Source organism: Capricornis sumatraensis, chromosome 6, assembly GCF_032405125.1.
Source record: "Capricornis sumatraensis isolate serow.1 chromosome 6, serow.2, whole genome shotgun sequence".
Lineage (NCBI taxonomy): Eukaryota > Metazoa > Chordata > Mammalia > Artiodactyla > Bovidae > Capricornis > Capricornis sumatraensis.
Window position 1 is genome coordinate 94589551 of NC_091074.1, and position 64836 is coordinate 94654386.

The following is a 64836-nucleotide window of genomic DNA, read 5'->3' on the forward strand; positions in this document are numbered from 1 at the left end:
AAAATACTTGTAGACATGACTGCAGTCTTACCAAATCTGATGGAAAACATTAATCTACAGACTCAGTGTTTACCTCTAGTAAAATGGAAGCAAAGAGATACATCTAAGACACATCCTGGTCAAAGTGTGGAAAAATCAAGGTAAACTCTTGGAGCAAGAGAAAAACTGTTCTCCATATACAAGAGAACCACAGTAAAATTAAACACTGACAATCAGAAAGAGTAGAGGGAAGGCTGTGTGATGACATATTCAAAGAGCTGAAAGAAAAATATTGTCAACCTAGGATTGCATGTCTAGAAAATCTACCATTCAAAAAAAGAAAGAAAATTAAAAATATTCCCAGATTTAAAAAAAAGAGCTGCAGAATTTGAAGCTAGCAGTCCTACATATAAATACTACTGAAGACAGCTTTTTGAACTGAAAAAAAAGAAGGTTGATTCTTAGATTTGAAAATGCTGGATTAGGCTTCCCTGATAGCTCTGGTAAAGAATCTGCCTACCAGTGCATGGGATACAGATTTGATCCCTGCTCCAGGAAGATCCCACATACCATGGATCAACTAAGCCCATGTGCCACAACCTATTAGCCCTGTTCTCTAGAGCCCAGGAACCACAACTAGTGAGCCCACACACTGAAACTGAAACCTGAGTCCCCGAGAGCCTGTGCTCCACGACGAGAGAAGCCACCACAATGAGACGCCTGGGCAGCGCAACTAGAGAGTAGCCCCTACATGCTGCAACTAGAGAAAAGCCCATGCAGGAGCAAAGATTCAGCACAGACAAACATGAATAAACAAGTGAAGAAAGTTATTAGAAACAAGAAAATGATAGCTTGATTTGTTAAAGGATATGTGTATGTCAGTAGAGGATGTTCCAAAAGTTTTTGTGGGCTTTATTAATTTTAGAAATAAGGATGTTGGAAACATATGAAAAATTTATTTGAAAGCTTAACTATTTGAATTTGTTTTATACTTCATAGCTTTGTAAATTTCAAGTATTTTTTGTTTGTTTAATTTTTAAGTTCCTGTGGCTGAATATAGTGAAGATTTTAAAAAAATTTAATGTTTTCAAAATTCACATGGCTGAAAAAGTATGATTAGATCCATACCAGAACTGGATACCAGAAGTAGAAGATATTAAGAAGAGGTGGCAAGAATATACAGAAGAACTATACAAAAAAGATCTTCATGACCCAGATAACCACAATGGTGTGATCACTCACCTAGAGGCAGACATCCTGGAATGCGAAGTCAAGTGGGCCTTAGGAAGCATGGCTATGAACAAAGTTAGTGGAGATGATGGAATTCCAGTTGATCTATTTCAAATCCTAAAAGATGATGCTGTGAAAGTGCTGCACTCAATATGCCAGCATATTTGGAAAACTCAGCAGTGGCCACAGGACTGGAAAAGGTCAGTTTTCATTCCAAACCCAAGGAAAGGCAATGCCAAAGAATGCTCAAACTACCACACAATTGTACTCATCTCACACACTAGCAAAGCAATGCTCAAAATTCTCCAAGCCAGGCTTCAACAGCACATGAACTGTGAACTTCCAGATGTTCAAGCTGGATTTAGGAAAGGCAAAGGAACCAGAGATCAAATTGCCAACATCTGTTGGATCATAGAAAAAACAAGAGAATTCCAGAAGAACGTTGACTTCCTTGACTACGCTAAAGCCTTTGACTATGTGTATCACAACAAACTGTGGAAAATTCTTTAAGAGATAGGAATACCATGTCCTGGCTATTATAAACAGTGCTGCGATGAACATTGGGGTACATGTGTCTCTTTCAATTCTGGTTTCCTCGGTGTGTATGCCCAGCAGTGGGATTGCTGGGTCATAAGGTAGTTCTATTTGCAATTTTTTAAGGAATCTCCACACTGTTCTCCATAGTGGCTGTACTAGTTTGCATTCCCACCAACAGTGTAAGAGGGTTCCCTTTTCTCCACACCCTCTCCAGCATTTATTGCTTGCAGATTTTTGGATCGCAGCCATTCTGACTGGTGTGAAGTGGTACCTCATTGTGGTTTTGATTTGCATTTCTCTGATAATGAGTGATGTTGAGATGTCCATCAGCAGATGAATGGATAAGAAAGCTGTGGTACATGTACACAATGGAGTATTACTCAGCCGTTAAAAAGAATTCATTTGAATCAGTTCTGATGAGATGGATGAAACTGGAGCTGATTATACAGAGTGAAGTAAGCCAGAAAGAAAAACACCAATACAGTATACTAACACATATATATGGAATTTAGAAAGATGGCAATGATGACCCTGTATGCAAGACAGGAAAAAAGACACAGCTGTGTATAACGGACTTTTGGACTCAGAGAGAGAGGGAGAGGGCGGGATGATTTGGGAGAATGGCATTCTATCATGTATACTATCATGTAAGAATTGAATCGCCAGTCTATGTCTGACGCAGGATACAGCATGCTTGGGGCTGGTGCATGGGGATGACCCACAGAGATGTTATGGGGAGGGAGGTGGGAGGGGGTTTCATGTTTGGGAACACATGTAAGAATTAAAGATTTTAAAATTTAATTAAAAAAAAAGGAAAAAATAAAATAAAATAAAATAAAATAACTAAAAAAAAAAAAAAAAGAGATAGGAATACCAGACCACCTGACCTGCCTCTTGAGAAACCAATATGCAGGTCAAGAAACAATAGTTAGAACCGGACATGGAACAACAGACTGGTTCCAAATTGGGAAAGGAGTACGTCAAGGCTGTATATTGTCACCCTGCTTATTTAACTTATATGCAGAGTACGTCATGTGAAATGCTGAGCTGGATGAAGCACAAGCTGGAATCAAGGCTGCAGGGAGAAATATCAATAAACTCAGATATGCAGATGACACCATCCTTATGGTGACTGCAGCCATGAAATTAAAATACTTTTGCTTCTTGGAAGAAAAATTATGACCAAACTAGACAGCATATTAAAAAGTACTGACAAAGGTCTGTCTAGTCAAAGCTATGATTTTTCCAGTAGTCATGTATGGATGTGAGAGTTGGACTATAAATATAAAGAAAGCTGAGTGCCGAAGAATTGATGCTTTTGAACTGCGTTGTTGGAGAAGACTCTTGAGAGTCCTTGGACTGCAAGGAGATCCAATCAATCAATCCTAAAGGAAATCAGTCCTCAGCATCATCAGGACTGATGCTGAAGCTGAAGCTCCAATACTTTGGCTACCTGTTGCAAAGAACTGACTCATTTGAAAAGACCCTGATGCTTGGAAAGATTGAAGGCAGGAGGAGAAGGAGACAACAGAGGATGAGATGGTTGGATGGCATAACCAACTTGATGGACATGAGTTTGAGCAAGCTCCGGAAGTTGATGATGGACAGGGAAGCCTGGCATGCTGCAGTCCATGGGGTGGCAAAAAGTTGGACATGACTGAGCAACTGAACTGACCTGAGCTGAAAGAAGTATGATAGAAATTTAAGTTCTATGTCTGGGTTGATGCAAAGCACTAATATTACAATGTGGAAAATTTGGAGTTACAAACAAGGGCATCCTGAGAGTAAAAATATCTGGAAACCCTGTCTGAGTTCCAAATGGGATAAACTGACACTTGACTAAAATCTCTGCCTAACAGGATGAGAAGGTAGGATGGGAAGGCTCAGAAAAGGTAGATGAATAAAGCTGAAAGGCTCAATGTTTGGGGAGGGACCAGGATCCAGCCTCCTCCTCTATCACTCCCTCCTCACCTTCAGGAGCCCTTTGTGACCAGACCACAGCTCTATGATGTGGGCCTAGGACTTAAGTCCTCAAGTGGATTACCCTGTGCTTAGTTGCCTGAGGGCAGCAGTGTGATACAGATGATGGAGAATTCTCTCTTTTCTCTGAAAAGCACTTTTGATATTTGGCTGAACTCCTGTTCCACTTATTGGGTGACTGATACCATCCTTGCCTTTCTATTTGGACTGGGGCTCTTTTTCCTGTTCCTTCCCTATCTGGAGAATAATCCATCCTTTCCACCTCCCAGGAAACATGGAAACATAAAGGTAAGGAACCCTTGGCACAGCTTCACAAGCACATGGTTCTCTTTTCTATTATTATTTCCACTGTTCTGAATCAATTAGAGAGACCCCTGAGACGGGAAAGAATATGACATCTATTCTTTAGGAAGTTTACAACATCATTCCTCAAGGGACAAACCAGGCTGGGAAGGGGATACAGTGAACACCAGGATTTCTAGCCAAAAGGTCTCAGACCAGTTGTGCAGGTGTGGTAGAGGGATCCAGGGCAAGTCCCAAACACAGTGACCAGGGGCTGAGGATAGGATACTGAGTTTACTCTAAGCCAGAAGACAGACTCCTGAGCACCAGTTCATCAGCCGTGAACAGGTATCTTGGACGAGGGCTGACCTGGGGGCAGTGCCGAGGCCCTGAGAGCCTCAGAGAGGGGGCTGGAGTAGGGCCCTGGACTTGGGAAGCCGAGACCTACCTGATGGAGCTCAGATTCACCAGTGGGTCTGAGAATGTGTGTTTCTTGAGTAGAGGAACAGTGACAAAGGAACCATGGTGAATCTCACATTGAAAATCCTTCTTTATGTTCTTCAAAAACATTATTCTTATTCCTTTTAAAAATGAGTAAAAGGAAAGGAAAAACAGAAAAAAAAAACACAAAGAAAAAACACAAACTCTGCTAGTTAAATGTATAAAGTCACATTATGTATGGACACTGAGTGTCTGATGCTTGTCTAGAAAGGGGAGAGTGAGAATGGAGCTTTTTCTGTCTCTCAGCCTCAAACTGAGCCAAGGAGAAGAAGGAGGAGTCGGAAGAAAAATGCAGCTGTGAAAGGTAGGTTATGCCATTCAGCCCTGTGTGCCCTGGGTGTTAGCCCCCACCCTCTCTGGCCCTGAGGGCCCAGCTCAATGGGTTCTGAGGAGACCAGCAGCCGGGTCCAACCCTCAGGAAACAGAACCCCCACGGAGGCTCCTGAGGAGCAGAGCAGAACACAGATACTTCCCAGATTCCATGTGCAGAATGAAGCTGTGAGAGTCCTGAAAATGGGTGTGGCCCAGCAGGGGTATGTGGGCTGTGTTGGACCAATAGCACCTGGATTGGGAGGTGGGACCTCCATGTCCAAGTGTGGACATGTTAACTTTGCTCAGATTCATCTGTGAGGTGACCCCTGCCCATTCTCCTCCATGGAGGGGTTGTAAGGGCAGCAGAAGGCAATGGATATGGAAGCACTTTGTAAATGATAAACTTTTCCCTGAGGTTCACTGTCAGGGACCCTTAGACAGCCTTGGACCCTGCTGCCTGGACTCCAATCTCCCAGTGTTGTCCCATTAAAGGGGCAGTGCACTCAGCCTCCTTTAAGACCCCTAGGCTGCTGCCTTCACCACCATAACCCACTCTGCTAATTTTCAGCTTGCAGAGATTGCCGGAAAGAATTGGAAGAGGTCCGGGACCTGACTTCACTTCTGCAAACGTAAAGGCTCTTCCCCTTCTCTCCTGGGTTCTTATTCCTCCCAGATCCTATGGTGTGATCCCAGGGCCACAGGCAGCCTGGGGCTGAGCTGGGAGGGAGAGTTTGGCAATAACCCTGGTGTGAGGGACAGCAGGAGCATTATGAAGTCATCAGGGGGCCAGGGAAGGCTGTGGGCTGCAAGTGCCCACCCTTGCCTGGCCTGCCCAGTCCTCCCAGCCCCAGGGGCTCCTGGCTGCAGCTTGTGCTTCCTGTCTCCTGCAGACACCTGGGGAGGTTCGCTGAAAAGAGCAACTTTCATCAACTCTCCTCTCAAGATGCCCCTGGGAAGGTGTGCAAAGCAGCACCTGCTGGAGCCCACCAGCCATACAGGGAAGTGACTGCTCCCACCGTGTCCCCGGCTCCTCTGACTGAGCAGCCTCTACCTCAGGCCTCCACCCTTTCTTCAGATTCAGTTCCCTCCTCATTTTCTGTTCACTCAGATTCCTCCTTGAGTGCCTCTCAAATACCAGAGTCTTTCCTTCCCCTGGACAGCCTTTCACCCCAGCCACTGGCTGTTTCTCCTACACCGCCATGCTTTCCTGATGCAGTGGCCTGCCCTGCACCTCCGACAGCCTCCTCTGTCCTACAGCCACCAGCCACCATGCTGAATCTCAGTCAGAGTGAATCTATGGCACTCCCATTGGGCACCATCTCACACAGGTCATCTCTACCCTCCCCTTGGAGACAAGCCATCTCAGGCCTACTCCATTCAAGCTGCCCCCTTTCAGCACTGTCTTGGTGGCAGGGGGCTGAAAAAACCTGGAGCTCCTCCACTCTGACACACTTTGAGTCCCAGCAAGAACACCTTTCCAGTCACTCAGAGGAGGCCTCATTTTGGGGAGACCACACAAACAGACAGGTAGAGGCTGGTAGCCTCTCTTTTGTGAACCCGCATGTCCAGAAGCTGCTGGAGATACTAATCACCAAGAGAGTAGAATTAAAGATTTGGAAGAAGAAAGGAAAGGAGGTGGAGGCAGGCTTTTGGATCATAAAAGGCAAACCAGAACAACTGCTTGGTCCTGAGAAGGCCCCATATCCTGGCGCTTTGGGGGACCATCTACAGAGGACATGCAGCCACCTCTTCTGGGGTCTCCCTTTTCTGCACAGTGAGTCTCTAGTGGCTACTGTCACAGTACCTGGGTCCCCTTTAGAGTTACACCCTATCTTATTCAATGAATGCTCTAAGACCAAACCACTCCAAATTCCAGCTAACGTAACATCACGACCGTCATTGGCTCAGCCCTTGACCTCCACTGTGGCACAGGCACAACCCAGAACCTTGATTCCAACCATGGCCCAGTTTCCACCACCACCTCAGGGTCACATGGAGACCCAGGCCCAACCCCAACCCTTGTCTACAACCATACCCCAATGTCAACCATCACCTCGGGCTCACATGGAGACCCAGGTTCAACCTCTACAAGTGACTCCAATCATGCCCCAATGTCAACCATCACCTAGGTTTCAGTTAGAGACCACTGCTCATATGTCACCATCTCTTGCAATCCAACCATCTTCTTCTAAACCACAGATTAGGTACGGTGAAGTATCTTATGCAACAGCCCAAATTGAGGGACAAACTTCTGTCCCAAATGCAATTCAAAACCTGGAACGTCACTTTTTGATAAAGCAATTAGAAAGTAGGAAAATTATACCCTCTTTGGTTAAAAGATATCAGCATGCCTCTAGTCAAGTCACCCACAACCACTCCCAGGAGAGCAGGCCTTCCCAGGCCCACATCTCTGTTGCCACCCCTTTTGGGGATTTGATCAGGCCTGAGGTTTGGGAGAAACTGGATCACCACCTTTCTAAAAGGTTCATGCAGCAACAGAGTGACCTGCCCTGCAGAATCCAAGCTTCTCAGAAAGTTATGCAGCCTCAGGGCAAATTCCCAAAGCTTTGTCAGGTACAGGCTAAGAAGGGGCCCTCAATACCCTCTGCAGCTCTCGGCAAAAGCAGCCAGGACACACAGAAGATGAGGTCCAGATCCTCAGCAAGGATCCCAGCAGAGAAGGACATTTGCCAGGATATAGAACAAAGTGTGGGGAAGATCGTGAAAGACCTGTACATGATCTCAGCCAACGCCACAGTGAAGGTTCCAAGGGTGAAGCCTGAGTCACAAAGAGAGTTGAGCCCAGACAGGAAGCATCCAGAAGATTCGGGAGTCCTTATGGGCATCAACACTAAGATTCAAGAGAGTCCAAACCCTGTGGGTGTCCATTGTTTGAGACTTGCTGCCAATCGTATCGTAGACCTTTCTGGAGAGTCAAATGCTTATCAAGAAACAGAAAATCTAGATTCCTCTCAGGATGGGGAAGCCTCCATGAACACCTTCCATGAGTCTCTTGTCCTCAGTCCTTATGTCCGACAGGAGTTGGAAGCATATATACTAAAATTTCGGGTGAAGCATATGTGGGGCTTACTCCTCAAGGTCCTCAAGGTCATACTTTGCTTGAAGTTGAGAAAGGCCCACTGCATACCCCTTCCAGGATCCACCTTGAAAGCTACTCGTGAATCTGGGGACCACTCAAAAGCCCAGTCTCCAGAGATCTTAGGAAAGCTTCCTCAGCCTCAAGCTGGAAAGAGAATGATAACAGCTGAGGCAGCTTCCCCCATGGAGACTGCCTTCCCCCCTCCCTCATGGGCCAGCAAGGAAACCCGAGGACCCCTACCTGGTGGCATCCTTAAGCCCTCAGAGGTCCCTCTGACTAGACAGGGAGACAAGCCACCTTCTCAGACCCCTCTGTACAACTTTGTGGGCAGAATCTGGCACAATGAGTGTATCATGGGGGCTGAGAAGGGCAACCTGGAGCCTTGGAGCTGTCCAAGTCCAGCAACGGTCAGGAATGTGCCACAGGAGGAACCTGGGGGATGGGCTTTCCCAGACTCCTACTCTAGCGTGACAGTAGTGGAACTTGATGAAAGGTCCCAATCTCCCATGGAACAAGAGGCCATAGAGGGGGACTCTGGTTGGAAAAGTACTTTTGAACCTTGTTTGCTGATCAAATCGCAAAGTAATAATATGGATTTGAGATCACAGTCTCCAAAATTCAATAAATGCTTCTCATTGAATACAAAGTCTGTTGCCTCAAGTCTAGAAGATCTACACTTTGATGCACAGTTTCGTGAGCTTGAGTGCCAAGGTTTCACAGATAGGCAGAAACAGGCTCAAGGTCAGGCCACTGGCCTGCTCCTTCAAGACTGTGAAACTGGGGCCACTGGCACGCTTCTCAAAAACTGTCGCTCAGATAAGTTCATTGCTGCAAACAACTTGGCTTCTCAGGAATCCCTGTCCTCTTCCCAGACTTTGTCCAGTGGAGGCACGACCAATTCCCAGATGCTCTATGATACTTCATCAACCGGAGGGAGCAGCCAGGGGCAGCAGGAAGTCCGAAGACGGCAGCCCCAACGTACATGCCAGAGCAAGAAGTTTGTCCCCACTGATGGGAGAGGGAATTACAGAAGGTCCAAACTAGGACAGCGTAAAAAAAGATTGGCAGAATGGAGGGCCTACCAGGCCCGCAGGATGAACCACTCTGGCCAGAAAAAGGAATCAGCAGAATCACTAAGCAAGTCCTACCAGTCTACCTTGAAGAAAGGACAGGTTCCTTTAGAAAGCCACTTCAGAATATGGATTAAGCAGCTTCTGCAGTGGATTTTCCCCAATAAAAGCAAAAGACCAGAAGAGCACCTGCAACAAGGCAAGCCTGTGGCAGCCACTACAGGTTACAGTAGCCACTACTGCAGCCACCAGACCCAGGAACCCCTCCAAAGTAGACTGATAATGGAGGGCAGGACTGCTGAGGCTCAGGTTCTCATGACAGCTGTTGGAAAGATCCTAAAGGAGAAGATGGTGTTTCACTATAGACCTCATGCCTCAGAGTTAAATTGGTGCCAAGGAGAACTCTGGGCCCCATTCGGTCCACATTACTGCTGCCATAGGTTCTCCTCCTACAAAGAGAAAAGGAGAGTGGTGGGAGATACATCCTGCCATCACCAAGTTACCCCCTTGGGCCACAGCTGTTCTAAAAACAGTGAGTGGACCAGTGACAGGGGCATCAAATTGGCCGTCCTACCTAGGGAGCCAGGTCCCCCTCTAGGCAGAGGTTGCCAGCATAGATCAAGAGTGACAAGTGTCTCCAGCCATAGTCTCCACTGTCCAAGGCACTGTCTTTTTCAGAAATAAAGCTCTTCTGGTCAATCAGAACACGCTTGTCACAGCTTTCCTGGTAGGAAATCTCTTCTCCAAGAAAAAAAAAATGCATACCATTCAGATAAAAATTTTTTCTCTCATGTTAGCACATCATCTGTGTGCTAATGGCTTCTTCCTACCACAAATTTTATTGCTTCCTGAAATAATTATTGTTTCTCATGAGAAGGGGTAGCCTGTCTGTGCTATTGGGGGAAGGAAAGAGATCAGGGTCCACTCTTCCCAGGTGCCAGATTTAATCCTTCCAGATGGGACAGGGCCATGGAGGGAGGGTGACCCCAGTGTGGGTGCTGACCCTCACCCCAGTTCCCTCACTGCAACTGCAGTTTCCATAATACCAGCATTACGGAAGCAAGCAACAGCATTCAGCACACGCCAAGGTGAACTAAACCTAAAGACCTCCTCCTTCTCAGGATCCAGCTCAGTCCTCTCTCCATCTCTCTCTCTAGCTTGAACTTGTGCAGCTGTAGGGGAGGGCTTGGCAGAGGCCAAAATTCCTCTCAGGCTCCAGAAAGTGTCAGAGATAAGTTCACATGTCAGAATAAGAGAGGAGTTTGGGGGCAGTGCTGGCCCTGAGTCCAGGGTGTGAGAAACCTCTTCCCCATGTCATGGGGGGATAGATGACACTGCCCTGAAATCCCCTTCTTTCCTGGAAGGAACTGGGATTGAGATTGGCCGCGAGGGTCACCCTCCCTCTGCCCTTCTTTTACTCTGGAGCAGTGGTAAGGACAAAGATCATATGTTCCCAGCTCTGAGGGTGTGTGGTGGGGAGCGTCCACGCTCCAGAGGGTTCATCCACCCCTGCCCCGGAGGAGAGGACAACCCTGCTCACAGGACCTACCTCCCCTTGGGGGAGGGAAGGAGCGTCACTGTGTGTGCAGTCACCTCGCAGTCTGGGGGTGGGACACTGTGCTCCTAGGGTGGGACAGAGAGGTAGGAGGCTGGTGGCAGAGATGCCCGTAGTGTGCCGTGTATCGCTGATCCTGCTCACAGAGCCAATTGTTTTGCTGTTCACACCGTTCACTGAACTCAGGGTAGGCAAAGCTTGAGCTAAGAGGTTGAAAGAAGACTCGAGAAGCTGTAGGGACTGTAGACACGTTCATTCTCTCCTGGCTGGCATGGCGGCCATAACACAGCCTCTCTCCCGGCAGCTGTAGTGGCAGCCATGACATAACCGTAACACTGCCATAACATAACTTCATGTAACAGAACCATGAGACCCGACGGAGTGCCAATACAGCAGCAGCCAGGGCTCATGCTGAAGCTCATGCGGGTGTACCACGCGCAACCCTCATGTAACATAACCATGGTGTCACTCCAGTCTAGCGCCTGTACAGGAGCAGCCAGCGCGTTCATGGTAAAGCTCATACGAGAGCACTGCACAAAGCAGCCTGTGACTAAGCAAGTACCTCATGATGGGCATGTGCAGTGCTGTAAGTGATCTCAGCCATTATATAACCATGCAAAGTCCTTGTTTATAGAACATGGGGTAAGAGGGCATGAAAGCATGCGGTGAGAGAACCTGATTGGTGCCATCTTGTTTATTTCCCCACACGCAGTGGTCAAAGAGCCCTGGCATTCCATCACTGCCTACAGGCCCCGAGGAAAGAAGTTAGGAGCCTGAGGGCTCCTGGTGGTCCCATCCCAGAGTCTCCCCCTACTCTAGCTCCCAGAGCCCAGACAGAGGGAGAACATGTGGAGCTCCTCCACAGAGGGCCAGGCTCCCAGAGGCAGTGGAGCCTCCGCGAAGGGAAGCTTCACTTCTCCACAAGTATAAATAATCAGCTTTCACAAGACTGGAAGCTTGGGACAGACTTGTGGTCTGTGACCTCTACCTACGTATGTGGCCCAAGGAGGCTTCCAGGGGAGAGGTGGGACTCAACAGGCCCCAGGACCATGCAAGGGTCATAGGAAGTCTCACCTACTATCAGCCTTGCTCACCCCAGAGCCCGGAGGGGGAAGAGGCCAGCAGACAGGATATGTCACCCATTGGGTGAAAAGTGACCTGTAGGTAGGTAGAAGGGTGCCATCAGCTTCCTTCCTTGGGCCTATCCACACTGGAAAGTGGGGAGACAGGAGCAGTTCCCTAGAGCAATTCATGACTGTGTCACAGTCATTCCTGCGATGGAGAGACCTGTTCCAGGAGAGGCCCCTGATCCTTGAGACAGCAGGAATGGCCCTGCCCTTATGCCTGTCAGGACCCCAACATGTGGGACCTGGACCTAAGGTGTGGGGATCATTGGGAACAGGCCTGCTTGTGCTCTGGTTTCTCCCAAAAGCCAGGTCCTGCCTCTGGATCCCATCCTTTAGGGACAGCAGAGCAGTGGGGACTTAGCCAGTGCCTGAGGGAGGGGCTGGGACCCAGGGCATAGAATGCTCCCCCCAATTCTGGAGCTCAGGAGATAGTCCGGAGTTCCCCAGCATGGACCTTGTCTGGCTGCTGCTGGGTGCTCTTGTGGGCACCAAGACATGAGGGCTGGGGGTTGGGGGAGCTGGACCCCCAAGGCACTTGTCCAGAGAAGTGACACAGAAGGAACACAGAAGAGCGAAAAGCAAGCAGGGGCAAGTCCCTTCACCCTTCTGCTGTTTTAGGGGAAGAAAGGCGACCAATGCAGTTCCCCCCACTAAGAGTCCCCACACTGACCCCACCCGGAGACCTCCCACACACCCACTCTGAGAAATCTCACCCAGAGACTTCTCAGCTCATCCCACAGAGACCTCTCTGAGCCCTCCCACACACACCTCACAAGTGTTCTTTAGGCCCTGAGTATCCACCCGCGACAGGTCCTTCATGGTAGGTCTGACATCACTCAACACACTGACAGCAGAGAAGAAGGATCATCAGCTGTTCCCTGACACCCTTCCCCGAACTCTAAGACATCCAGGCATTGTTAGCATTTCCCCAAGTGGGCCTCTCTGCCTGGAGAAACCATGCTCATGATTTTTGACCTTTTGTTACCACTGCCTCTGTAGAAGAATTACAACGGATCTGCAAGTTTTTCCACAGAGCTCCATTAGCTAGAGCTCTACCCCAAGACTTGTGGTTGTTGTCTAGCCACTAAGTCATGTCCAACTCTTTGCAGCCCCATGTACTATAACCTGCCAGGCTCCTCTGTCCATGGGATTTCCCAGGCAAGAATACTGGAGTGGGTTGCCATTTCCTTCTCCAGAGGATCTTCCTGATCCAGGGACTGAAACCAAGTCTCCTGCATTGGCAGTCACTGAGCCACCACAGAAGCCTGCCCCACTGCTTAGTGAATCACAGACTTTAAAAATGAATAGAACGCTGTCAGACTCCAATGAGAGAAAGTATCTTAGCCACTTCCAGGCAGATGGGGTCAATATATAAGTATATATATATTATTTCTTGGGATATCTGAACTGAATGTGGCAGATTTCCTTACTTGGAAACAAGGTAAAGACTTGCAGCAAATGGGCTCTAGGAATAAAATAAACCAACAAAGCATGCGGAGTCTCACTCACCTCCAAGGGAGCTGTGCGACTAACACAGGGTAACAGCTTGTGCCAGGCTTAAGTTTTGTTTTATTTTTAAATGAAACAGGCTAAAGATTATGTGAAGATTTTTCAAAAGAATTGTGTATCTGGCTATATTCTTTTTTTTTTTTTCTTTCTGGCAAGAATATACTTTTGTTTTTTCTTAAAATGTGGTAATGCCCTCAAATAGAATTAGGCATATTTCCAAGATACAGCAAGGTCCTAATGTCCAGGAAACATAGATTAAACTGATGAACTATTTAGAAAGATTCATTTTTAAAAGTAATTCTTTTAAAGTGTACAGTTTCCAAAAGTGAAGCAGGCTCCGTTTTACGTTCACTGTAGGGCTGAAAAAGGATGTTTTCCTTTAAATTGTGTGGAACCTTACAAAAGGTATCATTTAATCTATGCTTGATATATGTGTATGTGCTCAGTCATGTCTGACTCTTTGCAGCCCCATGTTCTGTAGACCGTCAGGCCCCTCGGGTCCATGGAATTTTCCAGGCAAGAATACTGGAGTGGGTTGCCATTTCCTTCTCCAGGGGATCTTCCCCCACACAGGGACTGAATCTGCATCTCCTGCATGGGCGAGTGGATTCTTTACCAGTGTGCCATCTGGGAATCATATGTTTGATATATACACTTGACCTGATAAAATTGCTAGAAGGGACTTCTGCACTTCTGAATTGAAGAAAATGTACATAAATAATCAAAGTGTGCATTATAGTAAACAAAGTGTGCATAGATAATAAAAATTCTTACTTTGTATATTCAGCCTTTTCCAAAGAGAGCATGTTAGTGATAATACATACATATTTCCTGTTGCTCATAAGCAACTAGATTTCTTTGCCTTGTTAAAATCTACTTTAATGAAAGGTCAGTTTTCATTCCAATTCCAAAGAAAGGCAATGCCAAAGAATGCTCAAACTACCGCATAATTGCACTCATCTCACACGCTAGTAAAGTAATGCTCAACATTCTCCAAGCCAGGCTTCAGCAATACGTGAACTGTGAACTCCCTGATGTTCAAGCTGGTTTTAGAAAAGGCAGAGGAACCAGAGATCAAATTGCCAACATCCGCTGGATCATCGAAAAAGCAAGAGAGTTCCAGAAAAACATCTATTTCTGCTTTATTGACTATGCCAAAGCCTTTGACTCTGTGGATCACAACAAACTGTGGAAAATTCTTCAAGAGATGGGAATACCAGACCACCTAACCTGCCTCTTGAGAAATGTGTATGCAGGTCAGGAAGCAACAGTTAGAACTGAACATGGAACAACAGACTGGTTCCAAATAGGAAAAGGAGTACGTCAAGGCTGTATATTGTCACCCTGCTTATTTAACTTCTATGCAGAGTACATCATGAGAAACGCTGGACTGGAGGAAACACAAGCTGGAATCAAGATTGCCGGGAGAAATATCAATAACCTCAGATATGCAGATGACACCACCCTTATGGCAGAAAGTGAAGAGGAACTAAAAAGCCTCTTGATGAAAGTGAAAGAAGAGAGTGAAAAAGTTGACTTAAAGCTCAACATTCAGAAAACGAAGATCATGGCATCTGGTCCCATCACTTCATGGGAAATAGATGGGAAAACAGTGGAAACAGTGTCAGACTTTATTTTTTTGGGCTCCAAAATCACTGGAGATGGTGACTGCAGCCATGAAATTAAAAGACGCTTACTCCTTGGAAGGAAAGTTATGACCAACCTAGATAGCATATTCAAAAGCAGAGACATTACTTTGCTGACTAAGGTCTGTCTAGTCAAGGCTATGGTTTTTCCTGTGGTCACGTATGGATGTGAGAGTTGGACTGTGAAGAAGGCTGAGCACCGAAAAATTGATGCCTTTGAACTGTGGTGTTGGAGAAGACTCTTGAGAGTCCCTTGGACTGCAAGGAGATCCAACCAGTCCATTCTGAAGGAGATCAGCCCTGGGTGTTCTTTGGAAGGAACGATGCTAAAGTTGAAGCTCCAGTACTTTGGCCACCTCATGCGAAGAGTTGACTCATTGGAAAAGACTCTGAAGCTGGGAGGGATTGGGGGCAGGAGGAGGAGATGACCGAGGATGAGATGGCTGGATGGCATCACGGACTCGATGGATGTGAGTCTGAGTGAACTCTGGAAGATGGTGATGGACAGGGAGGCTTGGCGTGCTGCGATTAATGGGGTCGCAAAGAGTCGGACACGACTGAGCGACTGAACTGAACTGAAGAGCATTAGTCTTAGGTTAAGGCAGATCATCCATCAGGATGACAATAACACAATATCACAGTCCTTCCTCTAAAGAGAAGCAAAGCTGACATGAGGGCTTTCCTGGCCTATTTATTTCAACAAAAATTCCCTTCTTGTATTTTCTATGATTTACAAATTTGTAACTAATTTTCTAGTTTACTTCCTTACTATCTCATTGAATCACAGCATGATGGAATGTGGTTGTTGATGTCCTTTCGTATATACAGTTAAGTTTCATGATCATAATAAAATGGGACCAATTGGAAAAAATTCCATACGGGAAATGTATATTATTTCCTTTTCAAGTTGACTGTCTTAACATTATTAGACTGATTATTATTCAGTCCTTTGAATTTAAGTTGAACAAACTGAAAACTGGAAACAGATAAATGTTCATATTAAATAGTTCACTGCAATGACATGTGAATGTGAGTTTCCCCCCTTGGTAATTCACAGTTCAATAAACTGTGCAAAACTGCAATGAACAGTCGTGCAGTAAAGAAACATCCCCACCAATAATTGCATGTACATCTGCCATATGTTGCTTCAGATGATTTGTGTGTCCGACTTCCATGGCATAAACTGGCTCATTTACCCTGGATGAAACCTTCAAGGGGATTTTATCAATTAAAAAAAACTGTCAGTACTGCCAGACTTTATGGTCACCCATATTTTATGTTTAACAAGATTCACCTACAGCAAATATTATAAATGTTTTACCATTTATAGATACCAAACTGAAAGTGGTGCCAAAAAGTAAGATAATGGAGAAGATAATAAGTCTTTTGTTTTTGACATTTTTTGCACGAAAACATGATTTCTAATCTACAGATAAAAGGCTGTCTCCACGATATTCAGAAACTCTTAAAAGTTTGGTTTTAATATTGATTGATATTTAAAACAATTATCATGCTGATTATAATGAACCAGGAATTCTAGGGAAAAAAAAAAGCATGGAGGGTGGCAATTATGTGATGACTTCTTAATACTCCAAGGGGTAAATTGGAGAAAAAAAAGAAATGTAGTCAGTCTATCATATTAACCTTGAAGAGCTTCCCTTGATTGACTGCAATGCTGTTTTCAGTTTCATACTTTTATTTTATAATGAACTCCCACAGGAAGTAGTTTCCAAATACATACAAGGACATTTCTGCTATACTCACACCATGGATACAACAGAGAACCTCAAGGTCTGGATATCCAGAAGCAAAAGGACCACCTCTTTGAGGTCAGTCAGATTCATAATCTGGTGGCCTTAACCCCCGAATCCTTCTGGGTTTCCAAAATATTAGTTATGTTGTGACTTTTTAGTAAGTCCTTTCTAAACATCTGACATTCAAATTTTTCAGGTCTCCTAACTCATGCTCTCCCACCTTCCAAAAGCTGTTGACTTATCTGTCTACTCTTTCTCTTTTTAGTTGGCTTAGCAAGTTTCATTAACAGGCAAAATTTACACATTCCTGATACTGCAATGTAAACGGGAAGTCTCTTGGAAAAAAGGAAGGAAGGGAGGAAGGAGAGAAGGAAGGAAGGAAAAGAGGGAGGCACTGAGGAAGCAGGGGAGGACGGAGGGAAGGGAGGTGAGGGAGGGAGGGGGGAGGGTGGGTGAGAGACCAAAACCGGCTCTTGCCATTTTCCAAGGATCTGCTAAGTTTACAACTCAATCAAGTACCTTAGCTGGAAAGAGGATTCTACAATGATTTTCCTTTCTTCTTATCATGAGTGTGCGAATCTAAAGAGAACAGAATCTGTGATCTGAATCAAAAAGATGAAAATAAAGTTACCCATATCACTCAAATTACAAGAATTAACTTATTTCTTAAGTAAGGCCGAAAAATTATACTTGTTAGACAAAAACATAGTAAACTTAATTTCTCACAGTGCTGAAAAAAATATTTTTAGTAATTTAAATCTATACTTTCAGTTTCTACAAACAAAATATAGGCATAGTTCATATACTTTAGGTCAACTTGGTCATTTTAAAATCTGAGCCATAGCATATACACTGCATAAAAGGAGGATATTAACCATGAACATGAATCATGAATTCGAAAGATATTTTCAGTAAACAGATATATGAACAGAATCTTCAAAAGATTCTTTCTAACTTGTGCTAGAAATGTAGTAGAAGGGATGTATGGCTATAAATATGTAGAAATATATTAATTTTAGAGGGTTCAGCAAGATTTTGTGAATACGAATAGTCTACAAATAGGCTCAGGTAATTTAGATTACATTTCTTAAATTAGACCTCACAAGCATATAAGATTTAGCAGTCTATATGATATAAAATTTATATTTCCTAGGAAATGGTGGAAAACACATTTTGAAATGGAAAGAATTGGGTGCTTACAGATGTTACTGAGGAATAAAGTTTGATGGTAAACGAAGGTGCTGTACAGTTGAGCAGAGCGTATAAGTATATAGACTTGAAGAATGGCAAACACCGTGGAGAAAAAAATTACAAAAAGAAATTGTAGTCCTCTGTGGTTCTTTTCTCCTCCTGCCCTCAATCTTTCCCAGCATCAGGGTCTTTTCCGATGAGTCAGCTCTTTGCATCAGGTGGCCAAAGTATTGGCGCTTCAGCTTCAGCATCAATCTCTCAAGAGTCTTCTCCAGCACTATAATTCGAAAGCATCAACTTTTTAATCAGCCTTCTTTATTATCCAACTCTCACACCAGTACATCGACTTCTTTTTTATTCCTGCATTCCCTCCATCTGCCCTTTGGAACTCAGAGAAGGTCAAGAAGGCTAAAATATTTTCTCTCAAATAAGAAATAAGAGCACAGAAATGCTTTTGTATCTGGGAGGGCCCATAGGGTTGTGCTTGGACCAATCCATCTGTCCGGTATTCTCATTTATTCAAGGGAGGCATCCCTTCCTATCAATGGGGTGATCAGAGGCAACTGAATCCCTTCCCAGGGAATTCAATATTGACTATTATTAGATTCAGTATTATATAGCGGCTGCCAATATTGGCAGCCACAAGGAGCCTGATACCTAAGTCATGTGCTCTGCTGAGAGCACTCCAGGGTCTTCTCTCCCTAGCCAGCTGTCAGCAGCCACTTCCTGCTTCTGGGAGCCCCCCTCCCCCCGCCCCCTGCCCCAGCATTTATCCCTGCTGTGACCTGGCACACTCTACAGATCCCCACTGCACACTTTCCTTATTCCGTATATGTTTTGGCTCAAATGTCAGTTTTCAGCCACTTTTGCCAAGCAGTCTACTTAGACTTCTAAGCCTCACTGCATATCCACCCCTTCCTGTCTTCTTTTCCTTGTAGAACTCACCATCAACATCTGTGTGTTTTACTTATTTGTTTGCTTCTCTGTCTCCCCATGGGAAGGAATTTTGTGCTTAGTGAAGTTTAGTGTGGTCAGCGGAGCATGTGGTCACGTTTTAACTTCTCCTTGCCACCTGGCCTGGGTGGCTCCCTTTGCTCACTTGATAGCTCAGTTGCATGTTTAAAAGGTGGTTATCCGGGTGCTAGTCAGGGTGGGAATGTGTTTGCATAGTCCCACTATGGCTGGGCCCAGAAATCCCGAAACGTGGGCGTCATTCCTATTGCCAGTGAGAACTTGCTGGGGACTTCGCGACACCATCTTCAAGAGCTAGTCTCAGGGAGATCTTAGGTTGCCTAGGCAATAATTGTCAACATGGCTTTTTGAAATTCTAAGCTGTATGAAGAGTGCTAACAGCCTGTTTGCTAAGGTACATGGGGTTATGACCATTGTAGGTCTAGTAACATCATCTTTGACATAAACAATATTTTCACTCCTGAAGAGCTACAGTTAGACATATGTGTACCTATGGCTGATTCATGTTGATGTTTGACAGGAAACAATAAAATTCTGTAAACTAACTATCCTTCAGTTAAAAAAATACATTTTTTAAAATTAAATTAAATTAAAAAAAAGATCTACAGTTAGATATTATGCTCTTGACTGGCACTCAAATGTGTTATTTCCTGGCCTCTAAGGAATAGCTCTGGTGGCAGCTTTAGCTCTCTTTTAAGTTGGAAAGGACAACACTGCCCCATGAATATGACCCAGGAAAGCCTGAGCAGTGAAAGTGAAAAGTGCCTGGCTCTTTGCCACCCCATGAGAATTCCAGTCCATGGAATTCTCCAGGCCAGAATACTGGAGTAGGGAGCCTTTCCCATCTCCAGGGGATCTTCCCAATCCAGGGATTGAACCCAGGTCTCCAGGATTGCAAACAAATTCTTTACCAGCTGAGCCACAAGGGAAACCCAAGAATACTGGTGTGGGTAACCCACCCTTCTCCAGTGGATCTTCCTGACCCAGGAATTGAGCCAGGGTCTCCTGCATTGCAGGAGGATTCTTTACCAACTGAGCTATGAGGGAAGCCCAAAAGAAAGCCTGAGCAGGCATGAATGAGATCCTCATTATGCCGTGCTTTTCGCAAAACTAAATTTGGAATGGATGAAAGTGTAGGTGTGTGTTGTAATTGTTATGCTTCATGGCAAGCAAATCACTGAGTAATATCAGTTTGCAAGATAAATCAGTTTATATTTCTTCTCCTTTTTGTTTGTTATATGTTAGTGTTCACTTTGTCTCTGATACTTTGGTTAATGATCATTGAACCATTAGACCCCAAACCGTGTTATCCATCTGTATCTTAGACACAGTTTGCTAGGAACTCACCAAATATTTGTTGAATAAGTGAATGAATCCCACTTCAGCTTCTTGCCAGCTCTGGTCTAGTGGTCTGTGCCTTTCCTCACTGAGTCCTGCATAGACCCAGTGTCCTAGTCTGGGGCCAAAAGGCTAAGTTTGGAGCAGCCTCTCCCTTGTGCTTTGAAGTCACTGTCACTCCTCATTTATTAAGAGAACAGGCCAGGCTCAGATGCAAGACTGAAGGTGGAGGGTAGTGTGGAGGGTCCTGTGGGACTGGGGCAGGGAGCATCTCCAGTCTCCTCTGCCCAGCCTGGGCCTTGAGACCTACAGTGAGGAACTCCAGTGTCCAGGGTATCCTGAAATCATCACTTCCCATCTCTGTCAGTACAGGAAATGCTCCTGATGGATTTGGAACCGTTTTCTGAAATGAACATGCATAGCTTTATAAACAAAAAAACAATGGGTAAAACACACCACACACACAGTGTCCCGTGAGTCTTCAGAAAGCCGAGTTGGCAGGAAGGTTAAGAGGTATTTGATTTTTTTTTCTATGTGACTTAGTTAATGGTTTTTAAAAACCTGTCAGAATTTCAGTTCAGTTCACTTCAGTTCAGTCGCTCAGTCATGTCTGACTCTTTGCGACCCCATGAATCTCAGCATGCCAGGCCTCCCTGTCCATCACCAACTCCCAGAGTTGACTCAGACTCATGTCCTTTGAGTCAGTGATGCCATCCAGCCATCTCATCCTCTATCGTCCCCTTCTCCTCCTGCCCCCAATCCCTCCTTGAGGAAATGGAACGCTTTAGATTGTTCAGGAATGTAAAGATTCACACATCGTAAAATATTAAAATGTATTTGATGTGTGATCAACATATAAATATCTCAGTCCTTGTGTCTTTGGTTATGGGTTGTATATATCTGATTGTTTCAATGGTTGTTAGTGAGTTTTTTAAAAATTGTATTAATTTATTTTAATTGTAGGATAGTTACTTTACAACACTGTGATGGTTTTTGCCATGCATCAGTATGAATCGGCCACAGGCATACATGTGTCCCTCCCACCCTGGACCCGCTTCTCGCCTCCCTCCCCGCCCCATCCCTCAAGGTTGCCACAGAGCACCGATTTCGGTGCTCTGCATCATACATCAAACTCGCACTGGTCATCTATTTTACATATCCTAAGGTGTATGTTTCAATGCTATTCTTTCAAATCACCCCACCCTCTCCTCCCGCTGAGTCCAAAAGTCTGTTCTTTACCTCTGTATCTTCTTTGCCGCCCTGCACGTAAGATCATGGGTACCATCTTTCTAGATTCCATACATATGCGTTAATACATGGTATTTGTCTTTCCCTTTCTGACTTCACTCTGTAAAATAGGCTCTAGGTTCATCCACCTCATTGGAACTGACTCAGTTTTTTTGAAAGTTGTTTTGAAAGATGTTATCTTTAATAGGAATTTAATTTGGGATTACTGTGTAATGAAGTATTTAGCCACACGGTGGCGGTGTTACACAATGCAGACCTGGTCTAGGGTCTAATGAGACTAAAAACCGAAAATCAAATTGGGATTCCGTGGAAGTGAACATTCTGGAATATGTTCATGTTAAAGCTCTACAGCAGTAAATATGACCAAAACACTCAAGACAAAAAATAAAATAAAAATAAAATTTCCAAATAGGAGTTATTCATTCTTCTTTGTTAATGTTTAATATTTTTAGTTTCAAATTCCAAGTTAAGTATATATACAGTATATAAAAATTATATTAAAAGGAGATTTCAGTACTATCCAAAATCAAAGAACACACATATATGTATACACACATAAATATATAAATCTTACTGTTGTAGTTATAGCAGGAAACAATGACCTCTTTTGCCATAAGACGGCATTTGATTTTTCCACATGTATTTATTTATCTTTTTCTCAGCTATCAAAAAAGTAGCAATGAAGTTTGTTTACTTATTTATTTTGTCTATACAGTTGCTAATTGCGAAATTGATAACTTGGACCTTCAGGAAAGGTAAAATTACATGTCAAAATATCTTTTGAAAGTTGTCATGTTAATTATATTTCTGTTGTAATGCAAAACTTTAAAATCCTTGCTCTGAGTATATTGTGTTAGTATTTATTTGCTTGTTTATTTAAATTAAAAATAACCCCCCAAAATCATACACATTTTTTGTGGTGTTTATTTTTAAGAAAAGAGCTATCTATGATATGCCTGTGGGAATTCAGAGCAGTTACTAAACAAGTCAGTGAAAATCAGGTTCTTAGGTGCCATTTCCCTGAATAGGGAATGAACGATGGGTGCTGTCCTTCTCTAGCTGTGAAGACAATTGATAACATTGCTCTGATACCATCTGGGGCCAGCATGGATATATATGTGGGAAGGAATGAGTTTACTTTGCTCCTCAAACAAGGTTATTCTCACTCTGCCAGTGGGTTACTGTAGGAAGAAAGGTTCTCTGCAAGTACCCAGGAAGCACAGGACCCGAGAATGAGCTTTTCTTCACCAAACCTCTCTGCGATGATGTGCAGATTCAGAAAAGCTTTGGAAACGGGTTCCCCAGGGCTTCCCTGGTGCCTCAGAGGTTAAAGTGGCTGCCTCCAATGCTGGAGACCCGGGTCCGATTCCTGGGTCAGGAAGATCCCCTGGAGAAAGAAATGGTAACCCCCTCCAGTATTCTTGCCTGGAGAATCCCATGGACAGAGAAGCCTGGTAGGCTACAGTCCATGGGGTCGCAAAGAGTCAGACACAACTGAATGACTTCACTTGTCTTACCCCAGGCTCAGAGGGATGATGCCAAGCCCAGGGAAGCTCCCTGGGATGGGAAACCCTGAGTGGTCCTGCAGAGGTCAATGCCCATCAGGCTTGGAAGAGCTGCCCAGAGTCCCGGAGTGCTTAGAACCTTGGTCATCCATTCCTTATCCATTCATCCAGCTGTCCCTCTGACTCACATTTATGGAGTGCCTGTCTGTTTTGTGCCTTCTGCTTACAGAGGAGGGGACCAAGCAAGAGTGTGGATGGAGGGTGAGCCCAGGACTGAACTCTGTAGGGAACTTAGGCTCCGTGGTCTGTGGGAGTTGAAATAGTCCTCTTTCAGAATGAGTGAGCCATCACAAGTGTCCCTACTGCTGAGATGTCAAGCACGAGGTGCCTGGAATCTACCTACTGGGAATGGCATTCAAGGCTAGGGCACCGTCATAAGGGCTGTTTAGTGGAGGGGGTATATATGCATTGTGAGTGGGTGGAGTGGTGAGTGGAAGATGGGGAAATGAGGATCCTCCAAGACTTTTTGACTGTGAATAGTGGGAGAGAGATGGGTGCTGCAGCAAGAAGGTGACTCAGGTTGGAAAAGGAAAGTAGCTTCAGGTACCTTATGACATCCACAGAGTCAGACAGCTTACACACTCAGAAAAAAAGAAGGCCATCTTCCCTCACTCTAATGGAAAACTCCACGTAACACCTGGAGCTAGGATCCTATTGTCCAAATCCACATTCACTTCCAGGAATTTTCACCTGGGCTCAGGAGAGAGATGCTAGTTCCCAGTCATGGCGCTCCCCATGTTCTTGTCTACAAAATGAATATGAACTATGAAATACCAACACAAAGAAAATAAGAAAAGAGTCATTAAAGTGAAAAGAAAGTGAAGTTGCTCAGTCGTGTCCAGCTCTTTCCGACCCCATGGACTGTAGCCTACCAGGCTCTTCCATCCATGGGATTTTCCAGGCAAGAGTACTGGAGTGGGTTGTCATTTCCTTCTCCAGGGGATCTTCCCAACTCCAGGGATTGAACCCAGGTCTCCCGCATTGCAGGCAGATGCCTTACCCTCTAAGCCACCAGGGAAGCCCAAAAGAGTAATTGCAAAAAAAAAAAAAAACACCCACCAAAAAACACACAGAAGAAAAATGAAACCAACTCAAGGAAGACAGGAATAGAGAGGGTGAAACCTGATCTAAAATAATGTTTGTTTCTTAGTACAGTTGTGCCTGATGCTTGATATTGATTATATTGGTTACACAAGTTAAGACTGTCCCTCCTGCTAGAGCAGGTTTGAATTGCATCTGTCCTCTATATTCAAAATAGCTTATGTTCACCAATGTATCTAACCTTTGAAAATTCAGGAACATTTCTATGGTTGCCTGGATTGCCTGGACTTTTAATACATCAGTTTCAAGAAAAGAAATGTTGAACTCCTCTAGTATTGTTTTTTTCTGAAATTTATTCATAACATAAAGAAATAAGGGAACTAAACAGAATAAAAAAATTATGATAGGACCAAACATAATGTTTAAGATGGAAAAAGACAATTGCTTTATAATCCATTGAATAAACTACTAGTAACAATGATGACCTGCAGATTTTCATAATTTTCTCCAAATAAATTAGAATCTGTTACTAAGTTATCTGTATGTGCTTATTTCATTCATTCAGTTCAGTCACTCAGTTGTGTCCGACTCTTTGTGACCCCATGAACTGCAGCACACCAGGCCTCCCTGTCCATCATCAACTCCCAGAGTTTACTCAAACTCATGTCCATTGAGTCGGTGATGACATCAAACCACCTCATCCTCCATCGTCCCCTCTCTTCCCGCCTTCAGTCTTTCCCGGCATCAGGATCTTTTCAAATGAGTCGGCTGTTTGTATCAGGTGGCCAAAGTACTGGAGTTCCAGCTTCAACATCAGTCCTTCCAATGAATATTCAAGACCGATTTCCTTTAGGATGGACTGGTTGGATCTCCTTGCAGTCCAAGGGACTCTCAAGAGTCTCCCCCAATACCACAGTTCAAAAACATCAATTCTTCTGTGCTCAGCTTTCTTTGTAGTCCAACTCTCACAACTATACATGACTACTGGAAAAGCCATAGCCTTGACTAGATGGACCTTTCTTGGCAAAGAAATGTCTCTGCTTTTTAATATGCTGTCTAGGTTGGTCATAACTTTTCTTCCAAGGAATAAGAGTCTTTTAATTTCATGGCTGCAGTCACCATCTGCAGTGATTTTGGAGCCCCCCCCCCACCCACCCAAAGAAGGTCTGTCACTGTTTCCACTGTTTCCCTGTCTATTTGCCATGAAGTGATGGGACGGGATGCCATGATCTTAGTCTTCTGAATGTTGTACTTTAAGTCAACTTTTTCACTCTCCTCTTTCACTTTCATCAAGAGGCTCTTTAGTTCCTCTTCACTTTCTGCCATAAGAGTGGGGTCATGTGCATATCTGAGGTTATTGATGTTTCTCCCAGTAATCTTGCTTCCAGCTTGTGCTTCATCCAGCCTAGCAATTCTCATGATGTACTCTGCATATAAGTTAAATAAGCAGGGTGACAATATATAGTCTTGATGTACTCCTTTTCCTATTTGGAACCAGCATGTTTTTCCATGTCGAGTTCTAACTGTTGCTTCCTGACCTGCGTGCAGATTTTTCAAGAGGCAGGTCAGGCAATTTGGTATTCCCATTTCTTGAAGAATTTTCCAGTTTGTTGTGATCCACACAGTCAAAGGCTTTGGCATAGTCAATAGAGCAGAAATAGATGTTTTTCTGGAACTCTCTTGCTTTTTTGATGATCCAACAGATGTTGGTAATTTGATCTCTGGTCCCTCTGCCTTTTCTAAAACCAGCTTGAACATCTGGAAGTTCACAGTTCACTTATTGTTGAAGCCTGGCTTGGAGAATATTGAGCATTACTTTACTAGCGTGTGAGATGAATGCAATTGTGTGGTAGTTTGAGCATTCTTTGGCATTGTCCTTCTTTGAGACTGGAATGAAAACTGACTTCATTATTCCCTTTTTATTGGGTTGGCAAAAAAGGACATCACCAGATGGTCAATACCAAAATCAGGTTGATTGTATTCTTTGCCAGCTGAAGATGGTGAAGCTCTATTCAGTCAGAAAAAACCTGGAGCTGTCTGTGCCTGAGATCATCAACTTCTTATTGCAAAATCCAGACTTAAATTGAATAAGGTAGGGAAAACCCCTAGGCCTTTCAGGTATGACCTAAATTGAATCCCTTTTGATTATACAGTGGAAGTGACAAATAGATCCCAGGGATTAGACATGGTAGACAGAGTGCCTGAAGAACTATGGACAGAGGTTCATAACATTGTACAGGACGCAGTGACCAAGACCATTACCAAGAAAAAAGAAATACAAGAAGGCAAAGTGGTTGTCTAAGGAGGCTTTACAAATAGCTGAGGAAAGATGAGAAGTGAAAGGCAAGAGATAAAGTGAAAGATATACCCAACTGAATGTGGAGTTCCAGAAGATATCAGGAGAAAAAAGAAGGCCTTCTTAAGTGAACAATGCAAAGAAATAGAGGAAATGAATAGAATGGAAAAGACCAGAAAACTCTTCAAGAAAACTGGAGTTATCAAGGGAGTACATCATACAAGAATGGATGTGATAAATGACAGAAGTGGTGATGACCTAACAGAAGCAGAAGATAGTAAGAGGAGGTGGCAAGAATACACAAACGTGCTATACAAGAAAGCTCTCCATGACCCAGATAACCAAGATGGAGTGATCACTCACCTAGAGTCAGACATCCTGGAGTGTGAAGTTAAGTGGGCCTTAGGAAGCATTCCTACAAACAAAGCTAGTGGAAGTGATGAAATTCTAGTGGAGCTATTTTAAATCCTAAAAGATGATGCTCTTAAAGTGCTGGACTCAATAGGTCAGTAAATTTGGAAAACTCAGCAATGGCCACAGGACTGGAAAGGTCAGTTTTCATTCCAATGCCAAAGAGAGGCAATGCCAAAGAATGTCTTAACTACAGTACAATTGCATTCATTTCAGTGCTATTAAGGTTAAGCTCAAAATCCTTCAAACTAGGCTTCAGCAGTATATGAACTGAAAGCTTCCAGATGTACAAGCTGGGTTTAGAAAAGGCAGAGGAACCAGAGATCAAATTGCCAACACTCATTGGATCACAGAGAAAACAAGGGAATTCTAGAAAAACATCTATTTCTGCTCCATTGACTATGCAAAAGCCTTTGACTATGTGGATCACAACAGACTGTGGAAAATTCTTAAAGAGATGGGAATACCAGACCACCTTACCTGTCTCCTGAGAAACCTGTGAGATCAAGAAGCAACAGTTAGAACCAGACATGGAACAACAGACTGGTTCAAAATAGGGAAAGTAGTACATCAAGGCTGTATATTGTCACTCTGCTTATTTAACTTATATGCAGAGTACATTATGTGAAAGGCCAGGTTGGATGAAACACAAGCTGGAATCAAGATTGCCAGGAGAAATATCAATAACCTCAGATATGCAGATAACACCACCCTTATGGCAGAAAGTGAAGAGGAACTAAAGAACCTCTTGATGAAGGTGAAAGAGGAAAAGCTGGCTTAAAACTCAACATGCAAAAAACAAAGATCATGGCATCCAGTCCCATCACTTCAAAGCAAATAGAAGGGGAAAAAGTGGAATCAGGTTTTATTTTCTTAGGCTCCAAAATCACTGTGAAATGATGACTGCAGTTATGAAATTAAAAGATGCTTGGTCCTTGAAATGAAAGCTATGACAAACCTAAACAGTGCATTCAAAAGCAGAGATACTACTTTGCCACCAAATGTCTGTATAGTCAAAGCTATGGTTTTTCCGTTAGTTGTGTATGGATGTGAGAGTTGGACTATAAAGAATACTGAGCACCGAAGAACTGATGCTTTTGAATTGTGGTGCTGGAGAATATTCCTGAGAGTCCCTTGGACAACAAGGAGATCAAACCAGTCAATTCTAAAGGAAATCTGTCCTGAATATTCATTGGAAGGACTGATGCTGAAGCTGAAGCTCCAATACTTTGGCCACCTGATGAGAAGTGCCGGCTCATTTGAGAAGACCCTCATGCTGGGGAAACTTGAAGGCAAAAGGAGAAGGGAGCAGCAGAGGATAGAATGGTTAAACAGCATCACTGACTCCCCTGAGAGCAGCAGGAACAAAGGAAGAGGTTGGGGTTTTCACAATCAGAAAGCTTGGAAGAGGACCCTAAAGAATTGAGATCCAGACCTCTGAGAAAAGGGCATTGCTTTCTTGGTGTTGATACCACTGAATGGAATGCGTCATTCTGGGAGTGAATGGAAAGAAGATAGATTCAGCTGCTGTTAGAATCCACTATTGCTACCAGGGAGAAGGGCTGATGCTGGAAAGACGGAAACAGATGAACAAGGAGGGTCTTTTGTCATTTCCTCTTGCTTGACAGCCTCACTCTGATGCCCACTAGTCACAGGACCTAACAAGGAAAGAAGTGGCCAAACGGAAAGTTTGCAGAGTACCAGCCCCAACCAGTGTTTCCAAGGCAGGTGTGGAAGAGCGACCTTGGAGCCCAGAAGCAATATTTAATGTCCAGTCACTGTAACCAAAGAAGTACACATTACAAATATATTTACATGTCCAATTTACATGGATCTGTAAAATAGTTTGGAGAAGGAAATGGCAACCCACTCCAGTATTCTTGCCTAGAGAATCCCAGGGACAGAGGAGCCTGGTGGGCTGCCGTCTATGGAGTCGCACGGAGTCAGACACGACTGACGTGACTTAGCAGCAGCAGGAGCTGTGAAAAGAGCAATAGCCAAGAACATATATTGACTGATCATTATGTACCAGAAATTATCCTAGATATTTTCCTGTCTATCCATGTGTTATATATACTCAGGAGATTTGTCTTAAATAGTTTCCTAAAACATGAGAGACACAAAAAGTTTAGAGGAGCTTCTTGAAATGTAAAATTATAGAAGCCCTTTTATATCATTATATGAAGTGTAGCCTTTCTATTCAAAGCAACAGAGTCTGAGAGCTTCTAAGCAAGGTTATAACTGTAATCATATATTTTTAGAGAGTTTAGAGGAAATTCCAGTAAAAGTGGTTCAATAGATTACCACATAGATACAAATCTTCTCTTCCCAATATGCCAATATTTTATGTATAAAGTACATAAGAGAAAAGCAAAGAGAAATAAATAAGCTCTTAAGCAAAATCCATAATACCATGGACAAGAACGGGGTGGAAAGCAGTGAGTGAGCCTGAAGTCATGAAGCTAATGCCTGCCAGGTTCTGGGCATGAGGTCAACACTTGCAGGGAACAGGGGGAATGTGTTTTAGAAAACAATGTTCAGCTCTCGAAACCAGAACCTGAAGTGGGATTTTTCACTCCTGGAATAAGAAGAAAAGTTATTGATGCCATCTGAGCCTGCAGCTTCTATGGAACAACCGATGAGAGAAGCAGGGATTCAAAGACCAGACCGCTGACCAGGATCTGAACCAAGCCAATGCTGGTCTGTGGTGTCCCCAGCATCCCCCAGGGGCAGGAGCTCTGAATCACTATGGAACCTGATCCTGGACTGAGAAGCCTAGGAGCCTGGTGGAAACAAGGACAAAACCATAAATACACCCATGCACTGCACACACAGAGACACACACACACACACACTCACACACAGTATCTCACACCATACACACTCACACATATACAGATCCAGACTCACTGTGTACGCACTCATGCCCACACACAGACACATGCCACATAGACTCTACATACACACGTTATAGACCATATCACTCACCACACACAGAGCTCACAGGCTGAAGCTTCCTCTGCTCAAATGAGCCTACAAATTAAATTTAAGTTTAATTAAAATTAACTTTAATTTTAAACTTATAAAGAAATCCAATGCTGAGAAAAACAGCAAACTTGAATTTTAAGAGTATTATTTCCAAATTTTGTGAGAAGATGCTTCTCATTTTCAATGTTACACATTTCACACTGTGCATTAACCCTATGAGCATTGGCTTGGTTCAGATCCTGGTCAGCGGTCTGGTCTTTGAATCCCTGCTTCTCTCATCGGTTGTTCCATAGAAGCTGCAGGCTGAGATGGCATCAATAACTTTTCTTCTTATTCCAGGAGTGAAAAGTCCCACTTCAGGTTCTGGTTTCGAGAGCTGAACATTGTTTTCTAAAACGCACTCCCCCTGTTACCTATGCATATTAGGCTCATCAGTTCAGATCAGTCGCTCAGTCGTGTCCGACTCTTTGCGACCCCATGAATCGCATCACCCCAGGCCTCCCGCATAGCTTTCTATAATACAGAAAAAATGTGTTCGGTATTCCTTGCAACTGAATTGAGAGGATAAATCTGCAAAAGGATAATGTGCTTTTCCAGTACCCTTTAGCTCTTGTGAGATATTACACTTTAAATGCATTGGTTGTTGATGGCAGTGGTGGAAAATTGTGACTAATGAAGAAAAAGATGCTTACATAGGCCTTTGGACCAAAGGTCCCATAAAGCAGGTCCTTCATTAACTCCTGAGTCTCCAGCTCAGTACAAGAAGACCTTTGCTTGGCTGTGAGTTTCTCTGGTTAGTGTGGTTTCTACTCTGAGCACTTTGCTGTTGTCAGTCACTCAGTCGTGTCCAGCTCTTTGTGACCCCATGGACTGCAGCACGCCAGGCTTCCCTGTCCTTCACTATCTCTCAGAGTTTTCTCAAACTCATGTCCATCGAGTCAGTGATGTCATCCAACCATCTCATCCTGTGTCGTCCCCTTTTCCTCCTGCCTGCAATCTTGCCCAGCATCAGACTCTTTTCCAATGAGTTGGCTCTTTGCATCAGGTGGCCAAAGTATTGGAGCTTCAGCTTCAGCATCAGTCCTTCCAAGGACTATTTATAGTTGATTTCCTCTAGGATTGACTGGTTTGATCTCCTTGTACTATAAATAACTATAAAAATCATAAACTGTGTAATTGTATAGCTAGAGTATGTAAAGGGATCTCTTTCTTTGGTGGGGAAACTGATAAGACAGAAAGATTTGAGACTCAAATAAGAAACTCAAATGAGAAAACTCTGATTTCCTGAAAATCAGTGAAAGAGGACAAGTCTACCTGCACTTGAACAAAGAGCTTAATGACGGGGTCTATTATGAAGTGAGGATTTGAAGGAGGGGAAAGCACAGGTAGGTGAACGATGAAATGGTCAGTAAAACTTGTGGTACAAACCATGAGAAGACATGATATGGCAGGGACAGTTCTCTCATTATTATCATTGCTTTAATTAATGTTAAGGAGTCATGCTATAACAGAGTGTTTTACATAAATCATAACATAACATTAAGTCTGGTATTAAGTAAGGCATTAAAATACATTTGCCAAACAGACTCACAGACTTTAGAAACAAACTTACCATTACCAAAGGGGAAACATGGTGAGGCGGGATAAACTAAGAGTTTGGGATTAACAAACACACACTGCTATATATAAAATTGGAGAAGGCAATGGCAACCCACTCCAGTACTCTTGCCTGGAAAATCCCAGGGACGGTGGGCTCCAGTCCATGGGGTTGCGAAGCGTCCCACACGACTGAGCGACTTCACTTTCACTTTTCACTTTTCTGCATTGGAGAAGGAAATGGCAACCCACTCCAATGTTCTTGCCTGGAGAATCCCAGGGACGGGGGAGCCTGGTGGGCTGCCATCTACGGGGTCGTACAGAGTCGGACACGACTGAAGTGACTTAGCAGCAGCAGCAGCATATATAAAATAGATAATCAACAAGGACCTGCTATATAGCACAGAGAACTCTACTCAATATTCTGTAATAACCTATATGGGAAAAGAATCTGAAAAAGAATGGTTACATGCATATGCACAAATGAATCACTTTGGTGATCTTATAAATCTACGTGAGAAAGTCTGTTTATTGGAATGCATAGTAAAGATGTAACTTTTTCTTAATATCTTTGAAAATTTGACAAATGTCCCGAATCTCTTGCATTTACTATCAATTTCTAGTTGCATTTTTTCTCTATGGTGTTTGCCATTCTTCAAGTCTATATACTTCTAAGTTCTGCTCAACTGTGTAGCATCTTCACTTACAATCTACCTGTATTTCCCAGTAATTTCTGTAAGCATCCAGTTCTTTCAATTTCAAAATATATTTTCTACTATTTCCTAAGAAAGAAAAATTTTTTATCATAAAGACTATGAAATTTTATATGCTTTTAAAGTCTAATTTAAGAATTGTGATCTAAATTACCTGAGCCTATTTTTAATTTTAGTTTTAAATTTATTTTTAATTTGAGGATAACTGCTTTACAATATTGTGTTGGTTTATGCCATATATAGACATAGCCCCTCCCTTTTGAACTTCCCTCCTTCCCCACACCCCATGCCACCCCTCTAGGCTGCCTAAGCCTATTTTTAGATCATTAGTATTAAGAAAATCTTGTTGAACTCTCTATAATTGATTTAATTATATTTATACATATTTAAAGGCATATATTTCTTCAACAATATTTATAAGACAAGTAGTTCAAATAATCTTTTGAAGATTCTGATTATATATCTACTTATTGAAAATATGTTTCAAATGTTTATGATTAATATTCTCCTTTTAAAGTGATCTACATGCTATGACTCAGATATTTAAAATAGCCAAATTGAAATAAAGTGTATGAAATATATATATTTTTTGTTTATTTGTAGAAACTGACAGTATAGATTTAAATTACTGAAGATATATTTTCAGCACTGTGAGGATTTTGTTTTATTATGTTTTGGTTTAACAAGTATAATTCTTTTGCCTTACTCAAGAAATAATACAATTCTTATAATTTTAGTGATATGGGTAACTGGCTTGTATTTATTTTTATCTCTTTAATTCAGATCACAAATATTCTGCTCATTTTCAGGTTCACACACCAAAAATAAAGAGAAAGGAATAGTATAGTAGAATCTTCTTTCAAATTAAGGTACTTGGTTTAGTTATAAACTTAGCAGTTCCTTGATGAATGACAATGAGTTAGTTTTGGTCTCTAACCCACCTCTTCTTTCCTCCCCCTCTCTCTCCCTCCTTCCTCTCCTACCTTCCTTCTTTTTTTCCTTGGAGACTTCTGATTAAACATATCATACATTTTTGCTTTCTAATGAAACTCACTAAATCAATTAGAGAGAGAAAAGAGTAGACAAATAAATCAACATAATTTTGAAGATGGAAAAGCCTGAGCGAGAGGTCAGGAGGGCTGAGAAATCTAAATGTCATGTGCTTAGAAAAGACTTGCCAAAAAGTCACACTATAATATTTTGGAAACCTAGAAGGATGTGGTGATGAGGGACATCAGATCATGAATCTGACTGATTTCAAAGAGGCAGAAGCAGTTATGAAGATTCTGGATCATTCAGATCTTGATGTTCCCTACCAGGTCCCTGCTGTGACTATGGCAGAGAGTGTATATACCTCTATATATGTGGGATCACTGCCAAAACACTTCCTGTGGGAGTTTGTTATAAAGTAAAAGTGTATGAGACTGAACACAGCATTGTAACCTATCAAGAGGAACTCTTCTTGAATTATAGCAGCCCCAGAAGAAGAAGAAAAGAAAGGATGTGATCAAATATTTGAGAAAATTATAGTCAAAACTTCCCTAACATTGAAAGGAAAATAGTCACCAAAGCCGGTGAAGCCTAGAGAGGTACATACATATCTCCTTGAATAAACCCAAGGAGAAATATGCCAAGACACATATTAATCAAACCAACAACTTAAACACAAAGACAAAAATATTAAAAGAAGCAAGGGACAAGCAACACACGATGTACGAGGGGATCGCCATAAGGTTAACAGCTGATCTTTCAGCAGAAACTCTGTAGGCCAGAAGGGAGTATCAGGATATACTTAAAGTGGTGAAAGGAAAGAAATCTACAAACAAGATAACTCTACCCAGCAAAAATCACATTCATATTCCAGGGAGAAATCAAAAGCATTACAAATGTAAAGAGATAAGCAAACGTGAAGAAAATTCAGCACCACTACATGAGCTTTGTAATGAAAATGTTAAAGGGACTTCTTTAGGCAGGAAACTCATGGGAAGGATAAGAGCTACAGAAACAAACTCAAAACAATAAACTAAATGGTATTGAATCATACGTATCAACAATTACTTTAATTGTAAATGTATTGTGCTCGCTTTGGCAGCACATATACTAAAATTGGAATGATACAGAGAAGATTAGCATGGCCCCTGCACAAGGATGACATACAAATTCGTGAAGCATTCCATATTTTTAGGCAAAACACTCTCCGACATAAATCACAGCAGGATCCTCTATGATCCACCTCCCAGAATACTGGAAATAAAAGCAAAAATAAACAAATGGGATCTAATTAAAATTAAAAGCTTCTGCACAACAAAGGAAAATATAAGCAAGGTGAAAAGACAGCCTTCTGAATGGGAGAAAATAATAGCAAATGAAGCAACTGACAAACAACTAATCTCAAAAATATACAAGCAACTTATGCAGCTCAATTCCAGAAAAATAAATGACCCAATCAAAAAGTGGGCAAAAGAACTAAATAGACATTTCTCCAAAGAAGACATATGGATGGCTAACAAACACATGAAAAGATACTCAACATCACTCATTATTAGAGAAATGCAAATCAAAACCACAATGAGGTACCACTTCACACCAGTCAGAATGGCTGTAATCCAAAAGTCTGCAAGCAATAAATGCTGGAGAGGGTGTGGAGAAAAGAGAACCATCTTACACTGTTGGTGGGAATGCAAACTATTATAGCCACTATGGAGAACAGTGTGGAGATTCCTTAAAAAATTGCAAATAGAACTGCCTTATGATCCAGCAATCCCACTGCTGGGCATACACACCGAGGAAACCAGAATAGAAAGAGACACATGTACCCCAATGTTCATCACAGCACTGTTTATAATAGCCAGGACATGGAAACAACCTAGATGTCCATCAGCAGATGAATGGATAGAAAGCTGTGGTACATATACACAATGGAGTATTACTCAGCCATTAAAAAGAATGCATTTGAATCAGTTCTAATGAGATGGATGAAACTGAAGCCGATTATACAGAGTGAAGTAAGCCAGAAAGAAAAACACCAGTACAGTATACTAACACATATATATGGAATTTAGAAAGATGGTAATGATGACCCTGTATGCGAGACAGCAAAAGAGACACAGATGTGTAGAGCGGACTTTTTGACTTTGAGGGAGAGGGAGAGGGTGGGATGATTTGGGAGAATGGCACTGAAACATGTATACTATCATGTAAGAAACGAATCTCCAGGCTATGTTCGATGCAGAATACAGGATGCTTGGGGCTGGTGCATGGGGATGATCCAGAGAGATGATATGGGGTGGGAGGTGGGAGGGGGGTTCATGTTTGGGAACTCACATACACTCGTGGCGGATTCATGTCAATGTATGGCAAAACCAATACAGTATTGTAAAGTAAAATAAAGTAAAAATAAAAATTAAAAAAAATTTGTAAATGTATTAAGTCCTCCAATGAAAAGATGTAGACTGCTGAATGAATCCGAAAACAAGACCCCTACGTATACTGTCTAGAAAAGACCCACTTTGGGCCTAGGGACACATACAGACTGAAAGTGAGGGGCTGGAAAAAGATATTTCATGCAAATGGAAATCAAAAGAAAGTGGGAGGAGTAATAGTCATATTAGATAAGGTAGATTTTAACATAAAAACTTTTATAAGAGACAAAGAAGGACACTGCATAATGATCAAGTGTTCAATCCAAGAAGAAGCTATAACAATTATAAATATATATGCACGCAACATAGGAACACCTCAATACATGAGGCAAATGCTAACAGCTATAAAAAGGGACATCAACAGGATCACAATAATAGTGGGGGACTTTAACACCCCATGCACACGAATGGACAGCTCATTCAGACAGAAAATTAATAAAAATCACAAGCCTTAAATGACCAGATGGCTGTAATTGCTATCTATAGGACATACCATCTAAAATCATCAGAATATACATTGTTCTCAAGTGCACATGAAATATTTTCTAGCATAGATCACATCTCGCATCACAAGCCTTGGTAATTTTTTCTCTATTTTTATTGCTTAAGCTTTCTCATTGTTTTTTTAAAAATCCATTTCTATATTTCCTTCTGTTTCCAAGTGCCAAAAAAAAAAGTTTTTGCTTTTTGTGTTTAGATTCTTAAATCAACAGGAAATTATATCTTTGCTTGGCATAAAATAGGAATCTATCTTTTGCTAACATGATACCATGATACCATGATAATTAGTCGTCCCAGTCCCGTTATTGAGTAGTCCTTATATCAGAATATTAACTAGAAGTTTAAAAATTTTTAAATATTTTCAAAATTCTCATGGCTGAACAAGTATAAAAGAAATTTAAGTTTTATGCCTAGGCTGATGGAAAGCACAAAATCCTATGTGGAAAATTTGGAGTTACACACAAGGGCATCCTGAGAGTAAAAATTCCTGGGATTAACCAAAACTACCAGGAGAACTCCAGATTTTGAAAAGGTATTGATGGGGCTCAAGCAGAGATCTTAGAGGAACCAAGTATTGTCTGAGTTCCAAGTATAAAGAATCCAAACGTGACTCATGTCTGTCTCTAACAGGATGAGAAGTTAGGTGAGTCGAGCTGCAGGGTTGGATGGTTGGGGAGGGGCTATGCTGCCTTCCCTACCGTGGTCCCTCCCCACAGTCAGGAGCCCTTTGTGACCAGAGCACAGCTCTATGATGGGGACCTAGGACTTTAGTCCCCCAGTATACACCCTGTGCTTAGTTGCCTGAGGACAGCAGTGTGATTCAGATGATGGAGAATCTTCTCGACTCTCTTAAAAGCACCTTTGGTACTTGGCTGGACTCCAGTTCCACTTCCTGGGCGACTGAAACCATCCTTGTTATTCTGTTTGGACTGGGGCTCTTTTTCCTGTTCCTTCCCTATTTCCAGAATAAACCAACTTTACCACCTCTTAGGAAACACAGAAACACCAGAAAGGTAAGGAACCCTTGGCCCTGATCAACAAACACATGATTCTCTCTCTTTTTTCTATTATTTTCAATTTTCTGAATCAACTGGAGAGACTCTTGAGATAGGAAAGAATAGAACATCTATTCTCAAGGAAGAATAAAACATCACCCCTCTAGGGACAAGCTAGATTGAGCAGGGGACACAGTGAACACTAGGATTTCTATCCAAATATTTCAGACCAGGTGTCCAAGTATGGAAGACGGCTTCAGGAAAAGTCCCAAATACAGTGACCAGGGGGTGAGGACTGGATACTCAGTTCATCTCAACTACAGTACAGGACTCTGAGCATCGGTTCACCAGTCACAGGATAGGTGTCTTGGACGAGGGCTGAACGAGGGCAGTGCTGAAGCCCTGAGAGCCTCAGAGCAGGGGCTGGGGTGGGGCTCTGGATTGGGAAGCAGAGATCTACCTAAGAGAGATCGGATTCACCCACAGGTCTGAGAATGTATGTGTTTCGTGAGTAGTGGAACAGTGAGGAAAGAAATCCAGGGTGAACCTCACATTGAAAACCCTACTTTATGTTCTACAAGAAGGAAAACAAAATATTTTTGTCCCCTTTAAAAAAAAATGAGTAAAAAGAAAGAAAAACCACAGAGCGCTGTTAGTTAAATGTAGAAAGTCTTATTATATATGGACCCTGAGTAGCTGATGCTTGTCTAGAGAGGGGAGAATGAGAATTGGGTTCAAGGTCCTCGTTTTTTCTGTCCCTCAGCATCAAATGCAGCTGAGCGGGAGATGCCGGGATAAGAAGACAGATAGAGCTTTGAAAGGTAGGTTCTGATGTTTAGCCCTGAGTCTCTCAGGGCCCTGAGGACCCAGCTCTGCGGGCTCCAAGGAGGTCAGTGGTAGTTTCGGTCCCTCGATAAACAGAACCCCCAGGGAAGCTCCTGGGAAGAGAACAGAATGCAAATACTTTCCAGATTCCCCAGCAGAATGAAGTCCTGAGGGGCTTGGAAAGGGTGTGGCCCAGCTGGGTGTGTGGGCTGCATTGAATCTGTAGCTCCTGGATTGGGAGGTGGGACCTCTAGTTCTGAGCCTGAACACAAGGTTTAACTTCATTCAGATTCCTCTGTGAAGTGACTTCAGCCTGTTCTTCCCCACAGGGCATTGTAAAGACAGGAAGGGATAAAGGATGTGGAAGCAGTTTGTAAATGATAAACCCTTTCCTGAGCTTCACCATCATTGTCAGGCATTCTGTGGCCTTGGGTGCTGGTGCTTGGGCTCCAATCTCCCAGGGGTGTTCCCTTAAAGAGACAGTGTACTTAACCTCCTATAAGATCCCTAGGCCCCTGTCTTCACCATCATGACACAGTCTGCTGATTTGCAGCTTGCAGAGATTGCCTGAAAGAACTGGAAGAGGTCCGGGACTTGGCTTCCCACCTGCAAAGGTAAAGAACCTTCCCCATCTCTCCTGGGTTCCTCTTTCTCCCAGAACCTCTGGTGTTATCCCAGGGATGCAGGCAGCCTGGGGCTGAGTTGAGAGGGGGAGTCCTGGGGAGTGGGGAAAGTCTAAAGCCCTGGGGTGAGGACAGCAGGAGCATTGTGAAGTTGGCTGGGGGCCAGGGAGGGCTGTGGGCTGTGGGTGCCCACCCTTCCTGGGCCTGCCCAGCCCTCCTAGCCCCAGGGGCTCCTGGCTGCAGCTTGTGCCTCCTGTCTCCTGCAGACACCTGGGGAAGATTACTGACAAGGGCACCATTCATCAGCTCTCCTCTCAAGAATGCCCTGGCGAGGTATACAAGCAAGCCCCTGCTGGAGCCCACTAGCCATGTAGGCAAGAGGCTGCTCCCACCATGTCCCCACCTCTGCTGACTGAGCAGCCTCCATCTCAGGCCTCCACAGTTTCTCCAAGATCAGTGACCTCAGTTTCTCTGTTCACTCAGATTCCTCCCTGACTCTCTCTCAGCACCAGAGCTTTTCCTTCCACTGGACAGACTTTCACTCCGGCCACCTGCTCTTTCCCCTTCCCTGCCATGCCCTCCTGACCCAGGGGCTGCCCTGCACCTGTAACAGACTCCTCTGCCCCCCCCTCCCCACCAGGCTCCATGATGCGTCTCACTAGGGGTGACTCCCAAGCACTCCCATTGAGCACCATCTCACGAAACTCATACCCATCTCCCCTTGGAGACCAGCCATCTCAGGCCTTGTTATTTCAAGCTGTCCCCTTTCAGCCCTGTTTTGGGGGCAGGGGACTGCCACAGCCTGAAGTTTCTCTACCTTGACACACTTGAGTCCCAGCAAGAACACCTTCCCTGCCACCTGTCAGAGGCCTCACTTTGGGGAGACCCCACAAACAGACAGGTAGAGGCTGGTAGTCTCTCTTTTGTCAACCTGGATGTCCAGAAGCTGTTGGAGACGCTAATCACCAAGAGAGTAGAACTGAAGATTTGGAAGGAGAATGAAAGGGAGGTGCAGGCAGGCTACCATCTGACTTCTTTGGGGAAGAGGATCAAGTCACTTGGTGACAAGCAGGACACGTTGGGTCGCCAACACTTCTGGAGCATAGAAGGCAAAGCAGAATTACTGCTTGGTCCTGAGAAGCCCCTGTATCCTGACATTTTGGGGACCATCTACAGAAGACAGGCAGCCAGCTCTTCTGGGATCTCTTTCTGTGCAGTGAATCTCTGGTGGCTATTGTCACAGTTCCTGGGTCTCCTCTAGAGCTGCACCCTATCTTATTCAATAAACTCTCTAATGCTGAACCATTCCAAATTCAAGCTAAAGTAACTTCGCAGCTGTCATTTGCCCAGCTCTGGACCCACCCTGTGACCCAGGCTCAACTTCAATCCTTGACTCAAACCATGCCCCAATGTCAATCACCACTTTGGGTTCAGTTAGAGACCCCTGACCATGTCTAACCTTATTTCCCAATCTGACCATCTCTTCTCAGCCACAGATTAGGTATTGTGAAGGATCTTGCCCTAGAGTCCAAACTAAGGCACAGTCATTCATCCAAATGCAATTCAAATCCTGGAATGTTATTTTTTTGTAAAAGCAACTAGAGAGTGGAAGAACTTTACCCTCTTTGGTTAAAAGATCTCAGCAGGCATTTAGCCAGGTCCCTCCCAACCTTCCCAGGAGAACAGGTCTTCCCAGACCCACTGTTCTGTCTCCATACTTCTTGGGGATTTGATCAACCTTGAGGTTTGGGAGAAACTAGAGCACCGCCTTTCCAAAAGGTTCACGCAGCAACAGAGTGGTGTGCCCTGCAGAATGCAAGCATTGGATTGGATACAGCCTCAGGATCAATTCTCAAGACCTTGTCAGGTACAGGGCAAGAAGTGGCCCTCAAGGACCTCTCCAGGTCCAGGCAAAAGCAGCCAGGATGCATAGTCCAAGTGCCCAGCAAAGATCCCACCAGGGAAGGGCCTTCACCAGGATATACATCAGGATTTGGGGAGGATCCTAGAAAGATCTGTACATGACCTCAGCCAGCACCACAGCGAAGGTTCCAAGAGTGAGGCTCGAGTCAAAAAGAGAGTTGGGCTCAGGCAAGAAGCATCCAGAATAAGATTTGGGAGTCCTTATGGAAAGGAAGGCAGAGCAGATCCCTGAGTGTCCAAACCCTGTGGATGTACATTGTTCGAGACTAAATGACAACCTTGTCTCAGACTTTCCTGGACAGTCAAATGCTCCCAGTGAACAGAAAATCCAGATTCCTCTCAGGATAGTGAGGCCTCCATGAATACCTCCATGGGTCTCTTGTCCTCAGTCCTTATATTCAGCAGGATCTGAAGACGCATATAATAATGTTTTGGGTGAGGCACAGGTATGGGGCCTACCCCTCAATGTCCTCAAGTCCATACTTAGCTTGAAGTTGACAAAAGTTCACTGCATACCCCTTCCAGGATCCAACTTGAAAGCAACCTGTGAATCTGGGGACCACTCAAAAGCCTAGTTAACCAAGGTCTTGGGAGAACCGCCTCAGCCCCACCCAGAATAGAAAGTGGTAACAACAGAGGCAGTTTCCCTCATGGAAAGTCCCCTCCCTGCCCACTGTGGGCTGTGGGAGGGCCCCCACCTGGCGAGGTCCACAAGCCTTCAGAGGTCCCTCTGACTGGTCAAGAAGAAAGCCACCTCAGGCCTACAAACATAACTTTGTGGGCAGAATCTGGCACAATGAGTCTGTCGTGGGAGCTAACAGAGGCAGCCAGTCCCAGGCCATCGATGAGCCACAGGAGGAAGCCGGGGTGGGCCTCCCCAGGCTCCTGCTCAAGCGTGACAGTAGTTGACTTTGACACATGGTCCCAATCTTCCAGGGAACAAGAGGCCATGGAGGAGGACCCTGGTTGGAAAGGTGCTTTTGAACCTAGTGTGCTAATAAAATCCTAAAGTATTACTACGGATTTGAGGAGATGACAGTCTGTAAGTTGCAATAAAAGCCTCTCCTCAAATACAAAGTCTGTTCCTCAGAACTGAAAGAGACAGGTGTACCCCAATGTTCATCACAACACTGTTTACAATAGCCAGGACATGGAAGCAACCTAGATGTCCATCATCAGATGAATGGATAAGAAAACTGTGGTACATATACACAATGGAATATTACTCAGCCATTAAAAAGAATACATTTGAATCAGTTCTAATGAGGTGGATGAAACTGGAGCCTATTGTACAGAGCGATGTATGTCAGAAAGGAAAACACCAATACAGTATACTAATGCATATATATGGAATTCAGAAAGATGGTAACGATGACCCTACATGCAAGACAGCAAAAGAGACACAGATATATTTTATTTTTATTTATTTATTTATTTTTATTTTTTTTTAAATTTTTATTTATTTTTAAAATTTTTATTTTTACTTTATTTTACTTTACAATACTGTATTGGTTTTGCCATACATTGACATGAATCTGCCACGGGTGTATATCCCAATCCTGAACCCCCCTCCCACCTCCCACCCCATATCATCTCTCTGGATCATCCCCATGTAGCAGCCCCAAGCATCCTGTATCCTGTATTGAACATAGACTGGCAATTCGTTTCTTACATGATAGTATACATGTTTCAGTGCCATTCTCCCAAATCATCCCACCCTCTCCCTCTCCCTCAAAGTCCAAAAGTCTGTTCTATATATCTGTGTAGATATATAGAACAGACTTTTGGACTTCATGGGAGAAGGTGAGGATGGGATGATTTGAAAGGGTAGCATTGAAATGGGTGTATTATCATATGTGAAGCGGATCACCGGTCCAGGTTCGATGCATGAGACAGGGTGCTCAGGGCTGGTGCAACTGGGATGACCCTGGGGGATGGGATGGGGAGGGAGGTGGGAAGGGGCTTCTGGATGGGGAACACATGTGCGCCCATGGCTGATTCATGTCGATGTTTGGCAAAACCCACTACAATATTGTAAAGTAATTAGCTTCCAATTAAAATAAATGAATTAATTAAAAAAAAAAGTCTGTTTCCTCAAACACAGACAATTTACCTGCTGATGCACAGTGCTGTAAGCTTGAGTTTCAAGGGTTCACAGACCAGAAGAAAAGGCTGCCCCAGGGGAGTCCTCCATCAAGACTGGGCCACTAACATACTCCACAAAGACTATCACTCAGATATGTTAACTGCTACAGACACTTGGGATTTGCAGGAATCTCTGTCCTGTCCAGGGAAGACACATCCAGTTCACAGATGACCTACGATCAGTTGTTCCAGTGGAGGGAAAAAGCAGGGGCAGCTGGAGGCCCTGAAGCAGCAGCCCCAACATCAGAGCCAGAGCAAGAAGTTGTCCCCACTGGTCAGAGAGAGAATTATAGGAGTTTCAAACTAGGACAGCATGAAAAATGTTTGGCAGAGTGGAGAGTCTACCGGGGCATTGGATGAGAAAAAAGATTAAGCAACATCTGCAGTAGATTTTCCTCCATAAAGGCAAAGGATTGGAAGAGACACTGCAAAAAGGCAAGCCTGCAGCAGCCACTGCCCAGAGCCAGGGACAAGTCAAAAGTAGATTGCTTATGACACCAGAATTTCTGAGGCTCAGGCTCTCCTGATAGCTGTTGGAAAGATCCTAGAGGAGAAGGTGGTGCTTCACTGTGGACCTCACGCCTCAGAGTTAAGCTGGTGCAAAGGAGAACTCTGGGACCCACTAGGTCCACATTACTGCTCCCATAGGTTTCTCTCCAACTGAGAGCAAAGGAGAGTGATGGTAGATACAGCCCTCCATCACCCAGCTATCCCCATGGACCACAGCTGTCCCACAAGGAGTCAATGGACCAGTTCCAGGGAGCCAGGTGCCCCCCTAGGCAGAGGCTAGCAGCATGAATCAAGAGTGACAGGTGTTCCAGGCTATTCCCTCCACTGTCCAGGGCATTGTCTCTTTCAGAAATAAAGCTCTTCTCGTTAATCAAAACATGATTGTCACAGCATTCCTGGTGGGGAAACTTAAATGCATGCCTGTCAGAGAAAAAAATGTTTTCTCTCTCAAGTTTAGCACATCCTCTCTGTGATAATTATTTCTTCGTGCCCCAGATTTTATTGTTTCCCAAAGTGAAACTTTTTTCTCATGAAAGGTGATGGCCTCTCTGTGCCCTGCTAGGGGGAAGGGAAAGGGTCAGGGCCCACTCTTCCCAGGTGCTCGCTCTGACTTTCAGATGGGACAGAGACATGGAGGGGGGTGGACCCCAGTAGGATGCTCATCCTCACTGCACCTTCAGTTTCCATGAAACCAGCGTTACAGAAACAAGCGACAGCATTCGGGACATGCCAAGGTGAACCGAGCCTAAAGACCTCCTCCTTCTCAGGATCCAGCTCAGTCTTCTCTCCATCTCTCTCTTTCTGTCCCTTGAACTTGTGTAGCTGCGGGGGAGGGCTTTGCAGAGGCTGAAATTCCCTGCAGGCTCAGAAAGTGTCAGAGACAAGTTCACATGTCGGAATAAAGAAAGTTTGGGGACAGTGCTGGCCCGAGACTAGAGGAGGGAGAAACCTCTTTTCTGTGTCAAGATGGGATTACATGACACTGCCCTAGAAGCCCCTTCTCTCCTAGAAGGAGCTGGGATTGAGATCGGCCAGGAGTGTCACCCTCCTCTGCCTTTCTCACACTCTGGAGCAGAGGCGAGGATGAGGACCACACACTCCCAGCTCTGAGGGTGTGCAGTGTGGAGCATGGAGGCCCCCGAGGGCCAGTCCACCTCTGCCCTGGAGGAGAGGACAGCCCTGCTCACAGCGCCCACCTCCCCTGGGGTAAGAGCAGGGGCATGGCTGTGCACAGTCCCCTCACTGTCTGAGGGTGGGACGCTGTGCCCGAGGGTGGGATGCAGGGGAAGGAGGCAGGTGGCAGAGATTGTGCAGTGACCAAGGAGCCCCTGGCAACCACCAACTACAGGCCCGGAGGAAGGAAATTAGGGGCCTGGTGGCTCCTAGTGGCCCCACCCCAGGGTCCCCCCCCTACTCTAGCTCTCAGAGCCCAGATAGTCTGAAGCCACCTGGAGCTCCTCCACAGAGGGCCAGGCTCCCAGGGGCAGTGGAGCCTCTGAGCAGGCAAGCTTCACTTCTCCGCAATGCAAATAACCAGCTTTCACAGGACCGGGAGCTAGGGCCAGACTCACGGTCCCTGACCTCTGCCTTACACATGTGGCCCAAGGAGGCTCCCAGGGGACTCAACAGGCCCAGAGCCTGTGCCAGAGTTGTGGCAAGTCTTGCCTGCCCTCGGCCTTGCTTATTGCAGAGCCAGATGCGGAAGAGACTACAGACTGGAGGTGTCACCCAGCGGGCAGGACATGACCTGTGGGAACAAGGGTGCCGTCAGCTCCCCTCCCCAGGCCTTTTCACATGGGAAAGCAGGGAGACAGGAGCAATTCCTTAGAGCAAGTCAGGGCTCTGTGTCAGTCACTCCTGCTCCAGGGGGTGCCCCTGACCCAGGAGGCAGCAGGAATGGTCCTGCCCCCAGGCCTGTCAGGACCCCACAGGTGGAACCAGGACCTGGTGGGGTGTGGCAGCAGTGGGCACTCCTCTGGGGCCAGAGGGGAGGGCTGGGACCAGGTTACAGAGTGACGGCGAGAGCTCAGGAGAGGGGGCGCGAAGCAGGAACCTCGAGCCTGGATGCTGCCCGGGCCTCTGAGAAGCATCGAAAGGGGAGTGCTGGTGGGGCGGGCAGTGGTTCTGGCCCCCTAGGCACCTGCCCAGAGAAGTGACACAGAAGGACACTGTACCGCTGATCCTGTTCGTGACGCCAATTGTCTCGTTCACACTATCTGTACTGTCCGTTGAACCCAGGATAGGCAAGGCGTGAGCTGCGATGCTGGAAGAAGACTCAAGGAGCTGTGGGAACTGCAGACACGTTTATTCTCTCCTGGCTGATGCAGCAGCTATAGCATAACCTAACACAGCATAACCGCACACAACCACCCTCCCAGGCTTTTCCAGGTGAAGCTTATACAGCTGAACTGCCTAAAGTAGCCCATGACCAAGCGAGTGTCTCGTGATGGGCATGCGCAGTGCTACAGTGATCTCAGCTGTTATATAGTCATTATTTACAAAACGTGGGGCGAGCGAGCCTGAACACACAGTCTTGGCCAATTTGCTTTCTCCCCACAAACACTGACAGGACAACAAGACACAAGGAGGAGCAAGTCCCTGAGCTCTTTGCCTGCCTTCATGGGCAGAGGGGTCAGCAATAGGGTGTCCCCCACTGTGACCCCACGCAGAGACCCACACTGACCCCACATGGGGACCTCCCACACACCCACTCTGAGAAATTCCACCCAGAGACCTCTCAGGGCATCCCACAGAAACCTCTCTCTGAGCCCTCCCACACACACTTCACAAGTGTTCTGCTGAGTATTCCCCCACTGACAGGTCTTTCAAGGTGGGTCTGATGTCACTTTACAAACCAGCAGCACAGGGGAAGGACCAATGACGGTGCCCTGACCACCCCCAGAACTCTAAGACATCCAGACATTTTCAGCATTGCCCCAGGTGGGGTTCTCTGCTTGGAGAAAGGATCATGCTCTTGTCTCTTTGTAACCATTGTACCTAAACAGAAGAATCACAACGTTCAGCACCCGCAGGCCTGCAAAAGTCTTTCCTCCACAGATCTTCAGTAGCTTGAGCTCTGCCCCAGGGATTAGAGAATCACACATTTTAAACACGAGTAAAATGCTGCCAACATACAATGAGAGTCAAATATCTTATTGTCTTATTTTATTCATATCCCAGTCAGATGGTGTCATATCATATTTTAAAAAATTTCTTTGGAGATAAGATCTGATTTCAAGATGCAGATTACTTTACTTTGGAAACAAAGTGAAAAACTGTAGTAAATGGGTTTTGGGATGAAATAAAGCAGCAATAATAAGGTGTGTGGTGTCTCACTCACTTGCCAGGGGACTGTGCAACTACCACATTATTCTCGACATACAGTTTGTGTCAACTTTGTGGGTGGTGTTTTATTTTTAAGCGAAACAGGCTAAAAATATCATGAAGATTTTTCAAATGAATCAGATATCTAGCAATACTCATTTTTTGTCCTCTGGCAAAAATATACTTTTTTTCTTAAAATGTAGTAATGCCTTCAACTAGTATTATGCATATTTCCAAGGGAAATAAATGGGGAAACAGTGGAAACAGTGTCAGACTTTATTTTGGGGGACTGCTAAATCACTGCAGACGGTGACTGCAACCATGAAATTAAAAGACGCTTACTCCTTGGAAGAAAAGTTATGACCAACCTAGATAGCATATTCAAAAGCAGAGACATTACTTTGCCAACAAAGGTCCGTCGAGTCAAGGTTATGGTTTTTCCAGTGGTCATGTATGGATGTGAGAGTTGGACTATGAAGAAAGCTGAGCACCGAAGAATTGATGCTTTTGAACTGTGGTGTTGGAGAAGACTCTTGAGAGTCCCTTGGACTGCAAGGAGATCCAACCAGTCCATTCTAAAGGAGATCAGCCCTGGGTGTTCTTTGGAAGGAATGATGCTAAAGCTGAAACTCCAGTACTTTGGCCCCCTCATGTGAAGAGTTGACTCATTGTAAAGGACTCTGATGCTGGGAGGGATTGGGGGCAGGAGGAAATGGGACGACCGAGAATGAGATGGCTGGATGGCATTACCCACTCAATGGACATGAGTTTGAGTGAACTCCGGGAGATGGTGATGGACAGGAAGGCCTGGCATGCTGCGATTCATGGGGTTGCAAGGAGTCGGACACGACTGAGCGATTGAACTGAACTGAACTGAAGATATAATAAGGTCGAAATGTTCAGGTAACATACCTTAAACGAATGAACTATATAGGAATTTTCATTTTTAAAATAATTCTTTTTTTTGTTTACGTCCCCTTTTATTTATTTATTTTTTTACTTTACAATATTGCATTGGTTTTGCTTCAAGTAAACAGAAAATTAACAAAGAAACACAAACTTTAAATGATACAATAGACCAGTTAGACCTAATTGATATCTATAAGACATTTCACCCCAAAACAATGAATTTCACCTTTTTTCTAAAATAATTCTTTTAAAACATACAGTTTCCAAGATGCAGGAAGGCTCCATTTTATGTTCATTACAGGGCTAAAAAATGACACTTTGCTTCAAATAATGTGGAATTTTATAGAAGATATCTTCTCACCTATGCTTGATGTATACACATGGCCTAACAGAATTATCTGAAGGAACTTCTTTATATCAGATTGGAAAAAAATGCACATAATAATCAAAGTGTGCATTAAAGTACACAAAATGTCCAACAGTCATCAAAATCCTCACATTGTATATCCAGCCCTTTCCAAAGGGAACCCTTTACTTATACTACATAATGTTTCTCATTGCTCATAAACAACTAGTTTTCCTTGCCTTGCTAAAGTTTACATTAATCATAGCTGTTGCACACTTATCCTTATTGAGTTAGATTATCTATCAGGATGACAGTATCATCCCATCATTTAGGCCCCCACCAAATTAAGACTTAAATTGAAGAAAGTAGGGAAAATCGCTAGACCATTCAGGTATGACCTAATCAAACCCCTTATGATTATACAGTGGAAGTGAGAAATAGATTTAAGGGCCTAGATCTGATAGATAGAGTGCCTGATGAACTATGGAATGAGATTCGTGACATTGTACAGGAGACAGGGATCAAGACCATCCCCATGGAAAAGAAATGCAAAAAAGCAAAATGGCTGTCTGGGGAGGCCTTACAAATAGCTGTGAAAAGAAGAGAGGCAAAAAGCAAAGGAGAAAAAGAAAGATATAAGCATCTGAATGCAGAGTTCCAAAGAATAGCAAGAAGAGATAAGAAAGCCTTCTTCAGCGATCAATGCAAAGAAATAGAGGAAAACAACAGAATGGGAAAGACTAGAGATCTCTTCAAGAAAATTAGAGATACCAAGGGAACATTTCATGCAAAGATGGGCTTGACAAAGGACAGAAATGGTATGGACCTAACAGAAGCAGAAGATATTCAGAAGAGGTGGCAAGAATACACAGAAGAACTGAGCAAAAAAGATCTTCACGACCCAGATAATCATGATGGTGTGGTCACTCATCTAGAGCCAGACATCCTGGAATGTGAAGTCAAGTGGGCCTTAGAAAGCATCACTACGAACAAAGCTAATGGAGGTGATGGAATTCCAGTGGAGCTATTTCAAATCCTGAAAGATGATGCTGTGAAAGTGCTGCACTCAATACGCCAGCAAATTTGGAAAACTCAGCAGTGGCCACAGGACTGGAAAACGTCAGTTTTCATTCCAATCCCAAAGAAAAGCAATGCCAAAGAATGCTCAAACTACCACACAATTGCACTCATCTCACATGCTAGTAAAGTAATGCTCAATATTCTCCAAGCCAGGCTTCAACAATACGTGAACCGTGAACTTCCAGATGTTCAAGCTGGTTTTAGAAAAGGCAGAGGAACCAGAGATCAAATTGCCAACATCTGCTGGATCATCGAAAAGGCAAGAGAGTTCCAGAAAAACATCTATTTCTGCTTTATTGACTATGCCAAAGCCTTTGACTGTGGATCACAAGAAACTGTGGGAAATTCTTCAAGAGATGGGAATACCAGACCACCTGACCTGCCTCTTGAGAAATCTGTATGCAGGTCAGGAAGCAACAGTTAGAACTGAACATGGAACAACAGACTGGTTCCAAATAGGAAACGGAGTGCGTCAAGGCTGTATATTGTCACCCTGCTTATTTAACTTCTATGCAGAGTACATCATGAGAAATGCTGGACTGGAAGAAGCACAAGCCGGAATCAAGATTGCCAGGAGAAGTCTCAATAACCTCAGATATGCAGATGACACCACCCTTATGGCAGAAAATGAAGAGGAGCTAAAAAGCCTCTTGATGAAAGTGAAAGAAGAGAGTGAAAAAGTTGGCTTAAAGCTCAACATTCAGATAACGAAGATCATGGCATCTGGTCCCATCACTTCATGGGAAATAGATGGGGAAACAGTGGAAACAGTGTCAGACTTTATTTTTTTGGGCTCCAAAATCACTGCAGATGGTGACTGCAGCCATGAAATTAAAAGATGCTTACTCCTTGGAAGAAAAGTGATGACCAACCTAGATAGCATATTCAAAAGCAGAGACATTACTTTGCTGACTAATGTCCATCTAGTCAAGGCTATGGTTTTTCCTGTGGTCATGTATGGATGTGAGAGTTGGACTGTGAAGAAGGCTGAGCACCGAAGAATTGATGCTTTTGAACTGTGGTGTTGGAGAAGACTCTTGAGAGTCCCTTGGACTGCAAGGAGATCCAACCAGTCCATTCTGAAGGAGATCAGCTTTGGGATTTCTTTGGAAGGAATGATGCTAAAGCTGAAACTCCAGTACTTTGGCCACCTCATGCGAAGAGTTGACTCATTGGAAAAGACTCTGATGCTGGGAGGGATTGGGGGCAGGAGGAGAAGGGGCCGACTCGGGATGAGATGGCTGGATGGCATCCCGGACTTGATGGACGTGAGTCTGAGTGAACTCCAGGAGATGGTGATGGACAGGGAGGCCTGGTGTGCTGCAATTCATGGGGTCGCAAAGAGTTGGACATGACTGAGCGACTGAACTGAACTGAACTGGGCCTAAATATTTCAACAACAACATTTATAATTAGTTTTCAACTTTACCTCCTTATAACTTCATTGAATCACAGCATGATGAAATGTGATCGTGGATGTCCTGTAGTTCTACAGGGTGGTATTTTTTTGCAGTGAAAGTTATGCAGGTGAGTTTCATGATATCAACAAAATGGGACAAATTAGGAAAAATTCCATACAGGAAATGGCTTGCAAAGTGTGCTATTTCCTTTTCAATTTGATTATTATTCAGTTCTTTGAATTTAAGTAAAACAAACTGTAAACAGAGAACATAAACAAACATCCATGATAAATAGTTTATTGCTTTGGGGAATGAATGCATTGTCCTTCGCTAGCAATGCATCGTTCAATAAACTGCACAATTGCAATGAACAGTGTGCAGTAAAGCAGCATTCTCATCAGTCATTGCACCTGCATCTGTCAAGTGACTTGTGGATTCAGTTTCCATAGCACAGACTTGCCCTTTATCCTAGATGAAGCAATTAAGAGGATTCTATTTTAAAAACATTGTCACTATTGCCAGACTTTATGGTCACCTGTAGTTTTTTTTTTTTCTTAAAATATTCACTTACAGAAGATCTTATAAATGTCTTACCATATATATGATATATATATATCAACAGAAAGGAATACCAAAAATAAGATAATGGAGAAAATAATAATTCCTTTGCTTTTGACATTTTTCAGAAAAACATATGATTTTAATCTACAGATGAATGGCTATCTCCATAATATTCAAAAAGTTTGGTTTTGAAGTTGATTATATTTAAAAGGATTCTCACACTGATTATAATGAACCAGACATTCTAGGCAAAACTTGAAAATGCAAGTGGCTCAGTTGTGTCCGACTCTTTGTGGCCCCATGGACTGTACAGTCCACAGAAATCTCCAGACCAGAATACTGGAGTGGGTGGCCTTTCCCTGCTCCAGAGGATATTCCTAACCCAAGGATCGAACCCAGGTCTCCCACATGGCAGGCAGATTCTTTACCAGCTGAGCCACCTTTAATTATCTTATGACTTTTTGGCAAATCCTTTCTAAATACCTGATAGTCAGATTTTTCAGCCCTCTTAACCCTTCACTCAGGCTCCTCTATCTTGCAAAATTATGTTGACTTATTTGTGCACTGTTTCTCTCTCTTTAGTTGGTTTAATAAATTTCATTAGAAATTAAAAAATATGCATTTTTGAATCTGCTATCTTTAGCCAGAAGTCTCTAGCAGAAAATGAAAGAAAGAAGGAGGGATGGAAAAGAGGGAGGGGAAGAGGGAGAGACAGAAGAAGTGGGGCTGGAAGGAAAGCAGGAGTGAGGCAAGGAGGGAAGGAAGGGAAGAAGGAAAGAATGGAGGGAGGGAGGAAGGAAGGGGTGAATTAGAGACCCAAACCAACTTGCTGTAATTTTTCAAGGACTTGCTAAATTTGTACCATATCAAGTATCTTAGTTTGGAAAGAGGATTCTACTATGATATTCCTTTCTCCTTATTGTTGGTGTGTGAACCTGAAGGTAAACAGAATCTGGGATCTGAATCAAAGAGATGAAAATATATGGGTAATTACTCATATCACTAAAATTATAAGAATTAAATTATTTCTTGAGTAAGGCAAAGGAATTGTACTCATTAGAAAAGACACAGTAAAATGAAAATTCTCACAGCTGAAAATTATTTTAAATAGTTAATAATAAATTATTTAATTATTAATTATATAATTAATAAAAACTATTTTCAATAATTCAAATCTATGCTTTCAGTTTCTACAAACAAAATAATCTGTGTATTTCATATACTTCATTTCAATTTAGCTATTTTAAGCTCTGAGTTATACCATGTAGACCACATTAAAAGGAGAATATTAGTCATCAACAGATTTGAAAGGTATGTTCAATAAGTAGGTATATGATCAGAATTGTCAAAAATTCTTTGGACTGCTTGTCTTATAAATGTTGTAGAAGGTATATATGACTATGTAGAAATATGTTAAATCAGTTATAGAGGATTCAGCAAAATTTTATGAATAATAATCTAAAAAAAGCTCAGGTATTTTAATTACATTTCTTAAATTAGATTTCAAAAGCATGTAAAATTTAACAGTGTAGGATATAAAAATTTTCTCCCTAGAAAATAGTAGAAAACACATTTTGAAATGGAAAGAATCAGATGCTTATAGATGCTACTGAGAAATAACGTTTGATTGTAAGTGAAGATACTGCACAGTTGAGCAGAGCTTATAAGTATATAGACTTGAATAATGGCAAATAACATAGAGTATAAATATAGCAAAAAATTAATAGTAAATGCAGGAGTTTCAGGAAATTTGCCAAAATTTCTAAGATATTAAGAAAAAAATATTTTTTACTATACATACAAGTTTACATACAAGTATCACATGGATCACAGCCTTGTATAATTCAATGAGATGTTGAGCCATGCCCTGTAGGGCCACCCACAGACAAGTCATGGTGGAGAGTTCTGACAAAATGTGGTCCATTGGAGGAGGGAATAGCAAACGACTTCAGCATCCTTGCCCTGAGAATCCCATGAACAGTATGAAACGGCAAAATATATTACACTGAAAGATGAACCCTCTAGGTCAGTAGGTGTTCAATATGCTACTGGAGAAAAGCAGGAAAATAGCTCCAGAAGGAATGAAGAGCCTGAGCCAAAGTGGAAACAACACCCAGTTGTGGATGTGTCTGGTGGTGAGAGGCAAGTCTGATGCTGTAAAGAACAATATTGCATCGGAATCTGGAATGTTAGGTCCTTGAGTCAAGGTAAATTGGAAGTGGTCAAACAGGAGATGGCAAGAGTAAACATTGATATCTTAGGAATCAGTGAATGAAAATGGATGAGAATAGGTGAGTTTAATTCAGATGACCATTATATCTGCTACCATGGGCAAGAATCCCTTAGAAGAAATGAAGTAGGCCTCATAGTCAACAAGAGTCCAAAATGCAGTACTTGGGTACAGTCTCAAAAATGGCAGAATGATCTTTGTTCCTTTCCAGAACAAACCATTCACCATCACAGTAATCCAAGTCTATGCCCCAAACACTGATGCTGAAGAAGCTAAAGTTGAACCAATCTATGAAGACCTACAAGACCTTCTAGAACTAATACCAAAAAGAGAGTTTCTTTTCATCATAGGGGACTGGAATGCAAAAGTAGGAAGTCAAGAGATACCTGGAGTAACAAGCAAGTTTGGGCTTGGAGTACAAAATGAAGCAGGGCAAAAGCTAATAGAGTTTTGCCAAGAGAATGCACTGGTTCTTGCCAAGAGAACCCTCTTGCAACAACTCTACACATGGACATCACCAGATGGTCAATACCAAAATCAGATTGATATTATTTGCAGTGAAAGATGAAGAAGCTCATACAGTCAGCAAAAACAAGACCAGGAGCTGACTGTGGCTCCAATCATGAGCTCCTTATTGCAAAATTTAAACTTAAATTGAAGAAAACAGAGAAAAGCACTAGGCCATTCAGACATGTCCTCAATCAAATCCCTCATGATTATACAGAGGAAGTGAGAAGTAGATTCAAGGGATTCGATCTAATAGACAGAATGCCTGGAAAACTATGGATGAAGGACTCTTTGAAATTAGAACAATTTCTAGCACATGTCACCCTGCTTATTTAACTTATATGCAGAGTACATCATGAGAAATGCTGGACTGGAAGAAACACAAGCTAGAATCAAGATTGCCAGCAGAAATCTCAATAACCTCAGATATGCAGATGACACCACCCTTATGGCAGAAAATGAAGAGGAGCTAAAAAGCCTCTTGATGAAAGTGAAAGAAGAGAGTGAAAAAGTTGGCTTAAAGCTCAACATTCAGAAAACGAAGATCATGGCATCTGGTCCCATCACTTCATGGGAAATAGATGGGGAAACAGTGGAAACAGTGTCAGACTTTATTTTTTTGGGCTCCAAAATCACTGCAGATGGTGACTGCAGCCATGAAATTAAAAGATGCTTACTCCTTGGAAGAAAAGTGATGACCAACCTAGATAGTATATTCAAAAGCAGAGACATTACTTTGCTGACTAAGGTCCATCTAGTCAAGGCTATGGTTTTTCCTGTGGTCATGTATGGATGTGAGAGTTGGACTGTGAAAAAGGCTGAGCACTGAAGAATTGATGCTTTTGAACTGTGATGTTGGAGAAGACTCTTGAGAGTCCCTTGGATTGCAAGGAGATCCAACCAGTCCATTCTGAAGGAGATCAGCTTTGGGATTTCTTTGGAAGGAATGATGCTAAAGCTGAAGCTCCAGTACTTTGGCCACCTCCTGCAAAGAGCTGACTCATTGGAAAAGACTCTGAAGTTGGGAGGGATTGGGGGCAGGAGGAGAAGGGGACAACTGAGGATGAGATGGCTGGATGGCATCACTGACTTGATGGACGTGAGTCTGAGTGAACTCGGAGATGGTGATGGACAGGGAGGCCTGGGGTGCTGCGATTCATGGGGTCGCAAAGAGTCAGACACAACTGAGCGACTGAACTGAACTGAACTGAACACAAAAACAAACTCAAAATGGCTTAAAGACTTACATGTAAGGCCAGAAACTGTAAAACTCTTAGAGGAAAACATATGCAGAACAGTCTTTGACTACATAACAGCAAGATCTTCTTTGACTCACCTCATAGAGTAATGGATATAAAAACAAAAATGAACAAATGGGATCTAATTAAATTTAAAAGCATTTGCACAACAAAAGAAACTGTAAACAAGACTAAAAGACAAAGAAAAAGAATGGGAGAAGATAATTGCAAAGAAAAAACAATTGACAAAGGATTAATCTCCAAAATACATAAACAGCCCATGCAGCTCAATATCAGAAAGAACTAACAATGCAATCAAAAAACAGGCAGAAGACCAAAACAGACATTTCTCCAAAGAAGATATACAGATGGCCAATAAACATGAAAAACTACTCACCATAAGTCATTATTAGAGAAACAAATCAAAACTTCAATGAGGTATCACCTCGCACAAATCAGAATGGCTATAGAGAATGTGGAGGCAAGGGAACCCTCCTGCACTGCACTGTTGGTGGGAATGCAAATTGATACAGCCACTATGCACAGCAGTATGGAGATTCCTTTAAAAACTAGGAATAAAACTACCATATGACCCAGTAATCCCATAACTGGGCATATACCTTGAGAAAACCACAATTCAAAAAGACGCATGTACCCTAAAGCTCATTGCAGCACTATTTACAGTAGCCAGGATGTGGAAGTAACTTAGACACCCACTGACAGATGAATGGATAAAGATGTTGGGGTGCATATATACAGTGGAACATTATTCAGCCATAAAAAGGAATGAAATTGAGTCCATTGTAGCGAGGAGAATGAATGTAGACAGAAGTCAGAAGAGAGAAAAACGCATATCTATATTAATGTCTGTATATGGATAATGCATACATATGGAATCTAGAAAAATGGTACTGATTAATCTTTTTGCAGGTAAGGAACAGAGATGTAGACATAGCAAACAGGCTTGTGGACACAGCAGGGGAAGGAGAGGTTGGGCTGAATTCAGAAAGTCATATTGACATATATATATATACCACCATGTGTAAAATAGATAGCTAATGGGAAGCTGCTATATATCACAGGAAGCCTAGCCTGGTGCTCTTTGAGGACCTAGAGGGGTGGGGTGTAAGAGGTAGGAGGGAGGCTCATGAGGGAGGGAATATATAATGTATATACATTATATCATATATATACATTGTACATATATACACATAATTGTAGGGCAGAAATATTCTAGTTATGAGTGATTCACATGGCTGTACATCAGAAACCCCCACAACATGGTAAAGCAATCATCCTCTAGTTAAAAAAAAAATTTTAAAGGCTATGTTGAATAATCCACTCTCAATGTCCTCAGCAAAATGCCCTTCTGGATGTCTCCCATTGTATGTTCCAGGGAAGGATTTTCTCCTTTCCCACAGGCTAATAGACAGATGGGCCATTACACTTGGATGCCCATCAAGGCTGCACAGTAGAGTCTTCTCATTTAACTGCCACTGAGGCCAGTACCAGCCTTGGAATCCTGGGGCAGGACCCTTCCATCCCTAAGGAGTAGCAGTTGGCCTCATACTGGCAGTTTCTTTGGACAGTTGGAGCTAGACTTTCAGGCCTCTCTGCTCTCCAAGATCTCCAGGAGGGGAAACCCTGGGACCGTTCCTGTCACTATGAGCAAAAACAGAACTACCTTATTCTGTAGGGTGAATGATTATAAGCCCCTACAAAACATTTCAAGAAGGTATGTAAGGCCCACATCATCTGTAGTTCTTTTCTTATTAATTTACCAGTAATAACTCAATTATACCTTTAAAAAATATATCAACTTAGAGATATACTTAGAGCTGGGTTTCAGGGATTCTGCTTTCAAGAAGAATATTCTTTAGCTAAATTTATATTTTGTTTTCTTACAAATTATAACAGGAAATGGTACTTTGAAACACAACTTCTGCTATGTTTAAATACATGAGGAAATGAATGAATTAGGAAATTAACTCTTAGACATTCTTCGGCTCATTATTCTGGTTTGTCAAGTGTAAAATTTTGACTGAGGTTTAAAATAATGACAATTTCTGAAAGCTAACTCTTTTTGCTGTATATTTAACAATAGTAATAAAGTGTGCCCATGATATACAGATACAATATCCTCATGTTTGTATAGGGGCTTCCCAGGTGACTCAGGGGTAAAGAAAGCCGCCTGTCAATGCGTGAGACCTGGGTTTGATCCCTAAAGATCTCCTGTGGAAGGAAATTGCAAGTCTCTCCAGTATCCTTGCCTGGAGAATCTGTAAGACAGAGGAGCCTGGTGGGCTACAGTCCATGAGGTTACAAAAGAATGATACATGATTTGATGACTTCAACAACAGCAGCAACAACGTGTTTGTATACACACACACACACACACACACACACACACACACAGAGTTTTCTGAATGTATAGGTAAATATATACTAATCTTCCATTTTGTGTCCTAATTCAGAGATGCTCTTAATATACTTAGGTTCCCATCAACCCTAGGAGCTAGAACCAAATTGGTTCCCAGGAATGTGACCCAGTGCCAACACTAGTTTCACTGTTGTTTCTTCTCAGGACATATTTTGACTTGTGTTTGTCTTGTGTCTTCTCAAAACTCTTCCAGTTGTGTTTTGTTCATAGGCAGTTATTTCCTTTTAATTTCCATAAGAATTTGTCCAAATGTGGCACAAAGTTTGCTTCTTTGATTATTAACATGCCATCATCCTCTAGTCTAGAATATATTTTTTTCACCTAAAAGCAATTCTTATCAGGAATCACATATGTATATGTGAGATACAGCCTCATTTCAACAAATTCCACCTAAATTACACTCAGTAAAAAAGTAGGTAAATAGATAGTCAATGGGAATTTGCTATATGACTCAAGGAATTCAAACTGGGGCTCTATAATAACCTAGAGGGGTGGGAATGGGCGAGAGGTGGGAGGGAGATTCAAGAAATAGGGGACATATGTACACCTATTGTTAATTCATGCTGATGTAGGACAGAAATCAAAATATTTTTTGACAGCTTTGGCATAGTCAATAAAGCAGAAATAGATGTTTTTCTGGAACTCTGCTCTTTTGATGATCCAATGATGTTGGCAATTTGATCTCTGGTTCCTCTGCCTTTTCTAAATCCAGCTTGAACATCTGGAAGTTCATGGTTCACATACTGTTGAAGCCTGTCTTGGAGTGTTTTGAGCACTACTTTACTAGCATGTGACGGTGGTGGTGGTTTAGTCGCTAAGTCATGTCTGACTCTTGCAACCCCATGGACTGCAGCCTGCCAGGCTCCTCTGTCCATGGGATTCTCCAGGCAAGAATATTGGAGTGGGTTACTATTTCCTACTCCAGGGGATATTCCCGACCCAGTCGTTGAGCCCCGATCTCCTCCACTGCAGGCAGATTCTTTACCGTCTAAGTCACCAGGTAAGTCCCAAAAGTGCTCAAGGAATTTGTGTATGTAACTGGTAGGCACTGATTTTGATCAAGCAGCGTTATTATTCTCTGAGGACGGCTGTTTCACAAATAATGAATGGACAGTGGAGACACTGAGCGTAGGGATCTTTTATTCTCCCTGCTTTTGGCCAAGAACTTTAATAGTCCCTCTCCAGTCCTAATGCTGGTTTCATACGGGAGTTTAGATCCAGGTTATTACTTACTGACAGTGTTTTAGACTTAATCGTATGTTGCTAGTTATGCTGCCACTGTTCTTGGGTCTTGTGTTTCCCTATCTCTTGAATTTAGTGTGTGTTTGCACTAGAGAATATCCTGGAGGAATTCCTTTAGGGAAATCTAAGTTTCTGATACTTTCTATGTCTTTGTATGTCCAAGAGTTTCTTTCATGAGCTTTCTTACCTGAATATTTGCCAGCCTCAGAGCTTGCTAGAGTCTGATGGGACTTACCATCTCATCGACAGAGCTAGCCTTCTAGGAATGGAGGTTTAATGCTGTTACATTACTAAGTGGTGTGAAAAGTCAAAGCGTTAATCTCTCAGTATTGTCTGACTCTTTGTGACCCCATGAACTATAGCCTACCCGCCAGGTTCCTCTGTCCATGGAATTCTTCCAGGGAAGAATACTGGAGTGTTGTTGCCATTCCCTTTTCCAGGGGATCTTCCCAACCCAGGGTTCAAACCCGGGTCTCCTGCATTGGAGGCAGATTCTTTACCATCTGAGCCACGAGGGACCCCAATAAGTGGTATAGATTGTGCACAATGCTTTGTTGTTTTTGCTCAGTCCTGTCCAACTCTTAGTGACCCCATGGACTTCAGCACTCCAGGCTTCCATGTCCTTCACTATCTCCCAGAGCTTGCTCAAACTCAGGTCCATTGAGTTGGTGATGCCATCCAACCAACTCATCCTCTGTCGTCCCCTTCTCCTGCCTTCAATCTTCCCCAGCATCAGGGTCTTTTCCAGTGAGTTGGCTCTTTGCATCAGGTGGTCAAAGTATTGGAGTTTTAGCTTCAGCAAGAGTCCTTCAGGATTGATTTCCTTTAGGATTGACTGGTTTGATCTCCTTGCAATCCAAGGGACCAGATGCCGTAATCTTTGTTTTTTGAATGTTGAGTTATAAGCCAGGTTTTTTTCGCTCTCCTCTTGCATCCTTTAATTCTTCACTTTCTGCCAAAAGGGTGGTGTTCTGCATATCTGAGGTTGTTGATGTTTCTCTCGACAATCTTGAATCCAAGATGTGCTTCGTCTAGCCTGACATTTTGCATGACAGCCTTGATGTATTTCTTTCCCAATTTGGAACCAGTCCATTGTTCCATGTCTGGTTCTGTTGCTTCTTGACCTGCATACAGGTTTTCTCAGGAGGCAAACCACTTCAGCATTCCTAAGAACCCCATGAACATAATGCTTACCAGTAATCTATTTCACAGATGCGTATAGCGTGGATTTTCAATGCCTATGTTACTATTTAAATTAATCTCTAATTAAGAGTAAACAGTTTGGGGGACTTCCCTGGTGGTCCAGTGATTAAGACTCCCCACTTCCACCTGCAGGGGGCGCAGTGTCAATCCCTGATTGGGAAATGAAGACCCCTTATGCTGTGTGGTGAAGCTGAAAAAAAAAATAAATGGTTGGGAATAGTGACCTATTTTTAACTAAGTCAGTAACACTGCCTTTGCACAGAATCAATGCTTTCTCCTACTATGTGATCTGCAGTATCTCCTGTCCAATGTGTTGTCTTAAATCCAGCCAGTCACTCAACAGTTTCTAACAGCATTGTGAAAATCCACGGCTACATATTTTGGTAGCATCTCTAGATTACTTTGGCTTTTATTCTTTTCTGTTGGTCATAAATTATTTGTTATGACTTCTTAAATCGTCTTATGCTGAGATTTGCTGTCATGTGTCTTTCTTAGATCCTTATTTAGGTTGATTAATTTTTTTGATGTTTGCATTTTACATCTATCTTCTACTTTATAGAGGTCTTCACTAGTGGTGAAGGAGCAAAAAAATCCATCTCCCAATGCAGGAGACCCAAGAGAGGTGTGTTCAATCACTGGTTCAAGATGATCCGCTGGAGAAGGAAATGGCAACCCACTCCAGTATTCTTGCCTGGAAAATTCCATGGACAGAGGAGCCTGGCAAGCTAGTGTCCATGAGTTCACAGAGTTCGATGCAATTGAGCATGGGAGCATCATACTTTCTATATTGTAGCATCAAGGATGAACAGGATGCCCGGGGCTTGATCTTAGGGAAAAACCAAAGAAGTGGAGTTTTTAAGAAATTCCAGCTTGGTTATAGAAGCAAGAGTGAGTTTCAATTACATACCAGAAAGACTCATAGAATTAAAAAAAAAAAAAAGAAACTTAAAAACAATGTTAATAAAGTTGCTGAATAATATTAGTTTATATAGATCTAAACCTAAACAATGCTTTTTCATAGATCATCAGCTCTGACGTTTTTGGGTGAGGAGGCAGCTATCATAGTTATAAAGTGTAAAAATGTGATTATTCAGATATAAGTGTACTAAGTATGTTCAGTCATGTCTGACTCTTTGAGAACCTATAGACTGTTGCTTTCCAGGCTTCTCTGTCCCTGGGGTTCTTCAGGAAAGAATCGTGGAATGAGTTGCCATGGCCTCCTCCAGGGGATCTTTCTGACTTAGGAATGGAACCCACATCTCTTGTGTCTCTTGGATTGGCAGGTGGTTTCTTTACCACTAGTGCCACCTGGAAAGCCTGAGACTATTCACATGAATCTTAAATTCTATTTCCAAATTGAATCAGAAATAACATATTAATTTGTTTTTCTATTCACTCTTCAGGGAAAGTAATAGTCCACAGAACCTCCTAAGTCTTTCTAGATGTGATTTAAATTTTTGTAAATATAAGATGGAAATCAAAACCTACTTATATTGTAGAAAATGCCAGGGGCAATGGAGTGATAGAAACTGGATATGTCAGCTAGGCTTACATTGGTGTCCTCTTTGTTGTACTTGGGTGAATTTCCTGAAAGATCCTCCTAGAGGCTGCTCCAGTCACTCTTAACTGGTGAGACTGACTGATGCCATTTTTAAAAATTGCTTTATGATCTGCTTGCAAAGTAATTTTTAAAAAAGAGAATAGATTTTTTTCAATATAATGAACATTTGAAAGCCATTAGTTACTATTTACACATGTATTTTCAACAGGCTTTAGTTGATTCCAGTCCATCTATAAAGTGGTATCAATAAAACAAAAAACTGAAGCATCTGTGAATGAAGTTTCTGTTAGATTTTGACTTATCTGCAAATTTTCCTTGATTCACAGGCACCCAAAATCCTCTAGTAAGAGATACATGGTATATGTAGAAAAGAAATTTTTGAATGAAAATAGAATAAGGCATACTCAAAATGCAGCCTATTTCCCATAGCTCTTTAACGTCTAAACAGTCTACCTAGCTTGGTTTGCGCACATTTTTAGTTACAACTTGTAACTTGTATGTGGCAATATGGGTGTGTTTTAAAGGGCGCCTCTCTCCATTCTGTTTGTTAGTTAGTGCAGCACTCTGTTTCAGTCTTACCACAAACTGAGCAAATCATACCTCAATAATTTGGATGAGAATATGATAATTATGTTTGCGTGTGTGCTAAGTTGCATCATTCGTGTCCAACTCTTTATGACCCGCTGGACCATAACCCACCAGGCTCCTCTGTCCATGGGATTTCCAGGCAAGAATACGGGAGTGGGTTTCCATGCCTTTCTCCAGGGATCTTCCCTACCAGGGATCGAACCTGGGTCTCTTCCATCTCCTGCATTGGCAGGCAGGTTCTTTACCACTAGTTCAGTTCAGTTCAGTCACTCAGTCATGTTCGACCCTTTGCGACCCCATGAATTGCAGCCCGCCAGGCCTCCCTTTCCATCACCCACCCACTCCTGGAGTTCACCCAAACCCATGTCCGTCGAGTCGGTGATGCCATTCAACCATCTCATTCTCTGTTGTCCCCTTCTCCTCCTGCCCCCAATCTTTCCCAGCATCAAGATTTTTTCAAATGAGTCAGCTCTTCGCATCAGGTGGCCAGAGTATTGGAGTTTCAGCTTCAACATCAGTCCTTCCAATGAATATTCAGGACTGATTTCCTTTAGGAAGGACTGGTTGGATCTCCTTGCAGTCCAAGGGACTCTCAAGGGTCTTCTCCAACACCACAGTTCAAAAGCATCAATTCTTCGGTGCTCAGCTTTCTTTATAGTCCAACGGTCACATCCATATATGACTACTGGAAAAACCAAATATTTGACTAGATGGACCTTTGTTGGCAAAGTAATGTCTCTGCTTTTTAATATGCTGCCTAGGTTGGTCATAACTCTTCTTCCAAGAAGCGGGAGTCTTTTAATTTCATGGCTGCAGTCACCATCTGCAGTGATTTTAGAGCTCACTGTTTGCATTGTTTCCCCATCTATTTGCCATGAACTGAAGGGACTGGATGCCATTTTGAATATTGTGTTCTAAGCCAACTTTTTCACTCTCCTCTTTCACTTTCATCAAGAGGCTTTTTAGTTCTTCTTCGCTTTCTGCCATAAGGGTGATGTCATCTGCATATCTAAAGTTATTGATATTTCTCCTGGCAATCTTAATTTCAGCTTGCGCTTCATCTAGCCTTGCATTTCACATGATGTACTCTGCATATAAGTTAAATAAGCAGGGTGACAGTATACAGCTTTGATGAACCCCTTTTCCAGTTTGGAACCAGTCTGTTGTTCCATGTCCAGTTCTGACTGTTGATTTTTGACCTGCATACAGATACCTCAGGAGGCAGGTAAAGTCGTCTGGCATTCTCATCTCTCTTGTCCTTGGATGTGGGGAATCTTTTTCTGGCGGGTTCCAACATCCTCCTGTCGGTGGTTGTTCAGCAGCTAGTTGTGGCAAGATGGTGGAGTAGAAACACATATGTGTATGTTCTCCTGCAAGAACACCAAAATCGCAACTAGCTGCTGAGCAATCATCGAAAGGAGGATGTTGGAACCCAGTGCAGGCGAGGTGGCATACTACTGGAGAGTAATAAGAAAAAAAGAAAATTCAAACCACTGTGAAAATAAAAATATGACACACGTGTCTGACATCATCTGGCCCTAAAAGAGTGATTTTAGTGAGATGAGGAGAAATATAAACCTCGCGGGAATTTCATGCCTAAAGCCTCATTCACGTAAGTGTAATCATTAACATTTGGATCGACCTTCATGCAAGGGCTGAATTACTTAAAGCCAAAAGTTTTCTATGTTACAGATTACCCAGTTACGAGACCAGTTTAATGTTTGTAAACATTTCTCACATTGTTAAAGGATATGACATTTCTCAGTGTGTGAGTGATGCAGTGTAAAGAGCTACCGAAAATGTCCGTGTAATCTTCCAGAATAAACTTGTTAAGTCATTTTATGCTTGTCCACATATGCTCCAGTTTTGTGGCTGCCGCCCAATGGACAGGCCCCTGGATTTTTTGACACTGAGTGGGGTTTGCTTTCATTACCCACAGAACTGTAGCAAACAAAGGTGCAGTTCTTCATGGGCAAAGCAGCAGCACCTCCTACCACCTCCCAACTATACAAGTGTGAAAGGAATAGGCAAATTATCAACTTTCCATTTTATCCCTGTAAGGAGCTTGACTACATATTTTCCCAGCTTCCATTTAACTAAATTCCAGGTGCAAACTGTGATCCCACCCTTTGGGACATTGATGGGCGCTTGAACACCCTCAATGACTGAGAGATACCAAGGACAAAGAGTGTGGCTGGATGTTTTGGGAGGGACCGCAGTCCAGCCTCCTCCTCTATTACTCCCTCCCCACACTCAGGAACCCTTTTTGACAAGACCACAGCTCTGTGATGGGGGTCTAGGACTTTAGCCCCCAGTGCACACCTTTTGCTCAGTTTCCTGAAGGCAGCAGTGTGAGTCAGATGATGGAGAATCCTCTCTGTTCTCTGAAAAGCACTTTTGATTATTGGCTGAAGTTTGATACTTGGCCCCAGTTCCACTTTGGAGGTGATTAATGATTGATCAGGAAGGTAAGGGACCCTTGGCCCAGACTCACAAGCACAAGATACTCTCTTCTTTATTATTTCCGAATTTCTGAATCAACTAGAAAGACTCCTTTGATGGTAAAGAATAGGACACCTATTCTCAAGGAAGAATAGAGCATCATCCCTTTAGGTACAAACCAGGATGGGAGGGCATCCCGTGAACACTAGGATTTCCATCCAAAGATCTCAAACTAGTTTCCAGGTGTGGTGGAGGGCTCCCAGGAAGTCCCCAAATACAGGGTCTGAGGATTGGACACTGAGTTCAGCCATAGCATAGGACAGACTCTGATACCAGTTCACTAGATGTGAACTGGTGTCTCTGACCAGGAATAATCTGAGATCACTGCTGATGCACCGAGAGCCTCAGAGCAGGGATTGGAGGGGGCCCTGGTCTCAGGAAGCAGAGACCGGACTGACAGAGCTCACACTCCCCATTAGGTCTGAGAAACTGTGCATTTCTTAAGCTGAGGGACAGTGACGAAAGAAGTCCAGCGTGAACCTCATGTTGAAAATCCTTCTTTATGTTCTTCACAGAAGGAAAACAGAAAATATTTGTATCTGCTTTAAAAATGAGTGAAAGGAAAGAAAACCGATAGAGCTCTGTTAAACATAGAAAATCAAATGATGAATGGACACTGAGTTTCTGATGCTTGTCTAGAGAGGGGAGAGAGAAAATGAATCCTGTGTCCTTTTTTTTTTTTTTTTCTCTCAGCATCAAATGGAGCCGAGAGAGAAGCAGGAGCAGGAAGAGAAATGAAGCTTTAGAGGGTGAGATCTGACCTTCAGCCCTGTATGCCCTAAGCATTATCCTCCACCTCTCTGATCCTGGAAAAGGTCAG

The 64836-nt window shown here is 43.1% G+C and overlaps 1 protein-coding gene and 1 non-coding gene across 2 annotated transcripts; both read left to right on the forward strand.

The window, feature by feature from the left end:
- The first annotated feature begins 4887 nt into the window (after positions 1-4887).
- SPATA31C2 (SPATA31 subfamily C member 2) lies at positions 4888-10169 on the forward strand. The gene is made up of 4 exons (XM_068973639.1): positions 4888-5083; positions 5390-5450; positions 5712-9462; positions 10149-10169. The coding sequence occupies exons 1-4, from the start codon at positions 4888-4890 to the stop codon at positions 10167-10169; spliced, it is 4029 nt and encodes a 1342-aa protein (XP_068829740.1).
- Positions 10170-34017: 23848 nt separating this feature from the next.
- Positions 34018-34124, forward strand: LOC138081597 (U6 spliceosomal RNA). The gene has a single exon (XR_011145045.1). It is a non-coding gene; the product is annotated as a U6 spliceosomal RNA (small nuclear RNA).
- The last annotated feature ends 30712 nt before the right edge of the window (positions 34125-64836 follow it).

Coding starts and splice junctions, on each gene's coding strand:
- SPATA31C2 (XM_068973639.1), top strand. CDS start 4,888: ATGGGTTCTGAGGAGACCAGCAGCCGGGTCCAACCCTCAGGAAACAGA. Junction 5,084..5,389: donor AATAGCACCTGGATTGGGAG/GTGGGACCTCCA, acceptor GCTAATTTTCAG/CTTGCAGAGATTGCCGGAAA. Junction 9,463..10,148: donor ACAAAGAGAAAAGGAGAGTG/GTGGGAGATACA, acceptor CTCTCTCTCTAG/CTTGAACTTGTGCAGCTGTA.